The 72,089-nt window shown below is 39.3% G+C and overlaps 1 protein-coding gene across 2 annotated transcripts; it reads left to right on the top strand.

The window, feature by feature from the left end:
* The first annotated feature begins 17,109 nt into the window (after positions 1-17,109).
* On the top strand, positions 17,110-65,075 carry LOC148020116 (alcohol dehydrogenase 2-like). Of its 2 annotated transcripts, XM_087700390.1 has the most exons (11): positions 17,110-17,455; positions 18,765-18,833; positions 19,011-19,147; positions 19,266-19,312; positions 19,715-20,037; positions 51,215-51,297; positions 51,394-51,469; positions 51,579-51,640; positions 52,072-52,167; positions 52,252-52,413; positions 64,627-65,075. In XM_087700390.1, the coding sequence occupies exons 1-11, from the start codon at positions 17,419-17,421 to the stop codon at positions 64,735-64,737; spliced, it is 1,203 nt and encodes a 400-aa protein (XP_087556516.1). In that variant the 5' UTR covers positions 17,110-17,418; the 3' UTR covers positions 64,738-65,075. The 2 variants fall into 2 exon arrangements, with proteins under 2 accessions (XP_087556516.1, XP_087556517.1); XM_087700391.1 differs by lacking the exon at positions 18,765-18,833 and having other exon boundaries at positions 17,124-17,455.
* The last annotated feature ends 7,014 nt before the right edge of the window (positions 65,076-72,089 follow it).

Raw genomic sequence — 72,089 nt, 5'->3', positions numbered from 1 at the left:
ACTGACTCCAGTGTCAAATCCGTTATGCCTTTGATTATGTCATCAAGAGAGGAAGGCACCGATGAAGCGGATGGTTTTGGAGTAGAAGGTGCAGGCATCGGTCGTGGAACAGGAGGAATAGGAGGAGTAGAAATAGTAGGCACTAACATAGACCAAGAAACTGGCTGAGGAGGAGAAGAAATAACAGGGATAGAAGCAGGCATAGGAGCAGAAGACGGTGTCGGTGTCATAGAACCATTCTGTAGGCGGGTCTTCCATATCCTCCTCTTGGTCAAAGTCGAGACTGCATCCTGGGCATCCTGCCAATCCGTTTTAAGTCCCATAGGCTTCGTACGATCCTCAAGAATTTCTCCCAATTCTTTCTGAAGAGCAGGATCTGCAGCTTGCAAGAAAAGCTCAACTTTTTCAACATCCAATGCTCTTTGTTCAATGGCATCAAGTTGACTATACCTCTCTTCAAATTCCCGAATCAACTCTGAAGCAGCTAGACCTTTGTTTGGCATGTAGACCCACTCTCGGAATGACTGCCGTGTAGCCATACCAAAGTCCTTAAGGAAATACTCTTCTTTCAGGGCCTTCTTAAAATCTTGACAATGTGAATTTTGAATAAAAAGATCAGCCACTTTTGCCCTCAAGGCGGGTGTGACAAGACGAAGGAAGTACTTACTCATAAGTCCAGCTGGAACTCCAAAAAACCTCATCTTGATCTCATATGTCTTCAAATATGCTGAAACATTACGGCCATCAAATAGCTTCTTCTCATTCTCAACTGCTTCAATTGCCTTAGTCGCGCTGTTTGCATTCTCCTGCTCCGAATATAGTTGCTTTTGCTGAGACAACTGTTGTTGATGCAATTACTGCTGCTGTTGCATATACAATTGTGTATGCTGATTTTAAAGCTGCATATACATGGAAATATTCTGCAAAATCTGATTTAGATCATCTGTTGAAGTACTTGACGCAGCAGTCATTGATGGAGCTGAAGTAGAGGACGCAGCTGGAATTGTAGAAGAGGCTGAAATAGATGCTGAAGTATCTCCCATCCTGAAATTTCTGTGACGCTTTCACGTCGGGTTCACCAAAGATGTCGAAGGATTTTTGAAAGCAAAGTCGCGACCACAGAGGACCTTGAATAATTTCAGGATAGAAGATCAATCATAAAAATAAGCAAGATGAGAGGATTTGTGAGCAGTAAAAGCACTAATACTGTGCAAACAAAAATCTGCAGATTCCACTATTCAATCAGCTATAGATATAGCCATAATTGTTGTTGACAACATTACCAAATATGCGAAGAGGATGGGCATTCCCAGCATACGCATTCCACATTATTATTCAATGCATTATCTTTGTTGGTGTCTTTTAGAGAAGAAGAGATCCCAATCTCTGTATTCAAATAGCCATGACTTTGTTTAACTAGCCAATCTGAGACTGACCTTACAAGAAGCACAGAAACCGTATCTAGTTTAACATCAACTTGAATGTGCAGAACCAGAAGCTTATTGCATTTAGTTAAAGTCCAGAAAAGCCTCAACATTCCATGCTACCCATAATCAGTAACTGCTAGTAATCAAATGGCAAACCTTAGTGAAAACCATGGTGTTTATCTACAATACACAGTCTTGTCAACCTCTGCAGGTATGGATAAAAGCCAGATGTCCCTCATCTGCTTTGCTTGCAGCAAATACCATATTTCCACATCACAACGACAGAAAACACTTCTGTTAGATGTGTATAAGTTCCTAACATCTGCTTGGCATGAATGTTCCTTTTGTCTTATCACCAGTAGAGGCCCAACAAACACCATTGAAGTTATCAGAATCAGTATTACAGTTGCTCTTGAAGGCTCCAAATGTGACCTGCACCACTCGTCTTGACAGAGAAACTGTAGATATTGGCAAATCCCATAATACATGAAGTTATGTGCCTGATCATTTGAAAGGCGGGAACATTTCACTGACCAGTCTTTGAAGCGCTCCTTCGCTTACAACAAGGTTTTCTGAATTGCAAAGCTGACAGACCAATAGCAATGCATCACTGGTCATCCAACAAATAGTGTTGCATCCACTGATGAATCATCAATTAATCACCATGAGGGACGCAGTTGATCAGGACACACTGACCATCATCACGAGTCCATGAAACATGATTGCAGACACAATTGATTGCGATTACGAGGCGTCAGAACTAGATATGGGATCAACACACTTTTTTCAGGCAAAGTGGATTGAGAGACCTCCTTATGCTCTGCCAGGTTCTTCTTTTACCCCTATTCGAGTTTCCTTCCTCCGGATACAAAAGCAAGTCATCCTCATCGTTATCATCCAGTGCAACACCTTGTACACGTCTGTCATTAAACACAAAAGCCTCGACGTCATCGGTGTCGACATCCTCATCATTGGTATCACTGTCGTTGAAAAGTGACCGCTGGGCAGCTTTCTTTTCCCCTGTCAAGCTTCTTTGGTGGCGAATTTTTTTAAATTCATCAAGCAAGCGTCAAAACTGATGCGTTGCATCTTCAATCCGTCTGCAATCTTGCAACTCAACTTAGCTTCTATTCCTCTGACTCGGACTTCTTTCCTACCCTGTTGTTCTTCTTCGCATACCTCTGGTCAAGAACTGAAACCGCTGTTTCTGTGAGCAATAGTCATCCCTCTCCTCTTCTATATGTTGATTCAATTATTCCTCATCATTGCCTTCATAAGACTTTCACAAACCATCATACTTGATAACCTGGATGCTGGCTGAGGAACTTTCGCTGTGAAGCAAATCTGTCATGCAGGCCGCAATGCAGATGACGACCAGACCTGTGATACCAAACATGACGACCGCCTTCCATGGCCACTGCAATAAACGTCTTAGCTTTTTCCCCCGAAAACAAACATGCCACAGTTTTTCATCGACCTCTCTGGATCCGATCATAGCGCTTCCTTTCGCCTTCATCCTCTTTTTTTAAACTTCCTCCCTTTCAACCAGAAAAGCCACTCCTTTTTTTCTTCCCTCCAAAAAGCCCACATTTAAAAATAGTCATCCTCATAATGAATCTTGTCATCATCCATTTCCTGGTCCATAATGGTGGACCTTCTCTCTCTGTTCGTTTGTGCAAATCTCTGCACATGACGCCTATGGAGGCGAAGCAAGTGCATTATCACATATGGTGTCAATGCAAATGGTTCTTGTTCTTCTCTACCACACTGATTCTTTTCCATGACTATGTCTTCCAAGAAGAAAACAAACGAACTGTTGCAGATTGACCTCAAGGACCTTCTTGTGTCCACATCAAAATCAGTTCCACTATCTCTTGAATTCCAAGCCTTGAAGGTGATTTCTGGTCTTTGTAAATCCCTTGGAAGAAGGATGTAAGGATAGACTTGGACAGCATACCCTAGCGAGATTGAAATAGACAGTTTCTGAGCTCGGTTGTAGCAGATGCATTGTTGCAAGCAGCTGTTTGGTTCTGTCCGCATAGCTTTAGTAAGATGTTGCATAGCACCCAAGACATCAAACTTGGGGAAAACAGGATCCACCTCATCCAGATGGTAAATAGATAAGAAAGGAGCAGTTGGTTGATCAAAACCTCCTCGATCACTTGACAAGACATACCAACTAGAGCATTATTGATAAGTTCCTCTTGCTCCAAACCCTCTTCCACGCAGAACAAAAGTATAAACACAACAACTAGATATGTACAAAGTATCAAATCCCACACACAACTTTTGGGTGGATTTCACACCTCGAATGCGCAGCAATACGACAACGTAAGGGGGAGACCATGACTATGTTTGAAAAGGCCTTATCATGTTGTGCCAGTCATTACCACCCAACTCCATAAATTGGTATCCTAGTATTCATTTTGAGTGTTTTTAACACCCCATGAGACCTTTAGGCCATTTGGGATTAAAAAATCAATTGATACTTCCGAATGGTCGAAAGATTATTTGTGCCATTGTCAAGGGTCCGAGTGTTTTATACACTTTTGTGGGTCCATTTTATTCATCGATTTCACTGATTAGACCTCATATTTATGAGGCTTGTGTGTGAACTATTGGAATTAGAAGACCTTTTATAATTAACACAATAAAAATTTCATTATAGAAAATAATCAGACTCTTGGAAGAGAAGAATGAAAGTATCTTTAGAGAGTCGCTCCTTCCCATAGTTGAATCTTATGCTTTAGAGAATTCTAGCTAATGGATTGTGAACTTGGGATAGGCTCAAGAGGTATTTGAAGATCTCTCCCTTATGCCTTTTGTGTGGGAAGAAAGAAGCGGTAGTCAAAGCCTTCTTTGGGGAATGTAAGAATGTGAAGCAAGGATGGAAGAAACTCATAACTACTATGATGATTCTAGGCTTCCACCATTTCATTACTTGGAAAAAGGTCATGCTTCGTGATAGAATAAGCCTTGATTTTGAGTCTTATAGGGTATGGTCTATCTTTAGAGTCGCCATGTGTAAGTCCATTTGGACTTGTTGGAATTCTTATTGCCAGACATAAGAATAGCTAAGGGTGCATGGCTACTATTGTGCATGATGTCTTTATTCAACTATAGAGAACCTTTGGGTGTTAGGGTATGAAAGCTAGCTCTTTAAGGGCTATTTATAGACATATGCTCAAATATTTGATCAAATATTTGTTGAAATTTTGTACACATTTACATTTAACATGATTTTTCACATATCAAAAAATAAAGTTGTGTGATGCATGAACTTTCGAACCCTTTACATGACCAAATAGATAAAGGAGACAATTATGCACTTAAATAAATCAAAGAAATGTTTCCAAATTTGTAATTCGTAGAGTGAAAAGATTATCTAAACTAGTAAGAATATGTAAAAAAAGTAAAGATAAAACATGGTTCATAGTAAACATGTGTACAAACTAGTAAGAGTGTGTACTAAAAGCAAATAGATAAAACAAGGTGCATAGTAAATAATATAGGAAAGGGATTTTGGACTTGAACTTGCAAAGAAAGTAGAGATAAGAAAAGGGAATTCTAAGCTTGAAAATTCACTTGCACAAGCAACAAAAATTTATTGGGAGATCATTATGAGCAATTTGGAACTTTCAACTCCAACTTCATGTAGGAAGTCCTTAACAGGTCTATGAATATCTAGACTTTGAAGTTATCATGATTCACAACAATTAGTACATAAGGTTGATTTAATCAAGTCATTAACATTACATTCATTTGTACAAATGGTCAAGTTAGTCTTATCAAGATCCTTACATTTGAAGCATTGCTATTATAATGTAAATTATGTGGACCAAGCTATAAGGTCATTGAAATTAATGATACTATAAAGCTTCAAATGATAAGAACAAATAAGGGTTCCATCAAGGCGATAAGTTCTAAAGACAAGGAGTATTTTTAAAAGGGTTTTGTAAAGTGAAAATGATTTGTTCAACCCTTTTTATTATTTTAAAGCTAAATGTTGACTATTACCACCAATGAAATGTAGGCTAAGATTAATGCCTAAAAAAGGTTTGTTTTGTAAGTTCAAGGTACTTTTGAGAAAACAAATACCTTCATCCTAAAGGATAGAAAATCTAAGATCTATAACTTCAAGGTGTACAACACAAAAATAATAGGATGCTCTCAAGATATAGTAAAAACCCATAATCTTGAAGTCAAGGCCTTTGCATTGGCATCTAAGAGATTTTTTAAAGTTTGTTGCATTGTTTATCATATACAATATTATAAATTACAATTGTACCATAAAATAGTGCAAAAGAATAGTGCATCGTACAATCTCTTCTCTTAGAAAACTATAGTTGTAGATGCTGACACTTGCACATGCCCAAACCAACAATGAAAAGATGCATGTTAGATAGCGAGTCCAATGTAGTGAGGTATGGAAAGGAACTACTTTTTTTTTTTTACTAATGGTACTATGATTCAAATGCTCTCATAAATATCTACCTACATTTTGTTAGCGCATTCATTGTTTGCAATAATGGACAAACACTCATTTCTATACACCAAAATCTAAGCATATCCATAAGGAGTAAATGAGACCAGATTTGTTGTGTGAAACCTTTTTGTTATCACATATGCTTAAGCAAATTTTGTGAAAGAAACTGCAAAAGTGAATGTTTGGATTTTTCTTTTCAAAATTTTGTTTTTTGATTGAATGATAAGCTATGCCAAACATAACCAAAAAAGTTATTGCTACATCATGTTTATATGCAGAACACATAAAACTCATGGTATTTTTGTTTAAGAAAAAGAGTCATACCGAATTTGTTTAATAAAAGAAAGTTGTTCAAAAGAATAGGGTCATACAAACGTAGTGTGGAAAACAGGTGACATTATCATAAGGACCTACCAAGATGATAGTGAATCAAGGCTCTAAGACTTTCCTAGGGTGAGAGAACAACCCAACATAAAATAATGTGAATCATGCATATCATATAATAGAATTATTAGAACATATTACCAAAGCAAGGTTACATAGAAACACCTTGGCGTATTTTAAGCATATTGTAGTTTAAGCAATAAAGGATATGGTGAGATATAATTTCAAAATAGATCTAGCCAAATTGAACACAAAGAGTTTTCAGTTAAAGTTAAGCTTGATTATAGAAGTTGAAGAATAGAATACATGCTAAGGCCATGCAATTTTATTTCAGTAGGTTACAATGGGTAACATATAGTTTGGAAAAGCCAATGGATATTTCCTTTAAGAGTTAGATATATTTGTAATTGCAAAAACAAATGGTAAGTATGTCAAGTGTGTTTTTGAGCGATAGAAAATATATATAGTTGATTTTCCTTTAGTATGACCATAAACCATACTATATTATTTTAATTGTGGGTTAGTAAAAATACTGCAATTCTTTTAAAGCTCCTTAGCTTCTCCCCCAACCTCCTTAAAGGCTTTAGAATTGTGGGTCTCTTTTTTACTAGCACTTTTACAGGTGCCATGGGATGTAGACACACACACACACACACACCCCAATCTCTCTCTCTCTCTCTCTCTCTCTCTCTCTCTCTCTCTCTCTCTCTCTCTCTCTCTCTCTCTCTCTCTCTCTCTCTCTCTCTCTCTCTCTCTCTCTCTCTCTCTCTCTCTCTCTCTCTCTCTCTTTGTGGGTGGGTATAGAGAAGTAAGTATGTAGCGTGGATAGAGCAGAGAGGAGTGCATCTTGGAAAATCCAAGCAACCTGAGTTAGAACAATAAGGCAAAGTGAGCAGACAAGGCTAGGGCTACAGACGAGCAAACAGAGGTTGGGCAAGTGGGTCTTTAAAAAAAACACATACACACATAACACATGGTGAGTTAGAGAGACTTAGTCAAAGAAGAGTTAGAGACACGAGAGAAAGAAGAAGAAACAATTAGAGTCAAGAGAGAAAAAAAGAAGAAAGAGCTCACAACCCCCATAATATAAAGTCTTATTCCTTTGGTCCCTATATTGACATTCTCGAGCCCTTACCAAGTCCATCTTCTCCTCAAGCTAGATCCTCAAGCCCAAAACCCTAACTAGTGTATCACCATAAGCACTCTAATTTCACACCCACCAAAACTTGACCTCCACTAAGATACCTATTCTTTCTTGGATTTCCCCCTTACAAAAACCCTAATCTTATGCCCCCTAATTGTTAGGAGAATTTAAGGATATATTGAAACTTTGATTCATGATCCATGTCCTTCCCATGTAAAGACGAGAGAGAGAGAGAGAGAGAGAGAGAGAGAGAGAGAGAGAGAGAGAGAGAGTGTGTGTGTGTGTGTGTGTGTGTGTGTGTGTGTGGGTGGGTGTCCTTATAATCTCACTTTCTTGCCCCCGTATGGGAACATTTGCCCCTAGTACCTTGCTTTAAGAAGTTTTATCATAAGTTCTAACCATTTGGCCTTTAAAAATGTAACTCTTATTTGTCTCCTCCCCAAACTAGATGTTGTGCCCAAAAAAGGGGAGAGAGATAATCATGATGACCCCTAACTCCCATATATGAGGAAAAAAAGTGATGGAAGCAAAGTTGCACATCAAATTCACTTCCCTCGTAGCTTTACATGACCTATCAATAACAAAATTAGAGAGAGAGAGAGAGAGAGAGAGAGAGAGAGAGAGAGAGAGAGAGAGAGAGAGAGGAGAAAAATTTTCAGAGAAAGAGTAAAAAATATTAGAGAGAGAATGGAGAGAAAGAGAAAGAGGGGAACAAATTTGGAGAGAGAGAGAGAGAGAGAGGAAGAGGAGGAGAAAGAGAGGTAGAGATAAGAGAGTGTTAAAATTTTTGGAGAGAGAGAAGCAGAAATTGTGTGGGAGAGAGAGAGAGAGCGGAGAGGGAGGGGAGGGGAAAAGAGATGTGGAGAGAGAATTAAAAAAATTTGGAAAGAGAGAGAAGGAAGAAAAATAGAGAGGGGGGATGCATAGAGAGAGGGGGGAGGAATGAAAAGGGGGAGAGGCAAAGAGAAATTTGAAGAAAGAGAAAGAGAGAGAGCTTTAGAGAGAATACAATGTGTGGGAAGAAGTGAGGGAAACAAAGTTGTCGTGCTACCGAAAAGCTACTTTGTGGCAACTAGTGCTCTAAAAAGGCTTAGTGTTCTGTATGTGTGAAACACTAGTCAAATATATTGAAATGAAATATCTATAGCAAAAGATCCTGCATTCTAATATCATTGAATTTTAGGAGGTTTTAATATATACACAAGTACTATACTATAATTGATGGATTTCACAAGCCTAGCATTGATCCTACATGGCACAAGTATAGCACACCATAGCCTTGGAAAAGTGAAAAAAGTACGAATCTTTAAACATAGTTTCTATCGAAATCATTTTAAAATGAGAATATTTTCCTAAGATATGTGTTGAGTCCATCACACACACACTCTCCCTCCCTCCCTCCCTCCCTCCCTCTCTCTCTCTCTCCCCCCTTGTTGGAGGTTTGGAGAAGAGGTGCAATGAGCACTAAAGTGATGTAGGTTGTGTGATCACTATGACACTAGAAAACACAAAAATCAATCACTTCTCTAGTGGATTAATGTGTTTGGATGGTGGCAAAACGATAAGATGAAAGCGATCAATCACGATGGTTTGTGGGACTATTGAGCTACCCTTGCTATTGTGCATCTTGACAGCATTCAAATACAGATCTCCCTTCCCCCCCTCTCTCTCTAGGTTTAATTTAATGATAATCCTTGTTTGGGTTGTGAGCTAGCATTGAATCCGATCTCTTTGTCCTGATTCCCGAAGTTTGTTTTGCGCTGTGAACAAGTCGCAATCTAATGATAATCCTTATATGGGTTGCTAGCTTGATGGGCTGTAACTTGAGGATTTAATTTTCCTATTTAAGGCACACTTGCTGAAAGAGTATTACATGCTTTTGCCTTACTTATGTCTTTTTTTCTTAGGCTTTAAACTATTTACTAAGGCCCAAGAGAGCTTGGCTCTTGCATGCAAGACAAATTAGGTTTTAGAATAACACTACGATTCCTTTCATCTTGATCTCCACTCATGTACTACTAGTAGCACGATTGAAATCAAAGCACATGCATCCACTAATCCATATCTTGTGAGGATATACAATGCTTTGGTCATGCCTACGGACCTTGCAAAATGTACTTTTAAGTATGCCTTTGTTGGAAATTTTTTGAGAAATAAGTAGTGAGCTTCATCCATGCAAGACAATTTAGGTTTTAGGACAACACTATGATTCCTTTCATCTTGATCTCTACTCATGTACTACTAGTAGTAGGAATGAGATCGAAGCAGATGCACCCACTGATCCATACCCTGTGAAGATATACAATACTTTGGTCTTGCTTGAGGACCCTGCAAAAGGTACTTTTAAGTATGCCTTTGTTGGAATTTTTTGAGAAATAGGTAATGAGCTTCATCTATGCAATAGCTCAAAGTCATGGGATTGTTTTTTATAAGGAAGCTTTAGCCTCAATTCGAGCCAATGAGCTATTGCAAACAACTTATTATAAGAAGGAATGTATGCAATAATGTGAGTGCACCATATCCTTAGCTAGATGATGCAACATAATATAAATTTAGATTTAATGTTCTCTCTTCTTTCAAGTGTCCAGGTGTTGGAGGAAGAAATGATTGGGTAGTTTCTTGCAAACCATGTTGGCCATCATTACTATTGGGGAGTGCAACTAGCTACGAAATGGAGGTTTCAAAAAGTAGCAGATTGCAATTCATATGTCAGCACATCAAATATACATTGAAGAGAGGGATGTTATTGAAATATAAACCCTACACTAGAGATAATATTGATAGTAAAAGCATGGTAGAATGCTAGGTGCCTATGAAATTGAGCAATTTTCTTTGCTCCTTGTGTCTCGATAGCTTAAGTTACAACACTTAGAATATGTATATAATGTTAAGGTGTGGTTGTGTTACTTTTGATTGAGAGATTTGCATGGATATGGTTTGCTATGGTATTGATCTCCTATTGCATGAGGGTTTGCTTGTGTGTTTATGATCTATAGCCCTTCTTGTGCAACATAGATGTGCATTCACATTTTGCATGCATGCGACTGAATAGATGTTCCAACATGGCAAATCAAGTTCTGCACAAGAGAGAATAGAAGCTCGTGAAAATAAAGGGCAAAAGGAAGGTCAGTATGAAGCCACATTCTTTCTACTTATTTGAAAAGGAAAGCAAAGGTCGTACATTACTACAAGAAACAAGAATAAAGTACCATCTTCCTCACCTGCATATGGAATTGCTTGTGAGATGGAATGAGACTCATATGCATGTTCAATTTCCAACTCTCTGTGTTTTTTTTCTTTTTTTGTCAAATCAAAGAGGATTAGTAAGTTCTTTTCGAAAAACACAATAAGCTATGAATCTATTCAAAGAATACTTTGTTTTAATTGTGAAGAGAAAAATCAATTAGATGGCTTCAATTAGAAGTTCATCAAGGGCATTATCACATAAACAAAATGTACTACAAGCTCCATAAATGATTAAGTTGCTACAATGTGGCTTGAAAACTACAACCTACTACTATTAAGGGGGAGCATATGATTGTGGTGGTCATTACTTTACCAGTGGTGGGCACAAACTATTCTACATAGGTATGCAACTTGGGAATCATTTTTCACCTTGGAGGAGCCCCTTATTAGCTTGTGCAAACTATAGTGTGATTACATTTGCAGTTCTAAATCATGCTTACTTAGGGGAGTGTATTCTTTTGTTCCCTTTTTGTCAATTTGCAATTAGTTCTTGTTACAAATGTCTTCTCAAATTTTCTATAAGTCACCATTCTTGTTGAGCATGATGCTATGTTTCCTTGATTTAATTGCAAAAGTTGAAGGTCTTACCACACAATTGAATGTGGCTAGTGATGATGTACTAGTGACATTGTTGCTACCAAAGCTACTAAAGCATAGGCACTTAGCTATTTCCTTGCTATAGGACTACATTGTGCATAGAGATCAGGTATTAAAGATGTACTTCATGTTGGTAAGTGATGGGGATGGTTCTAAAATGGATGGTAAATTTTATGCAAAGAAAAAGTAGAAAATTGGGAAGATATGGTCGAGGAATAAGTCTGCATCAGAGGAGAAAAAGCAAGATGCTAATCTTGATGCTTGGCAATGACTTTGGTGATCAGCATGTGGCTGAAGGTCCAACAGAAATACATTCGGGTTCAACTAGTTTTCTGATGTATGATGGTTAGTTTGACAGTCTTTTGGATGCTGTTGGAGTTATGCAGAAACTGATGGCATACTTCCAGGATTATGATAAGCGGAATGCTCAGACTGCTATTCGGGTTACTGAATTGCAGGATTAGTTGGTTGCCAGGTAGAAGGCAATTGAGGACTTGATTTAGAAGCTGTAGCAAAAGCAGTCAGAGTATGTTGCATTAGAATTGGATCTTGGGGTTAAAATTGCAGACATGCAGCAAATGTTGGATAGAAACAAAACGTCTACTGCACTTTTTGAAAAATGGACTAGTGAGCTTAGGAAACAATGCTTGGAGGTGATGTAGTCTTTTATGGGGAAACATGTTCAACTTCAGGTTGATTATCAAATGTTATTGGAGAGATTTCAGCCATTGTAGGGAGTGGAAAATTAAATTTTGAGCAATGTTGAAGTTGAAGTGGATGCTTCAGTGATATTGAAGTTTGACTTTGAGGATATTAGAAATGCATTGGTGGATGATGTCAAAGTTGCATGGCAAATGGTTGCAGATATGTTTGATGGCATGATTTCTCGATCTTATCATATGCTTAAAAATGTATTTGTGTCAGCAAATTATGAGGATCTCATGCATGAGAGAGATGCTTTGAGATTGAAAGTGGAAGAATTGGAGACAAAATGCATGGACGTAAATGCAAGATTGGAGAAGGCTTGGGATGCAAAAAGAGCAAGTGAAGAGCATGTGGCTTCTTTGTTGCAGCATAGAGATTTTCGGTCTGATGAGCATGATTCTGTCATTCAGGAGGTGGTTCACAAACTTCATCAGGATTTTTCTATCATGGATCATGGGATAGTTCAGAATCATGATGTTGGTGCTGTGGCATGTAAGATATCTTCATGCACATACATCGTTCTTTATACTTCTAGATCTTTCTAGCTGTTACTTTGGATGTAGTTTTGTTTTGTTCATGACATCTTTTGATCATCCCACTGACTCTTAGAACCAATTATGCAACTACATAAGAGAATTATGAGTATCCTAGAGGGGCTCTACTCATGATAGCTTAATGTGGCTTGTCAAGGGGTGCAAGGCCTCTGGCAAGGCATAATTGTCTTCTGAGAGTAGTTCTTTATCATATTTAGTTTTCATATGTTCAGTTAGCCATCTACATGCTTGTGGGTTTGAGTCATGACTGCTCCAGGCTGTGCCAGGTGTTAGGACTTGAACTTCACTTTATATTTAGTACTATTTTACACCTTAGTATTAGTATGCATGTAGTCTTTTGGATTAGCATATGTAAAGCAATCCTTATACTTCATATGATAGTTAACCTGAAAGTCAAGGCACAGGTAAGAAACGTCAGTTGTATTCGAGCAGTTGCTTTTTGATCATGAATGGAATACGACTTAGTACAGTGCCCAGAAATGGCACGGGTGATTTTGATCCCATTATCTTTTGATTGTCTCTTGAATGTTAGTGTTATTCTCTTTCAAGTTGTTCAATCAAAGATGGCTATGGTGATAGGAAACAACCTAGTATTTGATGATCAATAATTCTATGTTGTTGAGTATGATGTGTGCTTTGTGTTTGAATGTATTTCTTGAATGTTATGTAGTGCTGATGGTTGTAAATCTATTCAAGAAGTTCTCTGTAGTATTGTGGTGTTTTTCTCGGGTAGAACACTGTGTTTGAATTGTTATGGTATTCTAAGAGGCCAAAACAGTCCCACCTAGTCAATAAATAAAGTTATCAATTTCGACCACCTTCTCAAAGAGAAGATAGAGTAAGCGAAGGATATAAATATAGCTTCTCTTTATAAATTTAGATGTTTCATAGTGGGAACATGTTCCCCACTAAATTAATATAACCTTACCGTTATCAAGGGATACTAGTTTAATGTGTAATACTTGTATCAAATCTATAAAAGGTGTGTTGCTTCATGGTCAGTTATCCAAATCGTCATTCCACATATCATAATAATTATAGTAATCTACTGTCAATAATCCAAATCATCACTCCACATATCATAATAATTGTAGTAATTTGTGGTGTGAGAAGAAAATACTCTTATTCCATTTACTAAGTTATTTCAAACGTAAAGGAGCCGGAATAACTTAGCATATCTACTTTGGTTATGATTAGATCAATTTATATGTTGTACCTAGTGAGGCATGTGATGCTTAGTTCATACTAAGTCAGTTCCTGCTAAAGTTCTTCCATAGTCTATAATAGTCATCTCTTACTCACACAAACGTTTCTTTATAAGTTCAGTAGCCCACAATATCTTTGTATAATTGTTCCCAACTTTATAGGCTAAAGGAGAGATGTAGTTTTAGTAAATTTTTTAGCATCTGTTATAGATGTTATACCTTTGAGTCCAAAATTTATCATATGCAAAACAATACTCTTTCACTCATTAATAAGGCTATTTTGGAGGTCAAAGAGCCAACAACTAAGTACACCCATATGTTGCATCCAATCATGTATGTCTGTTTAACATGCGTACTTCATATCGAGTCAGCTTTTGCTAAAGTTTAGCTACATCCCATGACATTCACCCCTTAGTCATAATTAGTTTTAAAATAAATTTTAGCAATCAATCGTATCTTTCTATAATGGCCCCTACCTTTATAGGATAAGAAGAGATGACAATTTCAATAAATTTTCTAACAACTGTGTTGTTTATGATATTTACCAATACAATTGTTGACTATTATGACAAAGATATTCTACCCATATATGAAGTAAATTTAAGTGTAGTCCACTTTCCATGGCAGTTGTTGAAGTATTGAATGCTTATATGTAGAGCTCATAGGTCCATTACATTACATATGCCCTATCTTGTTAGTCAATATAGGTTGACTAATAGAATTCTCAGACAATGCATGATTTTTTAAGTGAGATTTGCTCATTATCCATTAGCCTATCCCATAAGTATACATAAGGAATATGACAAGTGAGTTGCCTTAAATCTCAGATCCATCAACTGAAACTGGGTCATCCATTATCCATGGCAATTAGTGAAGTATTAAATGTCTACATGTAGACCTCATAAGTCCATGAAGTTCCATATGCACTATCTTGTTAGTCAATACAAGTTAACTAGTAGACTTCTACATGCTTTTTATCCCAAGTGAGATTTCATTAGCATCTCCCATAAACTTAATTTATGCTTTCATTGTCTTTAGCCCTCTCGGACATATTATTTTTGCATTTCACATTCAAACTATTGCTTTTAGGTTTCATAGTGTTTTCAATAAGTAAATTGTGCTACGTTTAGACTTGTCTCGATGATCCAAAGGTTTAATTCAGTTAGGTTTTTAACATGTGTAATGGGTATATTACACCATTGGTGTTCATTGTTGGGATTGCACAACTTGTGTTGCTATATGTTGAATGTGTAGTGTAGTGTAAAGATGCTTGATCATAAATAATAAGCAATCTATTGTATTTACATGGTATATAAACTAGGATTGCGCCATAGGGTGAGGCTTAAATGAAGGGATCTAGTTTGAAATACTCGGTGATATAAGGGTGAGAGGCCCATCATGGTGGTGCAATCATTCCATATTTGAGTTTGGGTAGACATTATGGTGTATGATTTGGACCTCTGATTACAACCTTCAACATTGAATTATTGAAGGCTATAACATTAAATTATGGTGTATGATTTATACCTCTGATTATAGCCTTCAACATTGAATAGCAATCTATTGTAGTTGCATGGTATATAAACTAGGGTGCGCCATAGGGTGAGGCTTAAATGAGGGGATCTAGTTTGAAATACTCGGTGGTATAAGGGTGAGAGGCCCTTCATGGTGGTGCAATCATACCATGTTTGAGCTTGGGTAGACATTATGGTGTATGATTTCAACCTCTAATAATTACAGCCTTTAACTTGAATTGTTAGAGCATATACCCTTCTTTATCAAAATAAATTATCTTTCTCAAGAAGGTTTTTTTGTGTGCTGATGGTGGGTGATTGCTTTTTGTGAAATTGTGAAAAGGTGGAAATAAATAGTATATACTATATTCAAAAAGAACCAAATTTTCCAATCGAATTTTGTCAAGTGGTCTCTTGAGGATGCAAGATTTCCAAGGTTTGTATGCATGAGGCTAACCATGTTGGATAACGGGGCTAGTTGTAGAACACTGAAGGCAATGCACATCAATCTCCTACCATAGGCACAATTTTTTAGACTTGAGGGCATGAAAATGTATGTTGGATAACGGGGCTAGTTTTGTGTTGAAAGAAATGAGCATTGTATTTAAATTCAATGAAGAGGGTGAAAAATAGCCTCTATAGCACCATTAAAAGAATAGATTTGAAGTAGTGTCTATTGAAATCTTAATGGGACATGCAACCCTTTTATAACCAATTGGGTATCTTGACATGCTCTAAGATGTAGCCTTGTATACTTTTTTTAATTGGCCCCCACCACTAGTGCTCAAATAGAGTATTATTACTTGGCCTTGCTTCACAATTGGCTGTCTTACAAGTTACCCTAGATAGTGGCCATTGGCCACAAGTAGAAGGTAATTGCTCGTTCGGTGTGAGTGTGAACTAGCCATAAATTTGAAACCTTGGATATTGATCCGGACACAAGGTTCTAAAGAAGATTGGGAAATGGCAACCACCTCTAATGATTGAGTTTCATTGTTCACAAAAGACATTTTTGATACAAAAACCTTTAATTTAAAGTTGATCAAGAAGCAAATCGCTAAACTATTCAGGTCAATCATTGCTACAGTAGCAACTTGGGACTACACCATCCATGTCTCGACGGATATGGTCCTATCTAATACGACCACTAACAAGATAGCGAATGCACTGTCACTTGTACCTTCGATAGCAAACATCCCCGCCAAGACATACAAATGCACCAGATGAGCGGGCCAAGTGGTGGACTAAAAGGTAGGAAATTGGGAAGCAGATATGGGGAGAGGACCCTTCACTGTAGGAGTCTTCCCTGCCCTCACTCCTGACCCCTATCTAAAAGTCTACTTATGACTTGAGGCTATTTAAATTCTCCGTGTAACTAGTTTAAGCCCTAAACAATGGGCCCCCCCCCACCCCCACTAGACAATTTCTACCCTTTTTTTTTCTTGCAATACACTTATCACTTTCAACGAAAAAAAAGTTTTAGAGGGAATTTTTGAATCAAGTTATATGTATTTGCAAGTTTTATAATTGAAAATTTAGTGGTGTTCGTCTTAAATCTTTCTTCTAAAAGATTTGAAGGTATTTTTCGATATTTTCCCAATGCATTTTACATTAAACCTTTTGTTTTTCTTGGGCAGTGCGCCTATTTACCACCCATTCTGCACCCGTCCTATTCCAACGCTGTGCCTATTTACCCGTTCTAGTATCTACACACCCCTGGGGTTTTAAATTTCAACTGGGTCTTGTCTTAATATACGAAAAAAGGGGACTCGCAGTAGCAGAACAAGGAAAGGAAATGCTGCTCGGAAGTCCGACATCATCTATGCAATGGCATGCGTACATACAATGAAGACAAAATCCAATACAAGATAAGAATTACTAAAAGTTTATGGGCCTTATTGCAAATGCTATCGGTGATGCAATTTATTATCCCCAAATTATAAATAGCAGCAATGGCCGCCCATCCTCTGTCTTGAAGTTTGCCCTTCCTGTCTCTTTCACAGGAGAATTGCAAAGACATCGCTTGTTCATCAGGGCGAGCCCATTACTAGAGACCTTGCTTATTATCATTCTGGCTGGAATGCTGTATAGAATTGCATATTAGTGTGTTACCCATCCCACAATACTTAATAGCGACTGTGATCAACCATCACTATATGGCACCCACCACTGGAGAAGTCATCACTTGCAAAGGTTAGAAAGCTCTCTAAATCTTTTGTGTGACACAATTCATATTGCCTTTTCTCATTCTGTCTATCTATTTAGCAGCTTCTTAACTAGAGCTGGCTTTAGAATTCACAGAAAGCCGGATGCTGCCTCAGTACTCTGCTTCCTGGAAGTAGGAAAAAGGAAACTATGGCCATATATGAGAGAGAGAGAGAGAGAGAGAGAGAGAGAGAGAGAGAGAGAGAGAGAGAGAGAGAGAGAGAGAGAGGCTTGCTCTTCACGAGCAAATCTCTTACATCCATTACCCAAGCGATCGATGATGCAGCAGCCGGAGATTATGGGAAATTGATTTGGCCTACTACCGATTATACCGACCTGCAATCCAATCTCTACACGCCGCAGTATATGCTTACGTATATTTACTTAGGAAAATTTTTTAAATTTCTTGTGTGATTGAGTGACCGTGGTCAGAGTTTTAACATAAAAATGGTCAGGCTTCATCTGATTATTAGCTCTCTTCTCAGTGATCAGCCTGCTACTATGTATCTCAAGTGATATGTTGCCTTGACTTTGCTTTATGTATTTACCTGTGTGTGTCTTTGTGAGACACTCATAATCAGTAACATGGGCATGCAAGATGATAACACTAACGGCAATGACATATGCAATTCGCGCATGCGTCTGATAACACTACTAGCAATGGTATACGCGTTTTGCCCATGTTGATGGAGACATGGATGGGAGCTTAATGGTATCACAAGAAAATTTAGACAAATGCCCATTATAATTGTGAATTACAACAACATCATCGGCTTTTGATCGGGAGGCACCGAATGTCTAGCTAGGTGCAGTTGGGGGCAGGGGCTAGAGGCCCCTTAGCCAGGTGGGGGCCCACCAGCACCACCTAGCTAGGTACGTGGTGCCTCCTGGGGGCGGCAGGCTGGCAGCCCACTGCCCCCAACCGCACCTAGCTAGGTATACAGGGCCTCTCGTGCTGAAGTTCATTATGTTGAACGGTCTAGGGACAAAGAAGGAAAAAAGTCCATTGTCCCCCAACTGCGGAGAATTTATATTGATCTCTGGATCGAAAACGTGAGATCCAGAAAGGATTAGGGTGTATGCTCCATTGTAACATACCCTGTCAGAATTGGATCCAAAATCAAAGGATTGAAATGGACTTTGCTGGAAATGCTTCAACAGTCAGGAATTCAAGCTAGGCATGCCGCACCTCCTGAGCACAAGCTTATGAGATGTTGAACACCCTAAGGGAAAAGATGGAAAAAAGCCATTTTCCCCATGGGAAAATGTCTAAAACTTCTTGTCTGTGTTTGCTTAGTGGACAGGGCATGGGAAGTTAGCAGGATAGAGTGGCCAAACGTTGTTCCATTAAACAGGCTCCGCAAAGGTTAATGACCTATTAGCCGGGTTCCAATCTGCTCAAATCTTCTTCTGTACTGACGCATGTTGTTTTGAGGCTTTTCATGCAACCAAATGAACGAAAGTAGATAGTTTGCAGCATTGTGAGTCGCTTTCAATCCTGTGTGCTGAGATTTCCTCTATTTTTCTCTTTTGGTTTCTCCAGCTGCTGTATGTTGGGCAGCAGGAGAACCGCTTGTCATTGAAGAGATTCAGGTTGATCCTCCTCAGGCTGGAGAAGTTCGGATTAAGATTCTCTACACAGCACTATGTCACAGTGATGTGACATTTTGGCAAGACAGAGTAAGTTTTGTGTTTTGCTCTCGAGCTATTTTGGGTGTTCTATGTCTGCAGTCACAGGAAATAAACTAATATTAACTGTTTAGGAGAGACTAAAGCGTGCCTTATATTACTTGTGCAGCTAAAAACTGGCAACTTTCCACGGATTTTCGGGCATGAAGCAGCTGGGTATGGACATTCATCTTACTTCCCAAGTGTGATAACATCTAAAGGGCCATCTTAATTCATGTAGCAACCTTATACTTATCATCAGTGGTCTTCATCATAAGTGGTCTTGTGCAAACCAAAGTTAGAACTCTCAGATATAAAACCTGTGGGATTCTTCAGTGCAAAACTTCATCCAGTCATCCTGCATCACAACTTTTGATTCACTTGACAATACTAATACACGGGTCTGTGGTCAATATGGTTTGTAATTCTTCTTCAAAGCATCATGCAATCATGCAACAGGCATAACAGAGTTGGGTGTCCAAATTGGGTCTGTGATTAATATGGTTGTTGGTTTGAGTTGACATTTGTTTGCGACTTTTGTGACATCATGTGTTTTTTGTGTTCTTGGTTCTAATGCAGGATTGTTGAGAGTGTAGGAGAAGGTGTAACTGACCTGCAAGAAGGGGACCATGTTCTTCCAGTCTTTCTTGGAGAATGTTATGATTGTCGTCATTGCAAAAGCAAAAGAAGCAACCAGTGCTTGAAGTTTCAAGCGGATGTAGGACGCCATGTTATGCTTTCAGACAATAAATCACGTTTCTCCATTGGTGGAAAGCCCATATATTTTTTCCTGGGCTCCACATTTAGTGAATATACTGTCATAGAGTCGGCATATGTTGTGAAAATCAATCCTGCTGCTTCTCTTGATAAAGTGTGTGTCTTGAGCTGTGGAGTCACTACAGGTACCATGAAGTTCTAATGTTTGATATTGTCCTTAAAAGCTTTTGGTCTTCCAGTACTCATGGGTTGCTCTAAAGTAACTTTTTTGAATAGCTCTTTGCAGTTTTGTGCCTTTTAGTAAAGATGAGAGGATTTTTCAAGGGACTACAATATGCATAATATGAACTTGAGACCTTTTCTTAGATTTTGAATTTCAAGCAAGTCATTTTAGGAAATGCTGTAGGGATCTTTAAGATTGTGATGGTACCTTCATCACCATGCTTGTCCTGAGGATCCATTTGATGTTTGATGGATTTAGAGGTTCACAGTACAACCTCAGGGAGCATATATGGCATATTCTGATTTGTGACCATGGATACTATGAACCTGCCTTTGAGCCTGATGGCAAACAAGGTGGAAGCACATTAGTTACAGACAACTTTTGAGGAGAGTTTGGTTTCTCTCATAAGAAAAACAAAAACCTTTGATTATATTTTAAGCTGGCTGTTCTACTAGGTAGCAAGCGTGGGCTAAAGGAGGGTACAGAGAGCAAAACTGGCCACTAGATACTTGGCCATCAATGGAAAAAGGTTCTTCAGTATTCCAAAAATGCCCTAGAAATCTCTCTCAGTTCCTTCATCCTCTTAGTGCTCTTGGAGCTCCTGTAGTAGTTTTATGTTATCCAACCGTATGGCTGAAATAGCCTTTGCCAGCCAGAGGAGTCACATGATGCGAATGAGAGAGCCTTGGCTAGAGGATCATGTGTCACTCGTGTTGCAAGTTTGCACCTCTCCCTTCAGACATGTGGAGCTACTATGCTGCTAATGAACTGCCACCTCTTGTTTGCTTGTTATTCTACCTGCAAGAGTTGACAACAAGGGTCATTGCAAATGGACTGGATGAATGGTGGTTGTTAGCTACATCAAAACGATCTATGAAGCTAGTGGTAATGAAACACCACATGATCCAACTGGCACACATGACATGACGCTACCCATACCAACATAACACTGGAAACAACAAGGATGGACATCAAGCTTGTCTCTCAGCTACAAGGCCAACATGGGCTCACTTTCATGCTTGGGACCAACAATATATTGGCCCAACCTCACTTCACAAGCATTGGTGCCCACACAAGTTGTGGTGCAAGTGAGTCCTTAAGTTATTTTTATAGGACTCTTGAATTGCCCTAGCCTTTAGAGCTGTTTACACCTAGTGATACCACTGACTGATGCTGCAGATGTCCATCTTGGATGTCCAAGAGTGTATCATTTTTCCTCTTGCGATTGATTGCTTTCCTCAGCAAATATCTTTAGGGGTGAAGTTACAAATGACAAAAGTATAGTGACTATAAAAGCTTTAGCTGTTTGTGTCTTTTGACTTTTGTAAGTTGTCACTATGGACACATGCAACCAATAGGAGTATAGGCTGACTAAGACCAAGTTTGATGTATGCTAAGGTGTCCAATACTCGGTGCATTGTGACAGTTGTAAACTATGCAAAGTGAGGATTTGTCCAAAAACACCCCTTGAGAGAAGATAGTCTAGAAGCCAAGAAGATCAACTTTTAGCTGCATCCTTGTAGTAGTGCATCTTAGACTCAAACTCCTGCATGAGAGTTGTCTACCTTGTCTAACAGCCTCAAAGGTTGGGCTGATTGCAAAGATGGTTTGTCCAAGCTATGAATTTGGTGCCATATAACTAGTGACTTTGAATTTTTAAGCTCGTAGATGACTGTCAAAAGTTTTTTCTATTGTGGTGTAGTGCGTTTGGGTTTTAGTGAGCTCCCAAAAGCAATTGATCAGCCATCTAATTCCATATGAACCTCATAAGATCTGTTCAAACCAATGAACTTGTGAAATGATGCAGTTGTAACTGGCAGCTCTAGGCTTTGAACATGTTCATCAAGTTCTTCATTCTAGATAATGGGAGGGCTAATAGCTTTTCTAGTTTTGGACATCCTTATCAATCATGTTGAGAGGGTTTTAACAATTTTAGTATAGTCCATAATGACCTTTTAAAGAAGTCGGTAGAAAGTATAAATGATTTCAATTGTCATATGGCTTTGAGAGTAGTACTACTATCACAATTATGGTGTGTACCGGATGCCATCAGCCAAGATGAGATGACCAAATTGTAGCTGCCCCGTGGATTTACAGTCCACACGGATTCTCATATGTATCACAAGAATCTTCTTTCCTAGATACAAATGAAATAAATGATTCATATTGTTGGAAGCTTCTGAGAGTGTTTGTTTAGTCAAAGGTGACATAGATCTTGTTTGTGGACGTGGTCATGTCCTGGTTGTGAGCCCTGCATAGAGTTAGTGAGGGACACTAGAAGCTCTGTTTGGGTCCACTTATTTTGGTCACTTCTAATCTTATTGTCCTTTGTCCCTATTTTTGAGCCCCATCCATCTTTTTGGCCCAAGTTCCACTGTTGAGTTTTTTTAGGGTCTCTTTAAGGGTTTCTTGCCTGTTTATAGGCACACCTGTCAGTTGGCCATTACCACTTACTGCCTTCTCACTTTTAGTGCCCTCACTGCAGCTACATGTTGTAGCATGTGGAGGGGCTGATCATTTTATTCAGCTTTCATCTAGTATTCAGCTGAGTTCACTTTATTGCCTTCCATCTTTTCTTCTTGCTTGGGTGTTCCTCTTTTGCTGCCATCTCTCACATGCTTCATTGCCTAATCTTTGCTCTTCTTCATTGGTTTCTTCCTCCCTTGCCATAGCTGCATTTAGAGCCTGCAGCCCTCGCCCTGCCCCTAACCCTTTAATATGTAGTCATGTCTGTTCTTGACTGCAGCCTACACACTTCAAGTTTCTGGCCTGGCCTGGCCTGCCCTGCAAAGCCCACAGACCTGCATTTTACTGCTCAACAGCTTGTTCGTCATCTGACAAAGGCTGGAAGTGTTGCGTTTTAATGCTGGACTGCATGTTGGACCTCTGATGAAGGATGGAGATCTATGTCTTCCTGTTGGAGCAGCTGTTGGGTGCTGTGTTTCTGCTGTGGAGGACTCCTGCTTGCTGTGTTTTTACTCTGGATAGCATCTAAAGGCTGAAGACTTTGCATTTGGAGGTCATCTATCCTCTGACTCTTCAATGCTTCACTCTTCTACACTTTGAAGGTATTTCTCTGAAGTTTATTTCCCAGCATGGATCCATTTGGAATCTCTCCTCCATCTTCTACCACCTTCTCATCCACTTTGGTGGCCACACTAGGTCTCAACCTTGTTTCTCTCTTCTTGCAATTTAAAATGCTAAGCCCTTTGAACACGAAAGTCTATTAACTTTCATTGGCCTTAGTTCTAAGTATTGAAGGTTTAATTTTGTCTAGCCCAAAGACACCACAAGTCATTTTCCAAGGGCGCATTTAATGCCTAGAGTCAAGACTGTCACCAAGCACCCACTAGCACTTGTCCAACGTAAATTATCACGACTTTTGCTAATATCCCCCACTATCCAACTAGGGTTTTGGATTGTCACCGTGCTCAATATAACTTGCATTTCACATGTGAACACTTAATTATACCAAAGCCAAAATTGGTTCCATTAGTGCTTGTTCTAGAGGCTTGACATTTTGAGACCCTTTTAGGATCAAGAGTGGGCTTTTGGGGAGGGGGAAGGGGGGAAGAAGAAGGAGAAGGGTAAGGAGGGGGGGAAAGGGAAGAAAGAGAAGGAAGGATCTTCCAAGAGGCACCCTTGTTGCAGAAAGGGTACCCATATAGCTATAGAGTCCATGCTTGTCACTATTCTTGGTTTAGAGGGGGAGTTTGCTCTGGCATCTTCAGAATTGAAGTCTTGGTTGGTGGATACCAGCTATAAAGTACGAATTTGTCTCTCTTCTTGGTTCAAAGGTGGAGTTTGCTTTGGCATCTTTAGAGTGGATAGTGGTGCGCAATCAATCATGTATTTCTTCATGGAGAGTGGTTGTAGGATGTTGAGGATCGATCACCATTGGTGAGAAGGCTTCAATGCTAGTTCATGGTATGGGCACTTTACCTTTGCTACGAAACCATCAGGCATGGAGGTCAATTTTTGACATCCTTGATGTTTGAGATTTTGGGTTTAATCTTCTTTTTATTTATACTATTGCATAGCTAACCACCAAGGTCATCTTTACTAGCTGTGATGTGTAGCTTGAGATGAGGCTATTGGCGAGTCTCTCCGGACTATTCTTCAAAAAAGTGGGCTGTATATGCTTGCAACTCTTTCAACGAGGTCTTCCTTAGAGTTGGGTCTTCTTTGGCATTCCCATTATGGCCACTTGCACTATGAGGCTTGTGGTAGCTTAATTGTACACATTTGGTTGAGGGGTTACCGAATACCTTATCTTAGTTGCATATGAGGAAAGCAACATTGAAAGCCTTTCCCACTTAAGGCTTTTCGTTGAGCCACTACTCTTGAGCTTGTCCACATGGATTTGTGCAGCCCCATTCACACTTCGTCATTAGCCAAGGCTATTTACCTTATGTTGATTATTGATGATTGCTCTAGGTTTGTATGGGCCTTCTTTTTGAGCACTTTTGTGATTGGAGGGGCATGGTAGAGAGGTAGTCCTCTCATAGATATTTTAAATTGTGCAAGCAAATTAGGGTGGGGAGTTTACCACTAATGAGTATTAGTGGTATTCTTCTTCTCATTTCAATTGGGGTGGAATACACTAGTGTTGACACACCATCAAACAATGGTGTGGTAAGAGTGATAAACGAATGTTGGAAATATCATGCTCCATGCTTGAGCATTATAAGCTGCCTCATACATACTCTTTGGGGTGAGGCGGTGTTCATTGTGGTTCACATCTGCAATTGTGCCATAACAGTTTCTGGCAAGGCTCCTTGTGAGGCTTTTCTCGGCAGAAAGCCCTCTGTTTCTCATTTTCATGTTTTTGGTTGTGATGCTTATTTGCATGTACCTAGGGAGTAGAGAGAAAGTTGGATTTTAAGTTGAAGCTTCACATCTTCATTGACTACAACCAAACCATCTGAGGCTATCACCTTTATGATCCTATTTCCGGTGTCATGTGGCTTTGAAGGCAGGCAATAAAATATGAATATGACTTGATTGAAGTGATTGGATAGGAGGTACAGGATGTTGCCCATCTTACATGCATGTGTGAAGAGTGGAATAGCTTGAAGAACAATGTGTGAACCTATCTGCATGGTGTTTTGGATTGAGAGCGAAGAATGGAAAAAAGTAGGAGTGCTTGGTCAGTTGTGCGAGAAAGAATAACAGAACAGCTGAAGACGAGGAGTGGCACGAGCAATTGTGGAATGAACAAGGCAGCCAACGTAATTTGCATTGGATTTTGTAGGCTGATCTTTGCCTCTTTTCTCTTGGCTTTGGATAGGGCTGGGCAGCATGCTATGTGGCCGAGTATTGAAGAGCTTTGTGTCTTGCTTTGGGCACAAACATGGTTGAATATTGAAGGCTTCAAGGCTGATGTCTATGGTTGAAAGTAGGGTTTTATAGGGATGAATTACAGCAAGGCACTGCTGTCCTGAATCATACTGCTGTTATGCTTGCTTTGTTGTCCTACATCAAGGGAGATTGTGGGCTGTTATATGTTGAAATTTACTATTATAAACTGAGGAAAACAAGAAGTAGGAGTAGGCCTATTGTTGTCTTAAATCTACTTCTATGTATTCACTACTATCACGACTCATGAGGCATGTATGGGTTGTTGAGCTAACACGCTTTACAACTGATTAGCATTTTTAAACAGTCCCAAAACACGCTCAATTAATGAAAAATGCAAATTTGGTGCACGCTTAGAGAGAGTTTTAGTGGTCCCCCAAAACCCTAAATTTTTGGGGCATCCTTTAATATCTATAAATAGACAAGCTACCCACCATTAGCCTCATCCTTTTGTGTAGGTTTCTCACTCTACCGTGTAGATTTCAACCGTCGGCCACCTACCATCTGCTATCCAGCCATCATCGATTGCAGCCCATCACTATCCAACCCTAGGCGGCCTGTTTTCAACCGTTGCCTTGTTGTTTGGTCTCCATATGTTGCATCATCATAGCACTTGATCAACTTGTGTTTTCAGCATTTGGTGCTAGGCAATAGGCTGTTGCTATCTTTCCCACCAAATGATTGTTATAGTACTTGCATTTTTGCTGTTTAGTAGGCTGTCTACATTAGCAAACACCTTTCCTATTGTCGCTGACAGTTCTCTGTCTTAGGTGATTAGTTTTCAGCCTTCTTTGGTGGTATATTGCTACGTTTACTAGATTTTAGTCTCCGATTGCTGTGTTTTGGTAACGAGCCTATTGCCATTCATTATGTAGCACTCTCTCATCTTTGATTGGTGGTTACTACACTTGGGATGCGTCTCTAGTGGATGTCACTCTCCGACATTGCATTGCTCTGTCCTTGGGCATTCTGTACACTCTTACATTTATTTACAACATTCATTCGCTTCAGAGTTTCTTCTCTCTGTGTTTGTCTCTATGTTTGAGTTTTGAGTTTTGGCCTTTTGTGTTTTGCGTTTAGGATATGCTTGTCTCTATTTGAGTCTTTGTGTTTCAGTCTTGGTTGTACATGTGGTGTTTCCTAAGGGTAAACCCTAGTATATCTTCACATGTTATCAGAGCCGGTGCTCTTCTAAAGAGTATCTTGCAGCAATTGTGGAGGCTAGTCTTTGTGTGAGACTCATATGCGACTCGATTTGGACTCATAATATCTCAAGAACTTTCTTCTTTGGATCCTATGATGTCCTTTCAAGCTTTTCCATCATTGGAGGCTTTGAGAAGGCATTATGGTCTGGAGGAGGAGATAGATACACCTTCACCTTTACCATCTTCTTTTTCTTGTTTTGGTCATCTTACAGATGAAGAGTTTGAGGAGTACTTATGCATCACGTTCAGTTCAGTTTGCACTCCTCCAATGAGTGCTACTATTTCATTTGGACCAATTGGTGAGATTGGCCATCTCCTTGATCTTGGAGGGATTATGACATTTGACACATGTGGCGATCCATCTCCTTTATCTCAGTTGGGTCTTATTTCAGGTTCGTATGAGCTTTTTGAGTCATATGAACCAAAACCCTTTCATGTTTTTTTCTTTGTTGTGCAGGATCTTGATGATTTTCAATATGTTAACTTTAATAGAGGAGGCTCTCGAGACATATACCCCTAATCAGATATATCTTTGCCATCTATTTCATTTGAGCAACTAAACCATACTTCTCAACTCCCTCCCATCCCACCACTATCTTCTTCATATTATGACCTACTCACTTCTTTATTCCAAAATCTTGGATTACATTCCACTTCTGCTCAAAGCACAATAGGATTGGATTTTCCATCTCCGCTCCTAACATTTTCTCTTTCTTCATCCCACCATTTACTCACCCTTCTTTCACTCCACCTCTTGGTGTATCATTAGGGGGTTTAACATTGTATCTTTTATATACCCCACTTTACCACATCCTTCCACTCTCTGTAAACCACACTTCTTAACTCCCTCCCATCTCACCACTATCTTCTTCATATTATGACCTACTCACTTTTTTTATTCCAAAACCTTGGATTACATTCCACTTCTGCTCAAAGTACAATATGGATTGGATTTTCCATCTCCGCTCCTAACATTTTCTCTTTCTCCATCCCACCATTTATCTACCCTCCTTTCACTCCACCTCTTGGTGTATCGTTAGGGGGTTTAATATTATATCTTTCACATACCCCACTTTACCACATCCTTCCACTCTCTAGGATGGTTGTGATGGAAATCACCCTCACTACCTTTGAATACTCATAAACCCCTTGCACGACCTTTCAAATGCAAGGATTCCATTCTTTGCTTATGGATTGTCGTTCCATATCCCTTGGGTTACTCCGCGTCCCTATCCCTCCACCTTGGGTTCCATAGGCGGTTACCATGCCCACACCGCCCTTGCCCACATTTAAATCCACTATGCACACTTCTTGTATGAATGGTGCGCACTCTGGGATTACTTTCAAAGTGTACTCGACTCTACCTTCCTATCCTCCCTATTCACCCTACCCCCCATTATACACCTTCTGCATCTCCTAGCACTACCACTCCTGTTGCAACGGCACAAAATGCCTTAATGGATAAGATCATTTTAATGGGTCGAATTTCACTGCTTGGTTGAGCTTCATGCAATAAGTGCTTGAATCTCAAGGACTTTGGGACCTCATCATTGATACCAACTCTCTCAATTTGCTCACCCTAATCACATCTATCAATGGAGAGCCCGCAATACCTCAACCAATGTTGAGTTAATGTAGGGGTTGTTTCTTGAATTCCACTCTCAGTTACAGTATTTTCCCCTCACATTTGAGCGTTAGAGTCATCTCATTGATCACTACGTAGTTCGAGATTGCACTCGACATATCAATCTCGATTTTGAGATTCAGGAGTTTTCCATTAAGGAAGGGGATGATTATAATCATCGAGTTTGCTACCATTGGCTCCTTGAAGTCAGACGACAATTAGGTTATGTTCTTCTTAAACAAGTTGCTTGACAATTACTTCCATTTTATCCAACACATTATCTCACTCCTTAGATTGACAATCTTCTATGAGTTTGAGTGCTAGTTCTTGTGTTATGCGAGGTTGCACAATCAAGTCCACAAGTTCTCCACACACATCCATTCATAGGGGCAAGGATTGGTGGCCTCTTCTTTGGGAGGGAAAACCAATAGTAGCAAGAATTTGCAAGATGCGAAGGCAAACCAAAATAAGGGTGATACTACTTCCTTCGACGGAACCAAAGAAACAAGACCTCTTTGGCAACAAATTTCTATGGAAAATAGGTTTTGTACGCATTGCTAGAGATCGGGCCATGTGGATGAGGAGTATCGTATCAAAGCCCAAGGTCTTCCACCTAGAAAACCATAGTAGGCTGCTACGATTGCCTCCACTTTGGTTGATAAGTCTAGTGGGGCTACATCTCTTGCTGTTGCACCATCTGCTCCATATGTCCCAATGGCTACTCGACATGTGGCACACAGACAGCCTCAGCAGCCTATTCCTTCATAACTCATGAAGGATTGGCCGATTGGTTTGCTAGTGGCTCACCTATTGCACTTTATGCATCCATTCCTAGGATATTCACTATACCTTCTAGGGCTACTTCCCCACCTCGTCATACACAATGGTGGCCACATACTTAGCCTTTTCTTTTTTAGACTTCCGTTGCATACTTACATACTCATTGCATTGCACTTGGCTTTGCTTTCTTTTATTTTCAATTTTGTTTTCTAGAGCATCTCACTCCTCGTCTTTGTGCTTGCAGATTTTTTAAATCTTTTTTAGGGTTTTGTATTATCTTCAGTTTAGTCCTTCATGAGTTGGAGAGAGGAAATGTATGCTGTTCCTTTCATGGTTCCATCTACTTGGCGTTTTGCTCTTCTACTAGCATGGAGGCTTTTCCTCCCCGTGGCGGATCATGCAACATCTCTCTTGATGCTATCATGGCGGTGACTTCTATCCTTGCTCTTCCAGTAGGGATGCTTCATCATCTTTATCCACCTGGTTCTCGGTACCACACGAAGACCGACATTCTCAAGCTCCTCTTTCTTCTTCGGCATCGACATCCAAGTTGAGAGGGGATTTCTACCCTTCTTGGTATTCTATAGGTTTTTGTACTTGTCTTCGATATTGGCCTTTCCCCTTGTTGTACCTTCTATGCATTTGCATGATTTTATCATTTTTGTACTAGGGCACTTGGGTAAGTGAATAATTTACCCATGAGAGACACTGTCCAAGTGGCACCTGCTGCATGAGCTTTCTTCAACATTGAGCATACTATGCATCCCATTGTGTAGAGTACCACTAGACTGATTCTAAGCTATTTCCATTGGCAGATTACACCACCCTCCTTTTTCACATGATACTTCATCACCTTTTTCTCATCATCGACATCCTTGAGTGGCTGGGTATGCTTGTACTGTTTTATGATGTGTTGGGTGTACCATCCCTACTCTTGGTCGTTGTTACTTAATCGGCCGCTACTCCTAACATTTACTTTTCACCACTGACAAAAAGAAAACAAACAAGAAGAAGAAAAAAAGTTAAGTGTGGTTTCATTCACCTCTGTAGTAAGGCTTGGTAGGCCATTGGGCATGCAGCCCACGAGCACCCTTTGTTTGATGCCTTGTTCTCTCTAGGGTGACTACTTGGACTCCCTTGGTAAGATAACCATCGATATCCTTGAGTGATTGCGTATGCTTGTATTGCTTTGTGATGTGTTGGGTGTACCATTCCTACTCTCCTCTTTTGGGACACTGTTACTTAATCAGCTGCCACTCCTAACATTCACTTTCACCACCCACAAAAAGAAAAAAACAAGAAGGAAAAAAAAAGTTCAATATGGTTTCATCCACCTCTGTAGGGCTTGGTAGGCTACTGGGCAATTGCTGAGTACCCTTTGTTTGATGCCCTGTCCTCTTTACAGTGATTACTTGGACTCCCTTGGTAAGATAAACATTGCCTTTGTAGTCTTGGTAGGCCATTGGGCAGTGGATATGCACCTTTTGTCCAATGCCATGGTTGCTTTGAAATGGGATGCCTTGAGATAAGCATTGCAGGCCTTCTCTTTTAGGCTTAGTTTTTGGCTTGAGAGGGGGTGCTGAGCTAAAACATGCTTTACAGTTGATTAATATTTTGAAATAGCCTCAAAACACGCTTAATTAATGAAAAATAAAAATTTGTTGTGCGGTTCGAGAGAGTTTCGGTAGTTTTTGAAAGCCCTAATTTTTTGGGATACCCTTTAACATCTATAAATAGATAGGCTGCCCATCATTTAGCCTCATCCTTTTGTACATGTTTCTCACTCTACCGTGTAGATTTCAACCATTAGCCACCTACCATCGATTGTCTAGCCATCACCGACTGCAGCCCATCATTATCCAGCCCTAGGCAAACTGTTTTCAACCATCACCTTGCTATTTGGAGGTCTCCATCTGCTGCATTATTGTAGCACCTGATTAGCCTACGTTTTTAGCATTTGGTGCGAGGTGATAGGTTGTTGCCATCTCTCCCATTGGACGATTGTTGTAGTACTTGCATTTTTGCTGTCCAACATGCCGTCTGTATCAGCAAACACCTCTCCTATTGTCGCCTGACAGTTCTATACCTTGAGTGATCAGTTTTTAGCCTTCCTCTGGTGGTGCACTAGTGCGCTTACTAGATTTTAGTCTTCGATTGCTGTGTTTTGGTGACTTTTCATGCCCTTCATTATTTAGCACTCTCTCATTTCTAATTGGTGATTATTGCACTTGGGACCCGTCTTCGGTGGACGTCACTCTCCAATAGTGCATTGCTCTACCCTTGGGCATTTTGTACACTCTTACATTCATTTACAACATTCATTCACTTCAGACTTTCTTCTCTCTATGTCTGTCTTTTTGTTTGAGTTTTGAGTTTTTGCGTTTTGCGTTTTGCATTTAGGGTTTGTGTCACTAGGTGGTGATACTTTTTGCAGTTGCTTTCCTTATTTACTTATATAAATATTTTATTTTTCTTTTGTTTAGTTGCTGTTGCTTTTTACCCCTAGAGTTCTCTTGGATTAAGCTGGGATCTTTGCATGGCGAGAAGAGACAGCCATTGGGACAAATTGAACTAATGGTTTGTCTGAGCCTTGGGACCGGTTCCATATTGAATGGGCATTGAAGAATAGAATGCTAGTGCTTTGGGACTGTGTGCTTAGCCACTGGGGATGGTGCAGGACAATGAGCCTGGCTAAGACAGAAGATACACATGTGAGAATGCTCATGGAATAAAAGTCCCCCTAATTAAGTCACATTACACTTTTTGATGTAGTTGCAATGATAAAAGTTGCACAGAACAACTTGAGGAATGTAGGGGTCACCATCCCTAAAAGTTAGGGACTATTTTTGGACCCTAGAATTTGTTCGTGTCATTATCTTCGTTTTTGCACGAGGATTAATTTTTTGGTATGTGTTGAGGCAAAATTTTGCACCATTAATGGAGAATTTTAGACCGGAAGGTTTAAACAAGAAAATTGTTACATGTATGCCATGTGTCACAATTTGGGTACAAATTTCCAAAAGAGAGAGAGAGCATTAAAAAAAAAACGTAATAGGCATGAGGGGCAGATCTGAGGGTGAAGTTTTTAGAGGCTGAGGGTAGATTGCTGCAAGTACATCAGCTATGGAGACTACTTCTTTGTCTTTGACTCATGTACGGAAGTAGAGCTTGCTCCCTTTGGTCAAGTCTCTCTCTATTCTCAGAGGAAATGCTTTGCATGATGGGCTGATTTCATCGAATGTACAGTTCTATGTTTTCTTTGCACTTCTGCTTAGGCAAGAGCCTCACTGTCCAGGTTCAGGAGCAGTTGATTGCTTCTCCAATGTAGGAACTAAAGAAAGTGATGATCACGCCAAACGGGAATAGGGTTTTCAGCTCTGATTTAGTGCTGTTTGTGGGAGTGTTTTACTGCTGGAATGATGCCAGGGTGTTTCCTTAGTGTGAACCCTAGCATATCTTCACATGGGCTGCATACTTCATACTTATGAGCTGCTCTGTAAGGGCTGTTGTATGCTGAAAATTATTGGTATAAACTAATGCAAACAAGGTTTTTGAAGCAGCCCATTGCTGTGTTAAATCTCTTCGCTAGTTTGTATACATGATTGCCTTGAAACTCTTGCCATCTTGAAGACCATTGTTGTCCTATTTTAAGAGAGACAGTGGAGGGGATTGAAACCCTATGTCAGGGGCTGATGTATGTTGATTTTTTACAACCGAAAACTGAAGCAAACAAGGGCATTAAGATAAGTCACTACTGTTTTGAAACTCATCACTATCCTATGTCATTGGCTGTCCCAAAACAAAAGATATAGTGGACTGATTTGATGCCTTCTTGAATCACTAGTGTTGTGAGTTGCAAAACTGATCTTTAAGGTTGAAAGGTGTCTTTGGTAATTTAGTGCATGATTTATTATGAATATATGGGCTGAAAAAGTCCGGGGTTGTTATTTATACTTTTGTACGGTGAAGTATACGCATGTGGGGCTGATTATACTCGGATTTATGCTAAGGAAAGGTCTAAAAAATTGATGTATATGCAAATATATATGATGTACTTGGTTCAGACGTAAGGGCTTATGGAATACATGACATCTATGCTTTGGCAATACATGACAAGTCTCTCTATCTTTGGTGAACTCAACATGAATTTGTGTGGGGGGATTCAATAGCAATCATTGGTGATTCTTCAGATGTAGGATTTATACAGCAGGGAGATCTGAGGTAGATTATGTAGACATATGGGATGCATAAGCATGAAGTTGTTAGAAATGCACTTAAGTCAGTTATGACTGAATTAAAGTAGTTTGAAGGATGAGATGTATCTAATTACTTGCAGCTCTATGCAAAGAAATTGGAATTTGTTGGGGTTCGTGCAAATCAAATGAATTTGTACTTTGATTGGGTTGTAGTCTTGTAGATTAGATTGCGTGTAAGAGTTATTCTTGTGGATTATGGCAAAACCCGGGATGACTTTTTAAAAACGCATAAGTATAAATATTTCCCCCTAGTCTTTCTTCTTGGAGGATAAATATGACTTTTAAAAAACGCTTAAGTATAAATATTTCATGGAGGATATAGAATATGAAACCAATCTTTCTTCTTGGAGAGAGTGGTAATTCCTTGATTAAGCTCTTAATTACAATAATCAACAAATAAACATAACTTGAAATACACTCTTAACCTTTAAAATTATTGGACAATGGACACTCTGTTGGCTCCAAAACTGGTACCCCTTTCTGTATTTCTTTAACTTCCATTGCCAATGGATTGATTACAAGCCAAGATTACACAATCCCCTTGGCTAATTCAAAATCCTTTTGCTCTTCCAACAATCAATAAACAAATTGGGCAATTTGCTCCTTGATTTTCACCTAGGATTTGCTCTAATTGGACCCCAATTGGCCAAATGTTGCCCCAAATTTACAATGGATGGCTGGGCATCTGAAATCCTTGACAATACCATAAATTGTAGGTGTTGATTTTAATATATGATTGCTGGGCATGGGTCTCGAGGTGGCTGCCAACCCTAATTTCTATAGAAATTTAGGGTTTACAATAGAATTTCCATTGTTGTCCATCAAATCTGGCTGAGATCTGCTTCAAATGACTGAGATAAGTTGAGATCTCTTGAGAATGGACTAGAGAAGGTGAGCGAGCCAAGATGAAAGAGAACTCTGATTTTCTTCGTAAGAAAAGGCTAAAATCTGCTTGTTGCTGCTTGCTCCAGCTTGCATTTAATGCAACACTTATTGCCAGACACCTCCAAAATGTTGTCGAGATCCCTTGCAAGGTGTCTCCCTACTGTCGCTTGCCCTTGGAAGGTTCCAAACGGTTGTTGCTTGTCTAGCCAATTATTGTTTCTTTGCTTAGAAAATGATCAATAGCCTTTTCTCTCTCTCTCCGACTAGCTAAAAATTGATTGAATGGTTGAGACTCAACCTCTATAAACATTTTCTTAGTTTGCATGGGCATTTTTGCCAAGTGGCAGCATTCTAAATCCATTTTTCAGCGTTATCTAGTCATTAAATCAATTTTCAAAATCAAATAGTTTTGAGAATTAATTTTAGTTCTTTTGACCTTGCCCAAAATTGAATGTGATCATCTATAATTAAATTGGCTAGGCCATTTGCAACTTGGAGTGGTCCCCAACCTCTCTTGACCCTTAGATCTGCATTAATTAATTAAATAGTGCTAGTCCCTAGTGTCACCATTGACACTTATTGGCTAAACAAGTGTCCTAGGGTTAAAATTGATACTAATTGACCACCAAAACCTAATTGGCATAACTTATCACAACTTTTGCCTTTGATACCTACCGCATCCTCGGGGTCCTTGGCTTGATACCATGAAATAATTGCCATGTGTATCACATGTGCTAAATAAACTTGCACATTTGATTAGTAACTTAAGTGTTATCGGCGAGATTGAAACGTCTTAAAATTTCATGTCCTCGTGATAGACCTTCCCCTTGAAATCCTTGCATTGCACTGCATTGTGCCGAAGGAAAAGCATATTGCTTTGGAATTTTGGTGAGGCATCATAGTCACGACATTGGCGACTTGTCTAACCATGCCACATGCCCCAAACCTTGCTGAAGATGAAAAGTAGTCCAAAATTGTTGCTAGAAACCCACTAGATGTATCCATAATTCATGTTTCTCAACTTATCTAACTTCACAACCATAGTAAAGCATATTCTCAGCACAAACCATGGTTGAAAGGATCAATGGCATTCATAGCATGCTATTGTCCATGAAACCAACTGTAAACTATTGAAAACTGAGCATAATCTGATCATAAACTGATCACATGCTGATCTGAGAACTGATCACAAACTTTTCCAAACGTGACCCCAAATTGATCACAAATTGATTGTAAAAACTGACTAGTATAACTTGTGCAAAACTAATTTCAAAAGTGATCATAAACGGTTCTCAAACTGATAAAAAATTGAGTTGAAATTGATCAGAATTTGATCTCACAACTGAGTCAAAAGCTCATACCAAACTGATCATGAATTGATCCCAAACTAATACAAAAGTATAGTGCCAGAGTTGAGGTAACACCTATACTTATCTGCATACATCTCGTAGTGGCCAACACACCAAAATAGTGACGTCATGGCAGACATATTGACAGCACAGTACCTTGGATGCATGTTGAATACATCCGAGATCCACTATATACAAGAGCTATCTAAATGGTGAGCATTAGGCAATGCTTTGAACCTTTACTTTGTTGAATCTGACTGAGCTCAAACTGAAGTTGGCTCTAACTAAAATGCATCTAGGTATAGCTGCAACAACTGAGGATGGTTTGCTAAGTCATTCTCTTCCATCCATTTTGCATCCATTGGTGAATAGTTTTGAAACTTCACTAAGTATCTCTTGGAAACTTTACCTCTAACCTTCCTTTCCTTATGTACCGAGATCTACTTAGGTACCAAGATCCCATCCAGCTCCTCAACCTCAGGCTGAATTTCAGCAGATATATCTTTTTGCACATTACTACAAAAAGGCCTCAACAAACTGACACGAAAGGCATTGTGTATCCACCAATGTGGAGGTTATTTCAGCCGATATGCCACATCGCTGCTTTTTTTCAACACTTGGAAGGGCCCACAGTATCTCATACTCAACTTTGGATACAACCTCCCTCTTTCTTTCATCTTTTTCAACCTTGCATTTTCAAAATGCATCAATACATAATCACTCTCTGTAAACTGTAAAGCACTTCTATGGCAATTAGCTGTCTTCTTTTACTTTTTTTGTGATATCTGAAGTGTATACTTTATCTTTGCATAGGTTGCATCCAAGTTTTCCACATAATGATTAGCCTTAAAGATCTTATTCTTAGTTTGCAGAATAGGTGATACCTTCTTGCCACCCTCAATCACCTCAAATGGAGTTTTTTTAGTGGAAGTATGCATTGTGTTTTTGTAAGCAAACTCAACCAATGGCAAATACTGCTCCCATTGTGTCTTGTGGTTTGAAACATCTGTCTACGGATGGAAGGATGATGGAAATTTAGCGTGGTACCCATGTTCTCAAACAACCCCTTTAAAATAAATTGGTCATCTGAGGGTCTCGATCACTGACGATCGACTCTAGCATATCATGATACTTAAAGATATGTTGCAAAAACAATCATGTCATACGATCAATCTTTATTTTCTTCTCACCAGAATGAAATGGGCTTGTTTGCTAAACTTGCAAATGATAGTTTATATCCCATAATTCTGTGTGGGTATTACAGGAAGCTAAAAAATAAAGTCCATTGTAATGCTTTGCCAAGGCTTGTTTGAAATAGACAAGGGTTGCAACAAGTCCGACATCTTTTGCCTATCATGCTTTACCTTTTGACATATGATGCATGTCCTAACAAACTACTCTACATTATGCCTCAAAGCTAGTCAATAAAAGAAACACTCCATTGCCTTGACTGTGGATTAATATCTCTGTGTCTTGCATATAGAGGAGTATAACATTTATGATTTAGTAATAACTCTAGGTCTCAATTGCTTTTGACACATAGTCGTCCATGTATCATCAGAAATCCATCTCTAAGCACAAAGTGCTCGTGCTTTTGGCCATTGTAAAGCTGATCATAAACATTAGCAAAGTTTGAATTAGTAGCATATTGCTCTTTTATGGTATCCAACTCAGTGTGATAAACCATGCCGACATTTGAAATTTTCGGCTTACGGGATAGTGCATCAACCACAATATTCTTTTTACCATCAATGTGTACAATTTGAAAATGAAATATAGAGAGAAAATTTGCGTATCTCACATGTTTCTTTAACAACTTTGTTTGCGTTAGACAATATCTTAAAGTTTGATGGTCAATATAATGTTTTCATGTAGACAGTGCATGAATTATAGCCAAGAGCTCTTTCTCATAGACAACAAATTATTCTTTGCACCGTGGAGAATTTGGCTCTCATAAACCATGACTTGGCCATCTTGCATAAGAACAGTCTCAATGCTATTACCACATGTATCACACTGAACTACAAAGGACTTCTTAAGATCGGGCAACACAAGCACAAGATCTGAAATCATCTTTTCCTTCAACTTTTCAAATGCTGAAATTTCCAGTGTTGTTTGTTTAAATGGCACATTTTTCTTCTGCAAAGCATGCAATGGAGATACAATTTCAGCAAACCTATGTACATAGTTCATGTAGTAAGAACATAACCCTAAGAAGTTGCGGGTCTCATGTTCCTTAGAAGTGGCCATGATCGTATTGCCTTAACCTTTGCAAGGTCCATACGAATACCATCGATTGATACAATATGTTCCAAAAAGTGGATTTCATATAGAAAGAATTCACTTTTCTTGTCATTGATAACTAGTCTTTGCTTATGTAGTTCATTGAACACAATGCCCAAATGCTTTCTATGCTTTGTCTCATTCTTTGAGTAGACAATTATGTCATCAAAGAAAGTGTTCACAAATGCTCTATGTGGCTTGAAGATATGATCCATCATCCGATTGAAAGTGGTAGGAGCATTCATAAGTCCAAAAGACATAACAAGAAACTCATACAATCCAAAGATTTCATGAAAGATTTCTTAGGCACATCCTCTAGTCTAATATTTGATGATACCCACTTTTCAAATCTATATGGTTGAATATGGTTGTCTCTTGCAATCTATCCATAATATCATCAAACGGAGGGATCGAAAAGCGATCGGAGAACAAAAGGGAGATGAGTTGGGTTGAATTAGTCCTTTTTTCAACAACTCATTCACTTGACTCATAATCTCCTCTTGTTGGGCTGCATTAACTTTGCAGGGTGGCTTATTAGGTAGGCTACTTCTACGGATAAGATCTATGGAATGATCTTCAAGCTGCAGGTATTAGCTGCCCTGGAAGTGATTAAGAGAAGCAATCAAGATACATTTTCAAAAATGACATGCAATCCTTTTCTAACTTAGATACATTTCCAACATTCTCACTATTGTCCTTATCCTTAGTAAAAACCAAGTACATTGAAAGATGATTTTTCATTGCTTTAGAAATGGTAGTTGTAGATACAACAGGGAGAGATTTTCCTTTTAACTATACATCAAGCGTGAGTGCCTTTCCCTTATGGTGAACGATGATCTTTTTTGCATATGAATCAATCATTGCATATATATGATGATACTGTGGCATACTAAGTAACACATCACACCCTAAAGTGGAGCAATGAAAAACTCTTCATTGTTCACATATCCCTCAATATGCAACCAAAGCTTTCCAATGAGCAGCATGATGGGCTTTGCATGATCTTTATATGCCATCCCAATTTCCCCCATGGGTCCCATCTCATCCTCTCTGATGTCTAGACTGTTGGGAATAAAGGGCCATCATGCTTTTTATATGTACACCGGTGTGAACACACCTTTAGCACATTTATACTTTCATATATATATATATCTATCTATCTAAAAGCCTAAAGAGGTACAGTCGTTATTGTACCCATAAGTCGTGCTCACTCTTCTCTCTACTTTGCACTCTCTCTCTCTCTCTCTCCCCCCCATGTCTCTTTGCTATGGGCAAGCAGTGTGTCTCGATTCTCGCGCTACAAGGCATAACAAATTGGTATCAGAGCGGGCAACGAGTGCACTCTTCTCGAGACGTCAGGATTGAGCTGGGTGAGAAGGCGACTGCCAAGGTGACAGTTGCTTTCGGATAGCAGGCAGGTGTGACTAGCAGAAAGTGACAGGCTAGCTCTTGACGGGTAGTAGATTGACAGTCAACGGGAGGGTTTCTGCGTCACACGAAGTCAGACGGTGGGCAGGCAAAGGCAACAACCTGTAGGTGACCGGATGGTGTTGGCGGACACATTTCTTTTCTTTTTTCTAAAAAAAAAAGTTTTTACCCCTCTTTCTTAACGGGGGTTCGCATGCATAATCACAGAGTGCAGATTTGTGCAATCTTGGCCCGAAAATTTGGGGATTTTCACAGATTTGGGGATTGTGATGCAGAACAAGATCATTTGTCTCAGAAATTGCAGGAATTTGTGACATTTTGCCTCCGACATTTGGGACTTTTCATGTACATGCAAGAATTGGGCTGAGATTTACCCAATTTCTCAACATCGATGTACATTGGACCGCGTGCAATTTGGGGCTTTTACTGTTTGGGCAAAATTTGTGTGTCATTTGGTCATTTTATGTACATGCGGGTTTAATTCCATGCAATTTGGACATCTAGCACTTGGAAAAATTTGGGGTTTTGCTGAAATTTCTCTATTTTGGCAAAATTAGTCTATTCTATGCATGTCAGAGACAGTGCAAATGTGTGGTTGATGCTTTGAGCACAAAAATTTTGGGGCTTTTGACAGTGCGTGTCAAATTTTGTACTCGTGGGTGCATGTACAAAGAAATTGCAGCTAAAATTTGGGACTTCTCATGTAATGTGATGTAATTGCCCTTGAAACAGGTGTAATCAGTTGTGGAGTGCTGTAGCACAAGGTTTAGTGCTTCTGAAAATTTATTTGCAGATCTGAAATTTCTTCTTTTGCGTGGTTATTTATTGCTAGTTGGTACTTGTTTGTACCTTAGTCACTTGTGTGACAGTTTGGGCGGGCATTTGCTGAATTTTTGGTCGCATTTGGGTTGAAAATCATGGCTGGCAGCAGTGACAACAGTAATCTCATGCACATTAAGAAGCTTGAAGGAGCACATAACTTTACAGTCTGGCATAAACAATTCTACAGTATCTTGTTGCAGAAGAAGCAGGCAAAGCCGATTAACATCAAAGGAACAAATCCTGCAGATATGGAATATGAAGATTGGGATGAGTTAAACGAGCTTGCATGCTCAACCATTGAGCTATCGATTTCTGATGCCTTGCTGTTTAACATTGAAGGTTTGGATTTTGCCTATGCTATTTGGACACGACTGGAAGAATTGTATGCACAGAAGAGTGCCGCAAGCAAAGTGTATTGGCTGAAAAAGCTTATGGATTTGCGTATGAAAGAGGGTACAACAATCTCTACTCACTTGAGTGAGTTTAACTCCATTTTCAGCTAGCTGGTTGCCTTGAAGTTCATGATTGGTGAAGAATTTAAGGCTATGTTCTTGTTTTGCACTCTGCTAGAGAGTTGGGATACATTTAGGACTGCTACGAGCAATTCTAATGCGATCCTTTTGTATGCTGATGTAGAGAATGCTTTACTCATGGAAGAAATGAATCAGTAGAACAACGCATCCAATAAGTCTTCCAATGCTTTGCATACTAGGGGCAAATCATAGCAGAAAGGAAAATTTGATAGCAAGGGATGTAAATCACGTGGCAAGGATATTGAATGCCATCATTGTGGCAAGAAGGGTCACTTTAAATGTGGCTGCTACAAATGGAAGAAAGAGAAAGGAAAGGGCAAGAAGACAGATGATAGTAAGGAAGAGAAGAAAGAGACTCATACTAAGAAGAACAGTGTCAAAATTGAAGAGGTGAATGTAGTTACTCATGACAGTGACAGTGGGAATGACGCACTCTTGGTCTTTTCACACTTTAGTACACATGCTTTACTTGGAGATACGGATGATGACATGCATACTTGGATTCTAAATTCAGGTGCTTCTTTTCATGTCACCCCTCATCGTGAGTGGTTTTCTGACTATACAGGGGGTCGACATGGTGTTGTCTATCTTGGGGACAACTATGTATGTGACGTTGCAGGTATTGGCAGTGTGCAGTTGCAGTTTCAGCATGGTTCTATCTTCACACTTCAGCATGTATGGCATGCAGCTTAGCTCAAGAAGAGCTTGATTAGCATAGGGCAGCTAGATGACGATGGATTTCATACTACCTTTGGTGATGGGAAATAGAAGATCTATAAGGGATTTAGAGTGATTGCCAGAGGTTGTAAAAGCGATACCTTCTATCCTCTCCATGTATCTAGTGTAAGTGATCATGTTGTTGCTGTGACCGAGCAGCCAAGTATTTCTTTGTGGCATGGTCGGTTGGGACACATGAGTCAAACTGGAATGAAAGTGCTTTCTTGTTTGGGTTACTTGCCTTGTCTTCGAGAGTTAGTACATTCCAATGTATGTTAGATGCCAGGGTTATCTTTAGGGGAAAGAAATATTTTGTCACCTTTGTCAATGATGCTATACGGAAGGTATGGGTTTACCCTATTCGTAGCAAAGACCAAGTGCTTGACAAGTTTAAAAAATTCTTGGCATTGGTTGAAAATCGGACTGATAAGACACTTAAGTGTCTTTTCTTTGACAATGGTGGGGAATATGTGTCCAAGACCTTTTAGGTATTTTGTGATAGCAAAGGGATAAAGGGGGAGCTGACTACCCCTTATAATCCACCCTAAAATGGAGTTGTAGAGCATATGAATAGGACCATAGAGGATAAGGTTTGTACAATGCTATCTCATGCTGTATTACTCTATGGTTTTTGGGCAGAGGCTGTTATGATAGCCACACACTTGATTAATCGGTCACCAAACAGGTCTTTGGCAAAGGGAGGGGGGAGTTTCGCAAGAAGTGTGGTCGGGCAAGCCACCTTCGTATGCACACTTGAAAGTGTTTGGTTGCGAAGAATTTGTGCACATTCGTAAAGAAAAACGTATCAAACTTGAGCCAAAGTCTTATAAATGCATTTTTCTAGGATATGGTGACGAGGGTGAAATGGAGTATAGATTATGGGATCCCGAGAAAAGGAAAGTAGTATGAAGCAATGATGTTATCTTTCGGGAAGATTGCATGCATAAATAGCCCGAAAAGATTGAGGAGGTCCGTAGGGCTGTATTTCGGAAAGAAATACATTTTTGACAGTAAAATGTGCCCGTTGTACAGCAGTAAATACTTGTTGTAAATGAACCTGCAAATGCAGAAAATAATGCTGGAAATGATCAGCCAGCTATTGCCCATAGGATGTGTAGGAACTGCTAAGACAACAAGCTGTTAATGTTGATTTGCAGGCTGAAATGCCAGGACAGCAAGCTGAAAATGGAAATTTAGAGGAACAACTAGCAAACAATGATCATTGGGTTAGGGGATCATCTAGGGCTACTAGACAACTTGATAGATTTGTTCCTGGTGCAAACAATGTGGCTGATTATGTCATGTTGACAGACTGTGGTGAACTGACTTGCTTCAAGGAACTAATGGACAGATAGGATAGCAAGAAATGGTATAAAGCCATGTTGTCAGAGATGGAATCTCTTGAGAAAAATGACACTTGGGACTTGGTGCAATTGCCTAAAGGGCAGAAAACCCTTCCATGCAAATGGGTTTACAAGATGGTCACTTCCGGTTTCTCATTAAAGTACAAAGCAAGATTGGTTGCGAAGGGGTACAAGCAGGAACATGGAGTTGACTTTGATGAGATCTTCTCTCTTGTAGTCAAGATGACTACATTGAGAACCATTTTGGGCTTGGTTGCAACTGAAGATATGGAGCTCATATAGATGGATGTAAAGACTGCATTCTTACATGGTGATTTGCATGAAGACATATATATGCAAAAGCTTGAAGGGTTTGTGGCAAAAGGGAAAGAGAAGATGGTATGTGAACTTAAAAGGAGTTTGTATGGGTTGAAACAAGCACCAAGAGAATGATATCATAAGTTTGATATATTTATGCAGTCTCAAGGTTTTCATAGAAGTCACGTGGATCATTGCTTGTACACTAAGAAGGCAGTAGATGGCAGCGTGATTATCTTGGTTCTGTATGTTGATGACATGCTGATTGCTAACAGGGATACTCATGCATTGGACTCACTGAAGCAAAGTCTTTATGGCAGCTTTGACATGAAGGATCTTGGTGATGCAAATCATATTCTTGGCATGCAAATACTCAGAGATAGGTCAAAAGGATTACTCTATCTATCTCAGCAGGAGTATATCTCCAAGGCTTTGCGGTGTTTCAATATGGAGGGGAGGAAAACAATTGGGGTTTCATTGCCTCCATATGTGAAACTCAGTGCAGAGGACAGCTCTACATCTGATGATGAGAAGGCTGAAACAGCCAATACACCATATGCTTCAGCTATTGGTGGTTTGATGTATGCTATGGTTGCTACACATCCTGTTGCCTTTGCAGTGGGAGTGGTTAGTATATACATAGCAAACCTTGTTAAAAAGCATTGGGAAGCAGTGAAAGGTATTATGAGATACCTCCAAGGCACAAAGGATTTGTGCATATGCTTTGAAAAGCAGAAGGCATTTGTCGTTTGCTTTACGGATGCAGACTATACTAGTCGTGCGGATTGCAGAAAGTTCACTTCTGGGTATGTGTTTATCTTCACAGGAGGAGCAGTGTCTTGGATGTTCAGGCTATAAAAGTGTGTTGTATGGTCTACTACAGAGGCCGAGCATGTGGCTGCCACTAAGGCATGCAAGGAGGCTTTATGGCTTTCACGCCTGGTGGGAGAGCTTGGCATTATAAAATTACCTGTGCTCCATTGTGATAGTTAGAGTGCTATCATGCTAGCACGAAATCTTGTCTTTCATGCAAAGACGAAACACATACAGGTGAAGTATCACTTCATTAGAGATGTACTTGAGAGCAAGAATATTGAGCTTGTCAAAGTGCATACAGATGATAATCTTGCAAATCTTCTCATGAAGGGTCTTCCAACAGAGCAGTTTGCTTATTGCCTACAAATGATGGGAGTTGGATAGATATATGTATTTCGGCTTTGTGCATACCTAGACTTAGCTGATTCTTTTCTCCCCTTAAGGCACTTTGCCTTTAGGTGGGAGGTTATTGGGAATAAAGAGTCATCGTGCCTTTTATATGTGCACGGGTATGAACACACCCTTAGCACATTTGTACTTTTATATATATATCTATCTAAAAACCTAAAGAGGTACACTCGTTATTGTACCCACAAGTCATGCTCACTCTTCTCTCTACTTTGCACTCTGTGTGTGTGTGTTTTGTGGGCAAGCAGTGCGTGTCTCAATCCTCGCACTATAGGGCATAACATAGACAGGTTGCCATGTCTATAGAAATGAAGTTGGCTCGTGGACCATTATCAAAGAATATGAATGCATGTTGATTCCTAATTTTTCCCCATGCTCTACATAACTCAGTGGCATCATCATTGGGCTGATCACTAACAACATTGAGTACCAATCCTATTGATATTTTGGGCTTCTTTCCCTTAGAGTCTCCCTAATTTTCTAATTTTCCAGCTTATTGCCTATTGGGACAGTCCATTGCAATGTGACCCTCTTGTTCACAAATAAAGCATTTATAAGCAACTATCAATTCTCTACATTGTGCCAATGTTTTCGAGCTCTTTCTTTGCTGTTTTGGCCTCTTTTCAGGCTGATTTTCAGAACTTCCCCTTTTCTTTGCCTTACAACTTTTTATTCGGATTCTCCCCACTTTCTAGGAAGCCTGAATCCTTCCCATGCAAAAAGCATATGTTGTAGTAGTCTCTATGAGCTAAGACATGCTAGAGACAATGGATTTAATGCAAAAATCCTTGATTCCTTTAGGCAGCCCACAAACATATTTTTCCACTTGCTCATGAAGGGGTGTGGGGCAGTAAGAGGTGATGGGCAGGAATGCATCCCAAAACTTAGTATTGCATTGCTCTGAATTCTTGCATTGCTTAGCACCCAGCTTATTCCAAGCTGTCATGATGTCCATCTCAAAGGTACTTGTCAACAAATTCGATGCAAACATTTGCTTGAATTGTACCCATGTTGACGGTGCTCTACCTTGCATCATTTGATATAGTGGGTTCAAAAATGCTCGTCTTGTGTGCAAGAATTGATGGTCACTCATAACTTCCTTCTTACTCCATAGCATTGATTTTCATTGATCCTTTTCAGAGCGATCCCATTAGCTCTCGCGAGAACTTGTACACCTGTAGCCCTTTACTACCATGCTGGTCCTGCCTTACAAACAACAAAGTCCTTCATATTCTGACACAGCAGCGTACAACCTGCAGTACATCAGCACAATAACCTTTTGGTGATAAGCAAGAAGAAAAATGGGTTGCCCTCTCCTTCAAATTCTTCCTGTCCTTGCTGCAGTTGCCTTCATGCTCTTTGACTGTCAAGTTCCCTTGTCATAAGCTTCATAGTGGCCTCTTCTTTCAGTCATAACCAATGCCCTTGTTCTGCTGCAAATAATGGCAGCAAGCTGGCTCTATTCTAATTTGATGGCAGCCTCCTCTGTTGCAATAGCATTACTCCCGCTTAAGCCCTTGGCCACCTTGTTTTCCAGTTTAGCACCTCAAGCCTTACTTAGAATGACCCTCTTCTTTCATGATAGCAGCCTTGGTTACAACAAGCACTCCCACCGATCTTGCATTATGGCTTGATAGACTGCTTAAGAGACTTTAGTAGAAAAAAAGCAGATGATGCTGGTTCTCACTATGAGAATTGCAGCCTTTGGGTCTCTCCAAGGATTATGCCTTAAACTTCATAGCCACCTTCCTAAACATGTTTGGCTGTCCTACACAGCAACACTATCTGTCACCTTGCAAACTTTGCTGCCTCCAAACCACACTCTAAAGCTCTTCTCTGGCATACAGGCAGTCCCACTAGTAGTTACGTATAGGTCATGGAGTTCTATTTAAAACCTTGCTGCAAACCTACAATTTACTGCTGCTGCTATATTCAAAGTCCTGTCTCAAATCAAAGACCCCATCTTTTACTCTCTTTATAATCCACATGATCAAACTCGCATCCACTGCTGACAACTCAGACATGTGACAATTGTATCTGATGATACACCAGCATATACATAGAAAAGACCAACTGAAGAGCTTCTTACTAGTGTGATGAAGTGAGCAATACATAGCTGAGATGCAATGGTCAGTGATGGTGATGGCAGATAGAGTGAAAAACGTGAGGAGTAGTAGAGTGAGAGAGATGGATGATGCGTGGGTACAATAGAGTGCACATTTTTTAGGTATTTTGGTGCATTCACACCCGTACACATATAAAAGGCACAATGGCCCTTTATTCCCAATAGCCTTCCACATTGAAGAAAAGAATCAACTAAGTTTAAGTATGTACCAGGTTGAAATACATATACTATCCAACTCCCACCATATGTCGGCAATGAGCAAACCTCTCTACTGGAAGACCCTGCGTGAGAAAGGCAACATGCCTTAAGGTTGAAGAAAAGAATCAGCTAAGTTTTAGTATGTACAAAGCTGAAATGCATATACTATCCAACTCCCATCATATGTCGGCAATGAGCAAGCCTCGGCTGTGGAAGACCCTTCATGAGAAGATTTGTCGGTTTACCATCTGTATGTACAAAGCTGAAATACATATACTATCCAACTCCCATCATATGTCGGCATGTCGGCAATGAGCAAACCTCTCTGTTGAAAGACCATTCGTGAGAAAGGCAACATGCCTTAAGGTTGAAGAAAAGAATCATCTAAATTTTAGTATGTACAAAGCTGAAATACATATACTATCCAACTCCCATCATATGTCGGCAATGAGCAAGCCTCTCTGCTGTGGAAGACCCTTCGTGAGAAGATCTATAGGTTTACCATCTGTATGTCCTTGATAAAGTGATATTTCACATGTATGTGCTTTATCTTTACATGAGAGACGGGGTTCCGTGCTAGCATGATAGCACTTTGACTATTACAATGGAGGAGAGGGATCTTGGTAATGCCAAGCTCTCCTATCAGACGTGAAAGCCATAAAGCCTCCTTGCATGCCTCAGTGGTAGCGACGTACTTTGCCTGTGTAGTAGACAATTCAACATACTTTGCCTCTGAAATACATATACTATTTAACTCCCATCATATGTCGGCATGTCGGCAATGAGCAAACCTCTTTGTTGGAAGACCATTCGTGAGAAAGGCAACATGCCTTAAGGTTGAAGAAAAGAATCAGCTAAATTTTAGTATGTACAAAGCTGAAATACATATACTATACAACTCCCATCATATGTCGGTAATGAGCAAGCCTCTCTGCTGTGGAAGACCCTTCGTGAGAAGATCTATAGGTTTACCATGTGTGTGTCCTTGATAAAGTGATATTTCACATGTATGTGCTTCATCTTTACATGAGAGACGGGGTTCCGTACTAGCATGATAGCACTTTGACTATTACAATGGAGGAGAGGGATCTTGGTAATGCCAAGCTCTCCTATCAGACGTGAAAGCCCTAAAGCCTCCTTGCATGCCTCAGTGGCAGCCACATACTTTGCCTCTGTAGTAGACAATTCAACACACTTTTGTAGCTTGCAGATTAAGGAAACTGCTCCCCCTATGAAGGTGAATACATATCTTGAAGTAGACTTTCTGCAGTCACCAACCATACAGAATCTTAGCCATTTCAGCCTTTTCATCATTAGACGTAGGGTTGTCCTCTGCACTGAGTTTCATATATGGAGGGAATGGTATGCCAATTGCTTTTCCCCCTCCATATTGAAACATTGCAAAATCTTGGATACATACTCCTGTTACGAAAGATAAAGAAGACCTTCCGATCTGTCCTTTAGTATACGCTTGCCAAGAATGTGATTCGCTTCACCAAGTTCCTTCATGTCAAAATTGCTGTGTAGGTTCTGCTTCAATGTGTCCAAAGCATGAACTTCTCTACTAGCAATTAGCACATCATCCACATACAAAACCAACATAATAAGGACTGCCATCTCCTGCCTTCTTGGTATATAAGCAATGATCCACTCGACTCCTTTTGAATCCTTGAGATTGTATGAATGTATCAAACTTATGACATCATTCATGCGGTGCCTATTTCAGCCCACACAAGCCTTTGTTGAGTTTACAGACCATCTTTTCCTTCCTCTTTGCTACAAAACATTTTTCCTATTGTATATATATGTCCTCTTGCAGATCACCATGTAAAAAAGCAGACTTTACATCCATTTGTATGAGTTTCATATCCTCACATGTAACCAAGCCCAATATGGTCCACAAAAAGTAGTCATCTTGACTATAGGAGAGAAAATCTCAGCAAAATCAATCCCATGTTTTTGCCCTTGAAGCTGTTGCTTGTTGGAAACAGGTCACGCCTTAACTAATATGAAGGCGACCTGCTGTTTTCTTCACGTGGGATTAGCTGACATAGTTTGGACTCCGGGAAGTGCGCTTATGATAACCGATGCTCTCATAGCAGTTTGAAATGAGCGATATGCAGCTGAGATGCAATGGTTAGCGATGGCGATGGTAGATAAAGAGGAAAACGTGAGCAGCAGTAGAGAGTAGTAGAGTGAGAGTGATGCACGATGTATGAGTACAATAGAGTGTACATCTTTTAGGTTTTTGAGATAGATATATAAAAGTACAAGTGCTAAGGGTGCGTTCGCACCCGTGTACACATAAAATGCATGATGGCCTTTTATTCCCAACGTGTGACACAATTGATTTTTCGATATGCATCTTGCTCCAAACATTCTGAATATCTGCTGCACATGTAGGCCTGGTGTATCATGAGAATTAGATCAACACAACCTTGTCTTTCTCACTTTGAAACATCCCTGTTACATCTGCTATTGCTGGTTACTTAGATGTTCTTTGTTCACATCATAGCCTGAATTCACCATAGAGGTTCTCTACTTGCATGCATTCAAACCAGGTCACACATGCCTTCATTGGACCAAAAGCATCTCCTTGGTCTCCAATTGGGCCTCAGCAATTGCCTCTTGCCATTCAATTTACTTCAGCTTTCATGCAGCTTCTCAGAGGTAAACAAAAATCCCAATACTCTTTCTTTGCCAGACATAATCACTGAGACAACTTCCCAAAGCAAACAGTCAATACCACAGATCAAGTTTGATCCACAAGGAAAAGATGAGAGAAGAAAAAACATTCTTCCTTCAATCCAAAACTGCAACATTAAACTTTTAGGATAGCAGCAACCCACATTAAAATTAATGGGAGTAAAGGCTCTATGCTCTAGCAATACATTCTCGTCATCCATAGTAAGAGGAATCTGCAAATCCATGACTGGGTGCAACTCTTTTTAATTCTCCCAAAAAGAGAAACACGTGGTGCTTTGAATGTTATTCTTTTGTTTTCCTACCCTGCTGTTACTTAAAACCCTTGGTCAAAGGTATTTAATTGTTAACATCCATGTTTTTTGTGATTACTTTCCCTGGGTAGTAGTTTCGACACCTAATATGCAACACACGTGTGACATATATATGCCAATTACTTGTGGTCTTTGAAAAATTCACCTGCCACTGTGACTGCTCGAGCTGCTGGCAATATCCCTACTGCTGCCATGCCATAATGTACATCACAAGAGTGGTGCTATAAACCATCACGTTACTGTCACCTGCCCAAAAAGCAGCCTGCACTGCTTGGTGATTAACCCTTCTTTCCAGGCTGCTATTTCAGCCTGCCAGAAAGCAATGTGACATCAAAATGCAGCTGCTTGCTGCCCTCAATGCAACATATGCTGGTCAGATTGTTGCTATCAGCCAAAACAAAGATTTTCCTTCTTTGTTGGCACCAAAGATTTCTCGTCGCAGTCTCATATGCCTATCTTGAGTGCTTGTTGGCTGCTCGTGTTCAGGATTTATACAAGTCTCAATACACTTCACCCCTGCTGTTTGTGTCACCACCTGGTTCTACCTTCAGCAGCACACAACACCGAGTATCTCTTCGTGCACCTTTGATCCCACTACTGCCCTCCACTTTGATCCTTCACCCATCTCATGTTATGTTCTAATGATTAAACGCATTTGTGTCACTGCTCCTTTTGGTAAAGGTGCTTAAAGAAAGTGACCCTTTGTATGCTGCACACTATGAAGTTCAGCCATGTAAGTGCAATTGAGCCTTCTTATAAGTGCAATTGAGCCTTCTTATACTGAAGACTTTGCCTAGCTCGTCAAAAAGCCCGGTAAGAGAGGTGAAGACTCACAGGTTCAGGTTTGCTGCAATGATCAATCCCTACTAGTGCACATGCTCTCTGGGAATCTATTAGTATGGATTTCAAGTTAGGTGTTTTGGGAACACCTCAAGGTCATGACATGATATGGGTCCTCATTGACAAACTCAGTACATAGTCACATTTTATTCATTGCTGTAAAACATCACAATCATCACAAGCTGGATCTAGCCTCCTTTTCAAAAACATATGGAAACTTTGCATACATTTATCTACTGTGACTTTTGAGACGACACAGAAAATTACAGAGGGATTGCATGACTAATGGATTGATTGCATACTGTGTGTTTTTGTTCAGTCTTGACTCTTACCAGATGTGATAACGTGTTTCCCAATGATCTTTCATAAACTGTGACATAATTTTCATTTCTCCTCTCTCAATAATCTTGCTGTCCACACTCCTTTATGTGAGCTTGCCTGCACACACTTTTACGACTGTGGTGCATTTTATTACTCCCTTTTGCAGCCTTTCCTGCTTATGTTCAGAGCTGTGGTCACTGTTGAATCTTCCCTTTGTATGCTTCATCTTTTCATCACAGCAGTACAGTGCAGATATGGGGAAGATTTGAGTCCTCTCTCTTTCCCTCTTTTTTTCTGTGCTTGTTTATTTCCTTTATGCAAACGGCATGGCTCTGTGCTACAAACAACTTGCAAGCACTTATTCTACCCTTCAAGACTTATCGTGTCTCAGTAAAGTATATCTAAAAGTGCATTTTGTTCATGTTTTTGACAAATCATACTGCTTATGTCAATATATTTCTCTGAGGAGTTGTATAAGATGCATTGGCTGGCACTTAGCAATGCTTGTGACAGGGATATCATCTGCATGGAATGTTGCCAAGATTGAAAAGGGCTCCAGTGTTGCTGTATTTGGACTTGGGGCTGTTGGCTTGGCTGTGAGTAAATTAATATTTGTAATCGGAAAGTACCATGATGTGCTTTTAGTTACTGCACTCTCTATTTGAGGATGAACATTGAATAAGATGTGGCAGGTAGCAGAGGGAGCAAGAACAGCTGGTGCCACTCAGATTATTGGGGTGGATATAGATTCCTCCAAATTTGAGAAAGGTAAATGGTTTCAACTTATCTTCTTAAACAATTATAAAATGATTTAAGGCTGTGACATGTATCTTGGTGGCATACTGGTTTTCATGAAAGACATATTGTGTTAGAACAGGTCGTACTTTTGGTGTAACGGATTTCATCAACCCGAAGGATCATGAGCAAGAGCTGCATCAGGTCGGTAAGCAGATATATATAGCCTGCCTAGACAGAGAAAAATAAGTAGCTGTTATTTCAAGAAATTCGAAAACAGTGTCTAACATTTTCAGGTTTTTATGGGCTGTTAGTCCTCATATGTGAAATGTTTATGATTTTTGCTTATATATTCAAACCTTGTATCATTGTACTACTGTTCATGGTCAACATTCTTCATGCTTCCTCTATTAAGATAAAGTTTGTTATGATTTTTGCTTATATATTCAAACCTTCATGTGTCCTAGATATGCTTGAAATGTATCTTAAGGTAGTTATGGAGCTGAGTAAAGTTTAGTGCTGCAGCTTTTCATGCACGCTCGCATATACGTGCGAGTACATGTTTGGGGAGTGTGTTTGTTCCGAGTCCTTTCATATCTATTATTAATACAACTGCATTCATTAAACAATTTCAGGTAATCTTGGATTTGAGTAAAGGTGGGGTGGATTATAGTTTTGAATGTGTTGGTAACCCAAAGCTGATGGAGACTGCCTTTTTGAGTTCTCAAGGCGTAAGAATTTCTTTTTCTGACAGTTTCCAATCTGCAAAGACTTAACTCCAAATCTTGTACTCATTTACTCTCTGCCTGCTACAGGGGGCTGGAGTATGCGTTATATGTGGTGTCTCAAATGATGTCATGCCCATATCCTTCCATCCAGCCCAGCTTTTAACAGGCCGCACCTTGAAGGGAGCACTTCTTGGAGGACTGAAGCCAAAGTCACAGTTACCAGAGGTAGTAGAGATGTCCATACGAAAGGTAAGTACTCCTTTCAAAACCAGAAAATTTCTCATTTACAGTAGGAGATCAACTCATTATGATCAAGCTCTCATGGGTTTATTGAATGTGAGCACAATTGCTTTTCAGCTGAGAACCAAAGGCTTCCCATTTTGTAAGCTAGTAAGTTTTGCAATTCTGAGAAATAAACTTCCAACACTACATCAGCGGCTCTCCAATTTTGCAGGGTGAATGAGCTTATTTGATCTAAAAGTTTTATACATCAGAGGCTTCACAGCCATTGTCAGTGTTCTAGTGTAGGTTCATGAGGAAGGTAATGGCTGGAAAAACGAGTGTCCCTGAGACAAAATTTTATTCATCAAAGGCTTTACAGACATTGGCAGTGTTCTAGTGTAGGTTGATGAGGAAGGTAATGGCTGGAAAAACTAGTGTCCCTGAGACAAAGTTGTATGCTTTTTCTTGGCAAGCAGTCCAGCTTATTGCTAAGAGATTTTTATTTGACAGCCACTGGGTACTCAAAAAAAACGGCAGTTCTTACAAGATGTATTTTGCACATAGCTGGCTGCCATTTTCCAACACTCTTGTGATATCATCAAGTGATGTCGCAAGATCTATCTTAGGAGCGGAAGCCTTCATGTTGGGAGAAGAGCAAGTGCTTAAATAGTATGAGACAAGTGTAGTGTACCCTAAGGGTGTTAGCGTAAGTGTGTGGCCACCATCACACACGGCCATCAACAAGTCTTTGCTAATGAAAATGTCAAGGTGAGGAAATGGTCCTAGGTGGAGGGATGCAGGAGGAGACTCCAAAATGGATGTAAAGAGTGCAATGGGGGACAAATTAGTAGGCCAATCATCTAATCTTTGAAGAATACTAAAAGATAAGGGCTACCGAGATTGTTTGCGTGCCACATGTCCAATGATAGTTGTTCCAAAAGGAGTAAATGAGAATGTAGCAAGAGGCGTATTCACACTTGATTGTCCAGGGGAAGTGGGTGCAATCGTGGTCGACTGTGGTTTCTTAGTTGGGAGACCTTGGGCCTTAATACACTCCTTTACATGGCATGGTCTTTGGTAGTATATGCAAAATCCATTCCTTTTAGGGAGTTGTTGCCACATGAATTTTGTTTGTTTGTTTTAGTTTGAGGAAGGGGTATCACCCTTGTTTTGTGTTGTGTTGGCATCTTGAGAGTTCTTGCCACCTTCGTTTCTTCCCTTGGGAAGAAGCGGCAATTAGATCCCTCTCTGAATAAAAATGTGGGGAGACTTCTTATGGACTCGATAATGCATTCGAACTCATACAAAGTTGGCAAGCAAGGCAACAAAATGATGTGCTATATAAAGTGGAAGCATTTTCCAAGCTACTTGTTTAAAAAGAAAGCGGCTTGATCATCATGTAACTTAATGAGCTAGTAGTGTGAACTCAACAAGTAACAATAGATAGCTCTACACTTTTAGGTTATATCCCCTTTCTTCATAGGACATTCTTGAAGCTCAAAGTTGAGATTGATATGCCAAGTTCGATCTCCCACCCCATAGTGGTCAAGGACATGACTTAGGAAGAAATCCTTGAATTAACTCAACATCACTTGTGGCATTTTTGAGCTCTCCATTGATAGATGAGATCAAAATGAGCCAGTCGAGAGTCTAGCATAGGCTCTAAACCAATGAGTAGGTCACAAAGACCTTGAGATTCAAACACTTTTGCATAAGTTAGACCAAGTGGTAAAGTTCGACTTGTTGAAATGAGTCTTATTTTTGAAGCACTATTGGTTGTAGCATGATGAGCGGTAGTGTTGAATGAGGAATAGGATGGATAGGGTGGGTAGTGTGGGGGAGTGGAGTAGACTTGGGAATTAACCCCAAGTGTCCACCTTGCATTTGGGATGTGTACAAAGTGGATCCAAAAGCGGCCATGGGTTTGACTGGGCATGGGCATGGTAGTTGCATGCGTAGCTTGAGGAAGAGAGATGGGGATATGATAGGTAGAGAATGGAAATCCCTACGTGTGAGAGGCTGACATATGGGGTCGTAGGTGTCTAGGGGGAGTGAGGGGGATACCCATCACAGCTATCCTAGGATAGATAGATGTGCTCACTTGTGGGTGGGTGTAAGGGATATTGTTAACATGTAGAATTCTTACCAACAATGTACTAGGGTGCAGTGGCATTCACTTGTGCATAGCTTAACATGTGGTGACAAGAAAAAAAAATGTATGAGGAAGTGAAGATCCAAATCCTAGTGTGCTAGATACAGATGTGGAGTGCAATTTTAAGTTATTAAAAGCAAAAGAAAGAGAATCTATGTTTTAGCGAGAAGATGAAGGGATGGAAGGAGCTTGAGAAAAGTGACTACCAACACCATGGTCAAATGAAATAGATGTACTTGTGAAAGTACATTTGCTTGGAGAACTGCCTCTATTAATATTTACATACTCAAAACTTGTCACTATTAGGGTCTTGCATATCAAAAGGAAGCATAGGGGAGGGTTTTGAATAACTCAAAAGGGTTAACAAATCCATCATTGAGCTTGGTTGTTGTGACGATAAAGATGGATCATGAGTTGTTCAAAATGTTGTATGTTCTCCTTGATCGAAGAGGTAGCAAGTCTCACAAATTGATTTGAATGTATTAGGAGCACGGTTTCAGGAATTGGAGAGTGGTAATTGCGACCATACTTGATGCACAAGTATTATTGAAACTTCTTAGCACAAATTAGACGTTTTTTCTTGTTTTAGAAGCTTCTTGGCCATGGATGAAAATCACAATGGTGTAAGCTTATTGCTATGCATTGATCATGGAGAGGAGTATATGTCATGTGAGTTCAATGTATTTATGGCTAAGCAAGGCATTATCCATCAATATACCAAATCATACACACGTCAACAAATGGTGTGGTTGAATGGAAATCAATCTCTTCAAGAGATGTGAAAATATATGCTTACTCATAAAGGTCTTTCTCCATTGAGTCTTCGTTATAGTTATGTCATATGAGGCTTGGAATTGAAGAAAGCTAGTGGTAAACTATATGTGTGTTTGGATGTTTGGCATATGTAGTAGTGTCATCACCATGCCAACACAAGCCGCAAGACAAAGAAATAAAATGCATGTTTGGAAATATAGTGCAGAATGAAAAGGGTGCCATTTATATTGACACTCGATAGGCAAAGTAATTGTTAATCACAATGTGGTATTCATTGAAATGTAGGTTATCTCTTCTTGCAATTCAAGAATGAGACCCATGTGGGTCCATAAGATGTGTTTGACACCTTGTTGACTTTGTTTCAATGTAGTGTAAAGGAACATAGCTATTTTTAGTAGCTTATTAAGGGGTTTACATAGCAAAAGTAGTAATGTTTATTTGCTAAAAAATAGCTTGAATTATAGTCTAATGATCAGATAGATGATGACAATCATATGCAAGGTAGTTTTCTTATGCACATGTTACGACATACAATGAAGAGCCCATTTGTTTTGAGGATGCTTCTAACAATGAAGATGGGGATCCATGCATTGGCAATAATAATATACATGAAGAGAATATTAGTTATCCCGCCATGTATCCAACAACCATCTAGAGACTATTTTAGTCTCCCGAATAGTAGTTCTCTCATTGGTCACTATATCATCAGTGCCCTAATCAATGGACTGAAAATCAAGCTGTTGTTTAGTATGCATCTGTTACTAATTTTGCTATTGCATATCCTCAATAGAATACTAAAATTGACTAAAGTTTGGTATACTTGTTGAGATAATGGTAGCAAACTATTAAATATATCTATTGGTCCCATTGACTAATTTTCTAGCAGCCCATAAAGGGCTAACTAGCATGTTCAGTGAATACATCTCTATTGACCAAAATCTTATTCAATACCCATTACTTTCTACACTATAACCAATAAAAATGCATTTTAATAGCCATATCTTTTAACTTATGTCTTTATGAGTGTTACACCAAGGCATATGCTAAACAACCAAATATACATGTGTGACATCATTGGCTTCCAATCATTCCACTCCTCATAAGGCATACATTCAACCATTGCTTTTGTGGGATAGCAAATTAAGTACATATTTTGAGTGCATGACAACTTCTAACGAAAACTTCATGGGGTAGTTTCTAGGAGTTAGCATACATTGTAAACGCCCCGAACAACGTAGTATGCTTAACAATTATGATATTCGCTTGTTTTCAAGATTTAATATAAAAGAGAATGAACACTTAAAGCTGAAAATGAAAATTACTCACAAAATTACAGCCATGAAAATGTAAAAGTAATGGAGACAAGATTGAGGGTTGAAGATGGGCAACCCCCCCCGAAGGAATGTATTTCTGCTCAACCCAAGTCCCTTAGGGAAGAGCTCAGTTACAATCAACCTGAGAGTGAGAAGAAGTAATTCTCACTCTCACAAGATCATGCAAAGATGTACAAACACACATGCATTATCTATTATGCAATGATAAGAACTGATTTCTTTACAGTATGAGAGAAGAAAAAGGGGAATTCAGCCTTTCTCCATCGTTGATCAGCAGTACATGGATAGGGCTTGCTTCTTGTAGCTAAAATGGAAGAAAGAGCTCGAGAAGGAGGTGCTGTAATGAATTTACAGGCTTGCTGTCTTGTAAAACAACAGTGATAGAAGAGGGAATATGGAGGAATTTGATAATGGAGAAGTGGGGGATGATGATGGGGATGGATGGGGCCAGTTTCTGGCGTGCTGTACATGAGTTTACAGCAAAGAAAAATGATGATGAATGAAGAAAAACGAGCTCTTATTTATAGGAGAGGGGAGAGCTAGTACAAAAGGGGAAAGTGGAGTAGCACAAGACAAGTGTCTAGCCACATGTCATGAGATGTGACAAGTGGTGGGACACTTGGAAACTTGTGTGACAAGTGTCTTGACACTTGTCTCTTCTCTATGGCCTTCCTTTTTGGGTTGAATACTGTCAAGAATAGAAACAACCAAATTTAGTAAGCACAGTCAGAGTACATAACTTACTATTTTTAGAATGACATCCCTATTTTTTAGGACTAGCATTTTTAGGCTAATTCGAGGCTCCTAAATTTTAGGGACCTCCTAAAATTTAGGGATCTCTTAAAATTTAGGGACCCCCCCAATATGGGTGTCATATGAAAGCTTTTTCCGTGTACATCGCAAAAATGGTATCCGAATCTTCATGTTACTTTCCTATGCAAAGAAATGTGCATTTCAAGCTTTCAGCCCACACATGCACATTATACAAGCATTTCATGATCATGCCATCTTGTTGATTGTAACTGTTTGTTCTGGTGGATCTAGCCCACACTTCAAGGCATCAATCCTTTCTGTGTGCGAGTCTAACCCTGATATGCGTGAGTTCTAGTCACAGGCGCCCAATCGGGTCATATAGGTGGAAGTGTGAACTATCTTTTCTCTAACCCACCGCGTGGGTCCACCATAACCTGTGACAACTCATCAGTGGCCAGCTCCAATGCACTTTTCTTTATATCTAATTAGTGCAAAGGAAATAAATTTAATAAATCATTATATAGACAAATTAATGAAAAAGGATACAAATTCTGTTTCTATAGAGTTGTGACAGCCCTCTGGCTTTTATTCAGCTGTCCTCAGCTGAAAAGCTTCAGGTCCAGAAGTAAGAGCTGTTTTCAGCCTTGTGAAGGCTGCCTTCTCTTTTTCCTTCCATTGGAAAGAGATCTTCTTCTTTGTAAGGTCATGAAGTGGAGAAGCCATATGGGCAAAATGCTTGATGAAGCGGCGGTAATAAGAACATAAGCCAAGAAACGATCGCACCTCATGTACATCACGAAGATGAGGCCATTCTTGGATTATCCTGATCTTTTCAGGATCCATCTGAATCCCTTCAAAAGAGATGACATGCCCAAGGTAATTTATTTTATGCATGAAAAATTCACTCTTTTTACCATTTACTAAGAGTTGATTTTGTTGTAGTAATTGTAGAACAATTTCCAAGTGTTGATGATGCTCCTCTTCATTCTTGCTAAAGACAAGAATATCATAAAAGAAAGTACCGACATATTGTCGATGCTCTCTAAAGATGCACTCCATCATTCGATTAAAGGTGGCTGGTGCATTGGTTAATCCGAAAGGAACCACCAAGAATTCATAAAGACCGTATGAAGTGCGGAAAGCAGTTTTGTGTATATCTTGTGGTATTACCCTAATTTGATGATAACCACTCTTTAGATCAATGCGGTTGAAAACCTTTGAGCCTCCTAGACGATCCAAAATGTCGTCAATTCTGGGAATAGGAAACCGATTCTTCACGGTGATTTTGTTGAGGGCTCGATAATCAATGCACATCCTGAATGTGCCATCTTTCTTTTGAACAAGAAGAACCAGTGAACAAAATGGTGAGCTACTTGGCCTAATTAGCCCACGGTTGAGTAGGTCTTCGACTTGCTTTCTGATTTCTTCTTGTTGAGGACGGCTCACACGGTATGGTGCTATATTAGGAGGAGAACTGCCCGGGATAATATCAATATGATGGTCTTCTGGCCTTTCTGGGGGAAGCTGATAAGGAAGATCTTCCAAAAAACAATCTTTATACTTTTCCAAGAGCTGAAGTTGCTCTTGGTTTTCAGCATTCATATTATCTTTTACATCAGTGACATAAAGCAGACAACATTGAACACAATCCTTAATTGCTCTAGAGACTTGCATATGGCTTACCATAGGTATGGTGTCTCCAGAAACTCCAGCTTGGATCTCGTACTTCTTGCCTTTGTTGGTGAGTTCTACCTTCTTTTTCTGAGAAAAGATGGTTGAATCTACTCTATGATTCCAGGGCATGCCAAGAATCACATTGCAACCATCAAGGTCTCCGATACAGAAGGTATCTTCATCACTGTAGCCTTGAATTTGAAACTTGAGCTTGCCAATGTAGGGTATCACAGTCTTCACTGTGTCACCTTCATCAGCATTTAAAGCTTGGCGAACTTCTGTCGGAGTGTCCATCTCTTCGTTCTTTAATCCAAGCTCTTTAGCTAATTGCAAGGAAATGATATTTTCATTCGCCCCAAGATCTATCAAGAGTAGTGCTTGCTCACCTTGCAACTGTCCCCAAGCTTTTAATAATTTGCGCATCTCTGGAGTGTGAGTTGTGTTTGCAACTACATCACTGATGGTATTGATTTTCACTGGCGACTTAGGCTTGTTGTCAGAAACCTTGCTTTGTCCCTTGTTTGGACATTGCTTCGCTATGTGGCCTGTTTGTCCACATTTAAAGCACTTCCCTTCTTTCATGAAGCGTTGCTTTTCTTCTTCGGAAAGTTGCTTTGCTTGTGGGTATAGATTGGAGCGAAATTGAGGAGCATTAGGAGGTGCATAGGGCTTCATCTTCTTTTGATTTGATGGCTTCTTTTGCCACTGTTTTTGTCCTTCATTTGGGGCTAAATACTCCTCATCATCAGCTACTCTCTTCTTATCATTCTTTTGGAATGATTTGTTGCCATTGTGCTCCATTTCCCATGTCTCAGCATGGTCAATGAGTTCCCTGAGACTAGAACAATGATAATGATTAAGAGCAGTACGAAGTTTAAAATGCAAACCTCCTTGAAACTTCCTAAGCTTTTCCGAACTGTTGATCTTCTTGAAATGTTGGACCTTCAAAAGTAGCTCCCAAAATCTCTTGGTATAGTCACAAAGTGACTCATTTTTCCTTTGCCAAAGCCGATCCCATTCCATTTTTACATCTCTTTTGAAATGAACAGGAAGAAATTGGCTTTGTATCAGGCGAACAAAGGACCACCATGATTTTGGGGCAACATGATCATATTCCAACCCCGTCCACCAAGTATGGGCTAAGTCGGTTAAATGTAAAGCTGCAAACTTAATCTTTTCTTTTTCTTTATACTTGTCACGACCATACAAAATTTGAAATTGACGAATAAACTTTAGAAGAAGATCAGGATTTCGGGAACCATCATACATACTGAACTTGATCTTCTTTTCAAGTTGAGATAGTGACTTAGTCTTCTTCTTCTTCTTATGCCTTTGTCCATGCTCGGATCTTGAGGTTGAAGATGATGAAGTGCTTGATGGGGATGAAGATGGAGACGAGGGTGAAGAATGTCGACGCCTTTGACGATGATGAGGTCTTCCACGAGAAGGGTGTGACTCTTCATTACTAGAAGAGGATCCATCAGAATAGGCGCCAGATGACTTTGAAGAAGAGGATGAGCTTCGACGCGATCTCTTTCTTTGTCTTGAAGTAGAATGGGACTGCCTCTTAGAAGTAGTTGGACTTCTTGATCGGCTCCTTTCATTGGTATGGCTTTGTCTTCTTGAAGTAGATGGGCTTTTTTCCTTGAATTCTTTGGGATTCTCAACTTTTTCTAGTTTGAGAAGTTGCTCACGAATTTGCTGATTCTCCTCTCTAAGACTTTGAATGGCTTGAAGGATAGCACTCGATTGATCCATTGAGACTAAAGAAAAAAAATATATGCTCAAGCACTCAATGCAAGGGCTGAAAACAAACAAACTTATAGTTGTAAGCACTACCAGTGTTGAGGGTGAGGACCGAGCCAAAGCTCTGATACCACTGTAAACGCCCCGAACAACGTAGTATGCTTAACAATTATGATATTTGCTTGTTTTCAAGATTTAATATAAAAGAGAATGAACACTTAAAGCTGAAAATGAAAATTACTCACAAAATTACAGCCATGAAAATGTAAAAGTAATGGAGACAAGATTGAGGGTTGAAGATGGGCAACCCCCCCCGAAGGAATGTATTTCTGCTCAACCCAAGTCCCTTAGGGAAGAGCTCAGTTACAATCAACCTGAGAGTGAGAAGAAGTAATTCTCACTCTCACAAGATCATGCAAAGATGTACAAACACACATGCATTATCTATTATGCAATGATAAGAACTGATTTCTTTACAGTATGAGAGAAGAAAAAGGGGAATTCAGCCTTTCTCCATCGTTGATCAGCAGTACATGGATAGGGCTTGCTTCTTGTAGCTAAAATGGAAGAAAGAGCTCGAGAAGGAGGTGCTGTAATGAATTTACAGGCTTGCTGTCTTGTAAAACAACAGTGATAGAAGAGGGAATATGGAGGAATTTGATAATGGAGAAGTGGGGGATGATGATGGGGATGGATGGGGCCAGTTTCTGGCGTGCTGTACATGAGTTTACAGCAAAGAAAAATGATGATGAATGAAGAAAAACGAGCTCTTATTTATAGGAGAGGGGAGAGCTAGTACAAAAGGGGAAAGTGGAGTAGCACAAGACAAGTGTCTAGCCACATGTCATGAGATGTGACAAGTGGTGGGACACTTGGAAACTTGTGTGACAAGTGTCTTGACACTTGTCTCTTCTCTATGGCCTTCCTTTTTGGGTTGAATACTGTCAAGAATAGAAACAACCAAATTTAGTAAGCACAGTCAGAGTACATAACTTACTATTTTTAGAATGACATCCCTATTTTTTAGGACTAGCATTTTTAGGCTAATTCGAGGCTCCTAAATTTTAGGGACCTCCTAAAATTTAGGGATCTCCTAAAATTTAGGGACCCCCCCAATATGGGTGTCATATGAAAGCTTTTGCCGTGTACATCGCAAAAATGGTATCCGAATCTTCATGTTACTTTCCTATGCAAAGAAATGTGCATTTCAAGCTTTCAGCCCACACATGCACATTATACAAGCATTTCATGATCATGCCATCTTGTTGATTGTAACTGTTTGTTCTGGTGGATCTAGCCCACACTTCAAGGCATCAATCCTTTCTGTGTGCGAGTCTAACCCTGATATGCGTGAGTTCTAGTCACAGGCGCCCAATCGGGTCATATAGGTGGAAGTGTGAGCTATCTTTTCTCTAACCCACCGCGTGGGTCCACCATAACCTGTGACAACTCATCAGTGGCCAGCTCCAATGCACTTTTCTTTATATCTAATTAGTGCAAAGGAAATAAATTTAATAAATCATTATATAGACAAATTAATGAAAAAGGATACAAATTCTGTTTCTATAGAGTTGTGACATACATGATGTCATCTTAATGAGAGATCTATTTTTCCTTTTAGGCATACCGTTTTGTTGAGGTGTATAAGATGTAGTATATTGATGGAATGTATCCTCAATTGGTATCGAGAGTAATGAGCTTACATTGATTTGCATTTTCAACCATAGCCAATAAAGTTTTGAAGCATGCAATTACCTCCAATTTTTGCTTTAATGCATATAACGAGTAGTGGCTTGAAAAATGTCATCAATAAAGGTGAGAAAGTACAAATACTCGTTAATGGATGGGATGTGCATAGGACTACACACATTAGTATGCACAAGTGATAATTTTTGACCAGCATGTAAAGATCCATTTTTAGGAAAAGAGGCATGGTATATTTTTTGTAGGATGTAACTCACATATACCATTTTTTGATGATATTGTATTTATTCATGTGGAATTTAATCGTGAATCCAACACATGTAGTGGATGAAATTGAAAGTGCATTCTTTTTGATGCTAGATACATACATACATACATCCGTAAGCATGATGGTAGCCCCATTCATTGCAACAATAGGAATTTGTCCATACCTTTTATTATATAGGAAGCATTGTTTATATAGATGCATGATTCCCCTTTCAATGCATACTAAAGTGAGACTAATAGCTCAATGAAGAAAATGATTTGTTGAGACACCACTATCAAAGTACCATGTATCCTTGGCTTTTACCATGGATAAATATCTCATAAATATTGTGTATGTGAAGGACGATTATAAGAGCATCATGCAAAACACACATAAGACCCAAGCGGGCCTTGTGTGGTATTGTATCTTTCACATTGGATGAGTTTTCAACCACACTCATACTTGGTTACTTTCCCTTTTTCCTTGCCATGTGCTTTTTGCATTCCTCAATAAGGCGCTTCCTCTATCTGCAATAGTTACATCACTATAACTTATTCTTATTCTTCTTGTTATGAGAGTCAGAAAAAGGGGAAACCTTGCCTTCTTTAAGAATTTAATTGCTATCATGTTTTATGTTTGCCTTTATAGTTGGCTATAAATGCCTAATTAACTTGAGTATGCTCTAATGATTAACCTAAGACTGCTCTTCTTGTAATACAAATAGATCATGTCATCAAAAGTGCATGAATCAACATTATTTCTTGCCAATAAGTGAACAAGTTCTAATATGATTTTGAGAAACCAGGTAATATATTAGACAATGGTGATGCACCAAGTGTAATCGCATCAATATTAACAATTGCCAATCAATGAGGAGGCTATTCCTCTTGATAGGTCAAGATAAACCTTTGGAATCACCTTGCAAATAAAGATAGGGAATGATGATGGGAGCATTTTTATCCCACATGTGATGAAAATTTGGGTGAGTGCATCGAGAACCCTATTCTTATAGAAGAAACTTCACCTAGAGTGAGATTGATCAATATTTTGTTAGAAGAGCTACATAAATATGTAGAGATACTACACGTAACTACATTTTCTAAAGGAAGGAGTGTATGGAGCCAACTTTCCATGACAATGTCTACATTGTATGCCTCAAAATTCAACCAAGATGGTTTTTAATAGTACTCCCATTATTTCTTAACTCGAGCTGAGGTAAATTAGGTACATCTTATATCAAACACTCGTACCAAGCCAACCAAGTAGGTTGTTGATTAGAGTCTCCATGTTTATTGAGCAGAATATAGTCTAGCAGTGGCATTTCAAATCTTGGCATTTGTGCTTTGGTTGAATTTGACAAAATGATAGTAGAAATTTTCATGTAACTATGACTTGTTATTTTCTCGATAAAGTCCTTTTCTATTGTCTTTTCACTGTTTCTAAAGCTTATGCGTGCTTCTTTTATCTTTGCTTCATTGTGCTTTTGGTTTCATTCAATATAGAAAAGGCTCAAAAAAACTATTGCAATAGTTTCCAAAAGACATCAATGATTTTATTTTTCACTTCTTTCATTACTATACTTCTCATAGAAGTTGGGGAAACTAGTAGCTAGTACCTTCCTACTAATATTCAACATTGGAAATGTTCTTGAGGATGTGTTGATATTTAGCATTATTTGAATAGAGAGGAGATTACATAGTGGTAAGTGTTCTTTCTCACTTGAAACTTCCTATTTGTGGTTTATTGGATTTAGAAAACATGTTTCTCAATGTGCAAATTAAAATTAAGCAAACAACAAATGGATTGTGTCTTGTAACTAGTTTATGTTTTTCTAAATTGGTGTTTGATGTGTGTAGGAATTTCAACTGGATGAATTTATTACACACAATATCCCTTTCTCAAAGATAAATGATTCCTTTCAACTTATGCTTGAAGGAAGGAGCTTAAGGTGTGTAATGAAAATGTGAGGGACTCAGTAGCATTGGATCGAGCATTTACTAGATGCTTGGAAGTCAAAGTAGTGTTGTTGCTTAAGCATGGGGATAAGTTTGTGTATGTATATCTTCCACCATCATGAAGTTTCCATATGTAAACTATTATAATCTAATCGTTTAGCCATTAAATGGCTATACCTTGTGAGGTTTTAGAAACAAATTGAAAAGGCTTCTTGCGCAAATGTACTCACTTGAAAAAGGTTGGCGGAGCTTAAGAAAAAAGGACATAAGATAAAAAAAGTAGAGAATTATTTCTTTTCTCATAAATGTGAGTTGCAAATATGCAAAAGATTTTCATCTCTCTTTTCTTACTTATGTATGCAAAACAATTGACATGTACAACAAAATGTTTAGTTGAAAGATCCCATCATGATAGAGGGAGGAAAATAAATCAGCATTGTTGCCATGATAGTGAAAGTAGAGGCATAACGGTTGGCTGAAAAATCCCGTCATGATGAGGAAGGAAAATAAACAAGCATTGTTGCCATTATGTTGAAAATGGGGAGACTACCAAACTTCTCCTCTTGTAGGCACTCTATAATTTAGATTTGTAGGTTATTTTTAGTTCTTTTCTATTATAAAAGATTCTCCCCCTTGAACATTTGCAAAGGGACAAAAAAGATAATATTTGAAGACATGACAAACATTAATATTTAGAAGTAACAAAAATTGTGGATAGTGAAGGGTGGTAGCCATTGAAAGGAGATTGGCCAGGAGATGATACTAACTTTATCTTAACATGATAAACCACAAGATAATTGAGGTTTATATCCCTCTCAAAGTTCAAAAGAAAGGTTTTAATAGGTTAGTCTATGATACTTTGATAAATGAATCCACAAGCAAAGTCAATATGAATTGAGGTATGAGGGTATCATAATTTTTCTTTAATAATCTACAATGCGTCATTTTTCTTAATAATCTATAGTGTATTATTAAAATAAGGTTAGTATGCTACATGTGACACACAAAGAAGAATGTAATGTGTGAAAAAAAGACCGATGATAGAAAACAAATGTCATTTGATGATGGTGATAATTTGTTTATGTTCAACCTATGTTATGGGAATCAATGAAGTATTGCAACATAATATTAGATTGGTGGGATATGTGTAGCAATACAATGTGATCTTTCTAAGCCTCAACGTGAGCTTATCTATGCTCATGGATTTGATAATGTCCTATATTTGGTCAGTTATAAACTGTTTGTTATATTTTTCAGTATTGAAATATAGGTGTTGGAGCTAATTAATACTACGTTGGCGAAGAGTCAAATATATGCTTTTTGAAACTGAAGGACTTTTCACATTTGGCAATAAGCAAACGTTTAAGTGGAATCAAAGTTGAGTTGATGAGTAGTGAGTGAACTTGCACATACATTGTTGAGAAGAAAACCTAATAAGGAAAATTGCACGAACAATTTTCACACGCACGCACGCACACACACACACACACACACACACACACACACATTCTCTCTCTCTCTCTCTCTCTCTCTCTCTCTCTCTCTCTCAAACCACACGTGTGCATGTATGCACATGCGTGTGGGTATGTGTGTGCATAGTTATGCATGTGCAATTATGTGTATGTGTCCATGGCTATAGACTTCAATACACAATGGAAAAGTTAGTAGTCCAATTTCTGATTCGTATAACATTGTGTAGTTCTTGCTGAGGAATTGAAATTTCAATTCCAATTTTATTAATGACAAAACATAGAATCTCAAGTCTACACACCACCTTAAGCTCGCTCCAAAGTAAATCAACTCATCAAACTCAGAATTATGCCATGTGGAACAAAACTCTCCCCACAAAAGGTTCTAACGCTATGGCAAAGCTCATAAATACAGGTGGTATTGCATTGGTCATGGGTCCCTAGATGTTTAAGGTGTTCATAACATAAGAGAGAGCATATTAAAGAATCTAAGAGAGGGGAAAAGATGAAGCCAAGAGGGGTACTTGAATGCATGCATCAAGTATTGTGGTCTGACAACTGCAGGTTGCTGCTGTTGTTTACGCACCACATTGCGAACCTCCTTTGCAAGGTCCTGAGAGGTAGATGCTATGGTGGTTGGCATCACATGCAGTTGCTCGTGTTGTTCAACCACAATCGATGATAGTTGATCGGTTGGTTTCTTATTCTTATTCTTACTCTTCTTTTTCTTAGTCTTCTGCATCTTCTTCTCCTCCTCCTGGTCTAATGATGATTGATCACCTGACAGGAGAGATGCAAAACTATTCCCCAGCAACAATGGCTTTGAATCCTGATTTGTTCTCGATGAAGTCCCCAATGATTTGTTTTGATCTACGGAAGATCCAGGTCTAGCATGATGATTAAGTCTGGGCTTTTGGGTTGTAAACTCATCATCATCATCGATGTCATCTGGTGATTCGAGGTGCTTGTTGATCGGTTCCGCTGTGTGAATTTTGCCATTGGGGATAGGGGTATTACTATCCTTGTAAGATTGGATGCTGATGTTGTGACTATGGCGGACCTTCATATCCTCCTTCACAGCAACCGGTACAGCAGCAGTGCTCTTGTTATAAGGATAGCCCTTATGGTTGCTCTTGTGTCTGATGTGATTCTTACCGCGAGGGGGGGCATGAGAAGATGGAGGCGGGAGCGCCCCTCGATCCTGCAGCCGCTTCATCACTTCGTCCACGCGGCTCATCCGATGAGGCGCCTGGATGTGCGTCTGAGGTTGATTGCTTGCATTGCCTGGCCTCATATTCTGATGATAATTGTCTGAGTTATTGCCTGGCCTCCTGGTCTGCCCATTAGTAGAGGAAGAATTAATCCTGCTGATATTATATTGACGGACTGTGCTGAGACTCTTAGCTGCCTCATGATGACCTGCTGCATCATAACCAGGATGATCGTCCTCAACTGATGTCCTCGATGACGAGGATGATGATGAGAAGGATATTGTCGACTCGGATTTTGATGACTTAATGCATGGGGTACCATGGGGTGCTAATTCTCCTCTTGGAGAAGGCGCACTGTCTATAAGCTTCGGGAACTCAGTGTCATCGTCGGTACAGAAGGATATGGGCTCAGACTGGCAGCCATGAATGCTCTGATCCATATGATTTGCAGGCAGCTCTTGGTCGCGATGATTATGATGATCATCGATCCCATCAATCTGATCTTTATTAGCAATCACAGCTGCAGCTGCAGAATCACAATTCCCGCCATGAATAGCCCCATTAACCACAGTATCCGGACCAGCAGCTATGGCGCCATGATCATGATCACCGGCAGCAGTAACAGCGGCATCAGGATCACCAAAGATCACATCATTGACTGAACGGATGCCGCCAGGATTATCTTCACCGCCAATTATGGGAGCATCAACAGTTCCGAAAACCACATCAGTGACGTCGCTAGCAACTGACATCTCGGAGGATATGGCGATCTCCGTTTTGGTCTCTGGTCTAATCACGAACCACATCAGTGACGTCGCTAGCAACTGACATCTCGGAGGATATGGCGATCTCTGTTTTGGTTTCTGGCCTAATCACGAGCAATTATCATCCTATTGCAGTTTATATACAACCCAAGCGCTTTTCGTGGGTGCAGCTTTTACGCTGTTTAATAATTATATAGATACATACATAATATATATTAGGAAAAGCTCAAACGACTTTATTAGGCCTTTTCTAATGCTTTTCCATCCCTCCCTTGCGGTGAGAGAGAGAGAGAGAGAGAGAGAGAGTTCTTTTTTTGGGGGGGGGGGCGGGGGGGCGGGGGGGGGTGCATTAAATTGATGAGTAAACGAAAAGTTACAACATAGGGACGAATAGGAACGAGAACCTAGCTTTGAGAATTAGCCCATCCCAAACCTTATTTTAATCATGGAAGCCTTATTTGACATATTTTTGGAAACATTAGTCTAGGAGATTACTATTGCATTAGGAACTAGTTTTGAAGTAGCTTCACCAGAGATTATATATTGACAGACTCTGAGAGTATCCAAGTATAAACAAAGAAAGATCCAAAATGGTCCATCCATAACAGGCCTTTCTAGAGATTTAGTATCTTGTCGCTACATCTCTTAGATGACTCACCATGTGCAAAATCTCTTGTTCTTCACCACTTGTGATAGATATGAAGTGTGCTTCAACTGCAAATCTTGGGAGATTCATTTGCATCCTCTTTATCTTTAGAGATTGCTTGACAACCCCCTATTGCACACTTTCTACCTACCGCAACAAATGAAATTTCAATCCTTGCAATGGAATGGAAATTTACTTGTAAAAGAAGCCTCATTTCTTAGTGTTCACATGGCCCACAATATATTGGCTCTCATCCACGACTAGATTTTAGGAGGGACACCATTGGGTTTCGCTAATTATACGCTCTTTCGTGAGACTTTATAGGTTTTGAATAGCACTCTTTAAAGTCTAGAAAATGATCATTGTACTTGCAATGAATAGACAAGTGAGTGAGAGATAAGAACAAATTTACATTTGCGACAATAACCATTTCCTATGTCCAACTCGAGTGCCTTTTTCCTAGTTTAAGTACCTTTTTGCAGCATTAGCAAAATTAGGGTAGATCTTTTTGCTAGGATATTAGTCGATTATATATTTCTAAATCCAAACTTCAATTGTTTTGTGTTTCGAGTAATGTGCCATCTTTTTGCAAGTATTGAAAAGTTTGACCACGCGAGGGGGGAGGTTGGGGGGATTTGATGGTGGGGATAGTAATGGTTCATTATTATTCCATATGAAGGCTTTGGAGTGAATTATCCTCTCAATTTGTGAGGTGCCCCCTTTGAGAGACCTAGAGGAGTCCTCTAGTAGTTGACCAAAACTTGTATCCATGCATAATAATATTGCCTAATTTCCTAGTAAGAAACATTGGGCATAATTAGGGGGAATATGGACTAAAAAAAGACAATTTACCTTAAGAGTTAATGACTCTCCTAATGATGAGATTTGAGGTGGACGAGTGGGAGAGGGGATGGTGTACACATTTTACCCACTTCCCTTTCCACCTTTGACCAACAAGTGTGGTTTTCATTAAAAGCTACGTGGTTTTTCAATTTAAAATTCCAAAAAAAGCCTAGTGGTTTCACATCTTTTGGAGGTAGGCTCAAAATTTAAATTCAAAATGAGTATTTATAATAAAAAATTGGTGTAAATTCATATGCCTATATAGTGTAAAATTTCACCTATGTGCCATATGTATCACTTGTTCAACCATTACATCGCAAATTGCATTGCCATTTTGAAGCTATAATATCCATGTTTCATTTTAAAAATATAATTTTTATTACCACTTGTATGAGTTTTGAACCCTTGACTTCTAGTACATAGGCTCATATACCTACCACTAGGCTATTAGGCTATGGGCAAATTGCATGTTGACAACACTAACATAATAAATATAAAGCTCTTTGTTTTGAGCTTTTTCCACAAAATCACCCTTGATTTGGCTTAAAACCTTATGTACCCTCATCATGACATTCAAGTCCACTTGGCTTCTAAGATTAGAAAAAGTAAATTTTTCCTAGTCCATTTCTTATGAGGCTCTCTTTGAGTCCATATTTCCCCTTAGAATGGTTGAACATGGGAATCCCAATTCTACTTCTCAATTCAAGCATTGGGTTACATGTCTTGGGATATGTCTTTTAAGTCTTGTCCAATGATAGATTTTGTGAACTATATTGAGAGTTTTAGTATATTTTGGACGATCGATAATTGGGTTGTCGTGACCCTCCCATAAGATTTTTAGCCTTTATTTCATGTCCTTTTTGAATACAAAGGTGATATTGGTAGTACATATAGCCATTTTTTGCATGATAGTTCTTAACATTGGTTCTTTCCTTTGTTAGGAATTTCTCCTTGAAGTACTTTAGTAATGAGATTCTCATATTCCTTATCCTAGAAAATAGCTTTTCATGCAAGTTCAAGAATAAAATTATCAAGTATGAATACCATTCTTATACTTTGAACCTCAATAATACTATTAAAAAAAGCTTTTAGCTTAAGGTATTTGCAATAGCATTGTCCTTTCTTTGTTGATATTTGAGTTCAAAATCAAATTCTTGCAGTATCTCTATCCGTCTCCTTTGCCTCACGTTCAGGTTAGCTTGGGTGAAAATCCAATGAAGACTTTTATGAATTTTCTCTAAAGTGAACCTTCTTCCTTGTAGATAATGCCTCCATAATTTCAAGGCATGGATTATTGCAAGTAATTCAAGGTCATGAGTAGCATAGTTTGACCCACATGGTTTTAGTTTCCTTGAAGTGTAGGGCATTGGCCTTTCTTCTTATATTAGCACCCCATCGGTTGCAAGTTCACTTGCATCAGTGATTAATTTGAATGGTTGCTTGAAGTCAAAGAACTTCAAAACTAGGGTAGTGGTTACAACTTCTTTAAGCTTATCAAAGCTTTCATGGTATTCAATTATCTATATCATAGTGTTGTTCTTCAATAGATTAGTCAAGGGTACTACAAAGAGGGAATAATCATCGCTAAAGATTCGATACCATCTTATCAGTCCCAAACATCCTTGGATTTTCTTAATTATCTTAGGTATTAGCCAATCTGGAATGCCCTTTAACTTTGTGGGATCTATTGAGATTCCATAGGGAGAGATGATGTATCTTGTTAAGAAAGTATATGTATTTACTCATCTTGGCATGGGGCTTATTTTCATGGAGTGTTGGCAATGCAATTCTTAAGTGACCTTCATGATTCTCCAATCACTTGGAGTACACCAAAATGTCATTAAAAAAATGCTAGCATAAAGTCATTGAGATATGGTTAGAATATATTTTGAATTAGTCGATTTAACATTGTCAGGGCATTAGTCAATCCGAATAGCATGACCAAGAATTCCTAAATACCATATTTAGTACTAAAAGCGATCTTTGGAATATTCTCTTCCTTGATTTGGATTTGGTAATATCCAAATCTTAGATGTATATCTTGGAAAAGACCTTTGCTCCACCTAGATAATCTAGGTGGATGTTAGTTCTTTTAGATTTTCCATATGCCTTTATAGTATCCCCTTACAAATCTTAGGAGATCACTTTCTCTTTGGCACATCGAATTTTGGTTTTATTCTTCTTGATCTAATCCATTTCTAGAATGCAGTTGTAGCATCCCAATATGGTAGGATCCAAAATTTTGCTTCAATGACTGTTTAACTTGAATTGAAGTCTCCTTATAGTTCCAATTGATGCAATTTCCTTCCTATTAGCCCATTTTACTATCACTTTTCTTAGTTCCTTGGATTTTAGGTACAATATCTTTACTATTTCTGGTGTAAGAAAGGAATGAGTACTATCACAATCAATCAATATTTTGAATGTCTTA

Source organism: Lygodium microphyllum, chromosome 19 (assembly GCF_053477565.2).
Source record: "Lygodium microphyllum isolate KBCC chromosome 19, Lygodium_microphyllum_v1.1.10, whole genome shotgun sequence".
In the NCBI taxonomy this organism is placed as follows: domain Eukaryota; kingdom Viridiplantae; phylum Streptophyta; class Polypodiopsida; order Schizaeales; family Lygodiaceae; genus Lygodium; species Lygodium microphyllum.
This window is presented reverse-complemented; position numbering and strand designations above follow the sequence as displayed.

Excerpts from the sequence above, each read along its gene's own strand:
- LOC148020116 (XM_087700390.1), top strand. The coding sequence starts at position 17,419 with ATGGCACCCACCACTGGAGAAGTCATCACTTGCAAAG. Across the intron at positions 18,834-19,010 it reads ATTAAACAGGCTCCGCAAAG|CTGCTGTATGTTGGGCAGCA; the intron begins GTTAATGACCTA and ends TGGTTTCTCCAG. Across the intron at positions 51,298-51,393 it reads TTGGGGCTGTTGGCTTGGCT|GTAGCAGAGGGAGCAAGAAC; the intron begins GTGAGTAAATTA and ends AAGATGTGGCAG.